The sequence below is a fragment of the Pleurodeles waltl genome, chromosome 1_1, assembly GCF_031143425.1.
Source record: "Pleurodeles waltl isolate 20211129_DDA chromosome 1_1, aPleWal1.hap1.20221129, whole genome shotgun sequence".
NCBI classification, from domain to species: Eukaryota; Metazoa; Chordata; class Amphibia; order Caudata; family Salamandridae; genus Pleurodeles; species Pleurodeles waltl.
In genome coordinates this window covers 698,832,132-698,904,220 of record NC_090436.1, presented here as the reverse complement: position 1 = coordinate 698,904,220, position 72,089 = coordinate 698,832,132, and positions in this window count along the sequence as shown.

The window sequence follows — 72,089 nt, the reverse complement described above, 5'->3', positions numbered from 1 at the left end:
TATGTCTTTCTACCTGATAAACAAAGTAGTACTTACTATCAACTACTAAACCAAATTAGAAATGAAAACACTTGCTCCTCACATGAAATAAGATTCAACCTTGAGCAAGCCGTGATACAAACAATACTTACACTATACTCATACACAGCTATACAAGGCTGTTACTGACACTTTAACCAGAGCAATTAAAGACCCCGCCAACAATCTGCACTCTGTGTAGAATATGTAACAAACAGCAATTTGCTTTTGAATTAACAAAATTAGGCACTAGCCTAACTCCCTGTAAAACCAACACAAACTACGTCCCCTAATAGACTACTTTAAAGACACTTGGGCCAATATGTATACTTTTTGACGCAAATCAGTGATAGCAGAGATTTGCATCAAAAAGTTTACCGCCGGCTAACGCCATTCCAACACGCCAGCCGGGCGCCTTATTTATGGAATGACGTTAGGCGGCACTGCGGTCTGGTTAGCGTTAAAATAAATGACGGTAACCGGGCAAAGGAGGCGAAGGAAAGACTGGGGGTTGTGCGCTAAAGAATGGTGCAAGTCAGGTTAGAGTAAAAAATATTGGCTCTAACCTGACTAAACCAACAACCCAGTAGAAGGATGGCACAATGACTTCCAACCTACACTAGGGAGAAGCAAACCTAGACTATACAAATACATAAAAGCCCTACAAAAATAAAAAGCTGCCAACAACTAAGAATGGAACAATCAGTAGCCTAATTTGATGTAAAATTTGAAACAAGCGAATAGAGTATATGACATGCTACAATCTAAAGAAAAAATCTTTGTTAACAACAAAAAGTGCACTACTTTGAAACAACAGCAAAAACCCTATTGTAAAAAAACTAACCAACAATCCTTAACAAATTTGCACACCAGCATAATTGAACTACTTTTAACTTATACATTAGTCAAAACAAAATACAAGTAAACTGGCAAAAAATACTGATGTCTAAAATTAATATGTGTATTAATTACTTTAAATTATTTAACTTTTTAAATTTTAAAAGCAAACACATCATCAACCAGAAAGCTCAAAATTACAAATAAAACCAACTATATACAACACCTAAAACATTAAACACCACCTAACAATGACATCAAATGCACATACATAGTGAAATACAGTAGCTCTAGATCTTCTCTTTTATTATATATAGGTCATCCCTAAGGTAGGCTCTAAGTAGCCCATAGGGCAGGGTGCTGTAAAATTAAAAGGTTGGAAATGTACTTTTAAGTTCTACATGTCCTGGTAGTGAAATACTCCTAAATTTATTTTCACTACGGTGAGGTCTACCGCTCCCATGAGATAACATTGGAGATTGCATATTACATTAATAAGCTATAAGTTCCAATTGAGAGCAGGTGGTCATGCCATATTTGGTGTCTATTAAATTGTTATGATAAACCCTCTTTAAGGGTAAAGTCGGATTTTTCATTACAATTTTTAAAATGACATTTTTACGAAGTTGGCATTTTTCTGCCCTTTAAGTCTGTAGCCTGGCCTGGGTCACATGAGTTGTAACTCACAGTAAGACTTTGTTAATTCCTCCCAGTCAGTCACACAATAGAGGAATTAGGGCCAATATTTATACTTTTTTAGCGCCGCATTTGCGTCATTTTGTTACGCAAAAGTGGCAAAAACTCACCAAATATAATTGGGTTTTTTAAGTTTGCGCTGCTTTTGGGTAAAAAAATGGCACAAATGCCACACTAAAATAGTATAAATATGGATCTAGGTTTGTCAGAATGGGCCATCTGTTGTCAGGATGGGGGCAGGTTAAGCACAGTCCCCCTTTGCAACTGAATAGCCTCTGCTGTACCTTCACAGAAAGACCCTAACAACCTCACATTGTCACTGCAGACATCTTGGAGTCAGGGCAAGAGAGTCACAAAATTCCATGCACTTCAAAACCACTGTCTAGAATCTTCTCCCACCCTCAGAAGGTTATATAAAGGGGACCTCAGACTCCAACTTTTCAGTACACTTTGGACCTGTGGATACTCAGCTAGGAAGAAGGACTGCTGTGCTGCTTTAAGGACTGCCACTCTGCTGGACTGCTGCTCTAAAGGACTGTTAACCTGCTGGATTGCTGCCCTGTTGTCCTGCTGCTCTGCTATTTTCTGTCTGGGTATAAGGAATGGATCTTCAACTATCTCAGGACCTCCAGAGTAACTCACAAGGGCTAGTTTGCTGGCCTCTTGTTCAGAGCCATAGGACACAAAAGGCTTTCTCTATCTTGAATCTCTATCTTGAACCCACACCTGGACCCAGCATAAGTGAGTCCTGACCCTCCATGTGGTGTTCCTCTAGTCTTGAACCCTTGGAAGTGGTGCCCATGGTGTCCAGATAGCCTAAACTCAACAGTGGGGCTAAAAACAGCTCATAGAACCAGGAGGAGACCAGGACCTACCTGCTTGCCTATCAACCTGAGGTTTTCCACCTGTTGGATTGACTTCCACATTCTTCTCTGCAGGGGCAGATCCTTCGCCAAAGGGGTATCCAGCATCTTGGAATAGACTTCAGCTACAGCCCTCTGCCTCGTTCTGCTTGAGATTTTTTACTCCTATCTTAGGGCCAATGGGTCTGATTAGGACTTTGGCAGTCTCACCATGGGACCATCAAAGCCATGGGAAAGAAGCCACTATTATGACTGTGACATTCCCCTGAGCTTATTACAATGTTCCCATCAGGCTGACTGGTAGGACATTGTATTATGTGTGCCTGGCGGGAACAATGCTACTATATTGGTCTTGCACAGAAAGTGCACATTGCAATGGTGCTGGGCAGGGGGCCCCTGCACTGCCCATGCTATTGGCATGGGCAGGCCAGTGGCCCCCCTGCGGCTCCTGTACTGGCTTTCTTCCAGCCTTTCCCTGGCGGGGTACACACCATGGAAAGGCTGGCAGAAAGAGGGGTTGTAATCTGCCAGGTGGCACTGAGTTCAGCGCTGTCGTGGAAGTTTTCAAGTCTGGCTGATGTCACCACGTCAGGAAGCATGTTCCTGGTGGGGACTGCAGTCCCCCAGTGGGACTGCCCGTGGTCTGACCATCACCGTGAGCCTCGTAATGAGGCCCTAAGTCCAACAGTAGAAATCTTTACCACAACTTTGCCCCAAGACTACCTGATGATTACACTCCCTTCACGGACATCTCCTGCAGCCTTGTCCCACTGAACTTTACCTTCTCACAACATTTTTCTCAATACTTTTTTTAAGTCAGAAGGCAAGTCCAGACCGGATCCAATCCACTTCTTGAATACAAACTGTGCTCCATCATGGTAAGCTATAGCATATTTACTTTGAACAGGTCTTACAAGACTAAGGCCCTCATTATGAGTTCAGCAATAATTACCGCCCACCTCTGTGCTGGCGGTTGGCAAAAGACCACTGTGGACACAGGAAACTTACTACAGTATTCTGACTCCAAAATCAAAAACTGCCAGAAAATAGCCAGGCATCCAACCCTGCCAGGCTGAACAACTGCAGGAAACAGGCGGCTACAAAATCGCCACCTCCTCAGCAAGAATAAAACACCCATCCAATTATGACTCACAAATAAGCACTGCGGTCATTCAACGGCGGTATGCCATTGGTGGTACGGACCACTGCGGCCCTAAAAAGGACTTACCAACAACAACACCCAACACTGGACATTTTGATAACCCCACATCTGATACACACACACACACTTCACACTCCGACACACAACTATAAAACACCCCCCCACAAAACCCACAATTCTTAGCTACAACTACCTGTTGCCACACATCTCCCGGCCAACTGGAAAGAGACACCAAGAACTCAAGACACACTTTTGGACACCCCACATGCCTCATACAACTCACAAACACATAAACATGCATCACACAACAGCACCTTCAAATATCTCCACACCTGATACCAACTCACTCACACACTCCACTACCCCAAACAACACCACCACATCACAGCACACATCTTCCTACATAACCCACTAAGGCACCCCTTAAGAACCTCACTTTCACTGACATGGAGTTGCAGACAATGGTAGATGAAGTAATCAGGGTCGAGCCACAGCTGTTCGGTGCACAGGTCCAGCAGACATCCATAGCTAGGAAAATGGAGCTATAGGAGAGGATCATCAACAAGGTGAATGCAGAGGGATGCCATCCATGCACAAGTGACAACATCAGGAAGAGGTGGAACGACCCGCTCGGGAAGGTACGCTCCATGGCACCACAACACCAGCTTGCCATCCAGAGGACTGGCGGTGGTCCCCCACCAGCTCTCCCAGAGTTGACCGAGTAGGAGGAGAAGGTCTGGCTATCCTGCATTCGGAGGGCTTCACTGGAGTCACTGAATAACTGGACTCTGGCAAGTCACTGACATACCCCTCCCACCACCTGCACCTGAAACATGTTTCCCCCTCCAAGTTTGTAACTATCCCAAACCACCCTATCCCATTCCCTGCATGCCCATGCACCCAACACCTACCCAAAGAATGTGCACACAACCACCAGTACCTGATTGTAACACTTGAAACACTACAAGTCCCACAATGCATCACCCATCCCACTAATAACTATGCAGTGCACCCATTCCAAAGGAAGTTCTGCATGCAGATGTATGGGGATGTAAGCACAAGAAACAGATGGCAGATGCTGACAGGGTCATGGGAATGACAGGGCAGAGGACTTAAACAGAAGGAAACACATGCCACTGCTAATGTGTGAAAGCATAACACAGATGCAATGTCCTTCGACAACTAACTGACTGTCAATGCCATATCCTCTGATGCATTTGAACACTATTGTCACCCAGCTGACACACAGTCAAATACCCTGCAGGACACACAGTAAAATGTATTTCTACTTCACAGGTACTACTGCTCATGACAGCTGCCAGGAGGTGCTAGGAAGAGCCAGTCCCCCAGCAGAAGAAAGCCCTATTGATGACAGTGCAGCAGTATGTCTGGATCTGGATGATCGCCTTGGCCCATCAGGAACCCCTAGTCAGTCACCCTCCTGAAACCTCACCCAGCCCACCAGACAGACCCTCACCACTCAGCCAACACATACAGCAAGTGGGAGTGGGCACACTGTGTTGGGGTCACAGGCACAGGGGGCCCGGCCTAGTGAAAGGGCATCTGTGGACCAAAGGGGGGGCAAACCAGAGAAACGACTGGCCAGGAGGCAATTTCCCAAGTCCTGGCAGCATACTACCACTCCCAGGACAAGATGGGCCTGAACCTGCCCATTTTGTAGGAGATTCAGAAGCTGGAGAGTGAACACCACCAGGAGGGCATGGAGCAATGGCAGGCCCACAATGCAACGATAGCCTCTATCAAAGGTGTGCTTCAGAATATGACAGGAGTCCTGCGTAAGATCTCCACCCACATGCAGGCCCCTTCCACAAGCCACGAGACACCCCAGCCCTCAATATCTGCTGCTGTTAGTGGACTGGTGGCCGGGGGACTCACAGGACACCAGTACCCCTTCCTCTGCAGCCCACGAACCCCCTTGCAAATGTGGCCGGCGAGCCAGACATCCCCCAGAGACGGTAGCCAAGACCAAACCCACTGCCAGGAAGTGATCTTCTACTAAGCTGTCTCCCTTTGTGCCACTGACACACCTTGTTAACTTCTATTGTCATTGCTCCATATTCCAATGGCCCCATGGACTCTGAACCTGTGCTACAAACAGCTGTGAACACCAAACTGACTACTTTGTCTTCCATCTGTCCACTCCCTCGCATTTCCCCATACCTTGTTTTGATTCACTTATTAAACACTGTACAATCACACCCAATGTATTTGTGCTTTATTCACCATGCATGCATGTCATGAACATCTTTATCAATGTAAAATGTTGAAACAGATCCTGAAATTGGCTAGCCTGATAGTATGCAGATATGTTTAATTCCAAATCTGCGAAATGGGGTTCTAACACTTCCACCAGGAATGTCCAAATCCTCCATGTACAAGGCATGGCAAAGGGAAACCCACCATAGACAGACCTGTGAGGAACAGATCTGTAGCACACATTTAGGTACAGTTTGTTACGTGACACATGTACCTGCTTTGTGTCCAAAGTTTTACATCATTGCCAGAGTACTGTCACTTCTTGACTGACCAGTATTACCATATGTCAGCTGCACTACACATCAGTAACTCCATAATGCAGCTTTGCACATTGGTACAACTGTAGGGACATCTACATCAGCTGAGTCTATCTCCACCCACATTGAGAAGGACTCTAGGTTGGTGTGCAAGTACTGAGGAGATGTTGAGTGACAAATAGTGACAGAAAAACTGGTCCACGCCCTCTTTCGACACAGCATGTCCAAACAGTCCATACATGTGAAGACAAGAAACATATTCAGGAAAACATAACTTCTGTGTGTGAACTACCTTTGGGAGTCCTCAAACACATGAAGCAGTAAGGGGTATGTGACAGTACACACATTGCACCACACACAAACTGCTGTATTTCCAGCACTGGTTGTGCAATCAGTCAATTGTACACAAATCTACATAGACAGTGTTGTGGAATACAGTAGGCAAAATGTACCTTCAACTCATTGGAAGCACAGCTGAATGAGCTGAGTTCTGGAGTTCACAACATCCTCTTCCCCTTCTTCATTGTTGTCCTCTGTCCCCTCAGCTTCCACAGGTTGATTAGGTCATTCCTCCTCTTCTAGTAGAGGTACATGCCTTCTTAGTGCCAAATTGTACAGCATACAGCAGGCCACGATGATCTGGCAAATCCTGTTTTGGGAGAAGCACAGGGTTCCGCCTGACATATGCAGGCACTGGAATCTTGCCTTCAGTAGGCCGAAGGTCCTCTCAATGACTCTTCTTGTCCTGCCATGTGCCTCATTGTAGCGATTGTCACCCCTTATCCTGGGATAACTCACTGGTGTCAACAGCCAGGACAGGTTAGGATAGCCAGAATCACCTGGGAAGAGGGGTTACACATAGCACATATCTCCATTGTGTAGAGGGTAAATAGTAGGAAAGGCAGGTTGCTAGCTACTGTACTGTTACATCTCACTCACAGACAAGCCAGGCTTTCTCTCTTTGCGGGACACTGTTGTTCCTCGCAATGTAAGAGTCATGCACAGATCCAGGGAATTTTTGCAATCACTTGGGAGATGTACTAGTCTGCAAGACACACCACCTGTACATTAATGGAGTGATAATTCTTCTATTCCTGTATGCTTGCTCATTTAGCCTGGGAGGAATGAAGGGAATATGGGTGCCAAAGACATGAGGAATGTGTGCAATGGCATAGAAATTAGATTTCACAATGGGCATTTAGCAGTTTGGGGAAATTTGATGTAGCTGGGAAGGTGTTTCAGCAAGGCAGTCAGGACATCCCTTAAGATGTTAGTGAACATTGGCTGTGACACAACTACTGCCAAGCCCACTGTCCCCTGAAATGACCCAGTGGCCAAAAAATGTTGAACAGATAGTAAGGGGAATAGTGCAGGGATTCTGTAGGGCTGGCTGTAGATCTGGATCCAATTGGCACATAGTTCACGTATAGTCATCTGGTTCAGACGGTAGGTCAGGGAAATGTGTTGTTCCTCCATGGTTGCCAGGTAAACTAGGAGCCGGTACACCGGTGTATTCCTCATTCTCAACATGAATCGGTATCTAGGGAGGGCCAACACACATATGACACCATAACAACACATTACAAATGATGTCTACGCACACACAACTGCACTAACATAACTTTCCAATCATGGAAGGGATGTATACAGCGTACATTGTGACAATCAATGAGTGATCACAGTGGTATACAACCTACTTATGAATCCAACTAATGCCACACATAATATATGGAATGTATAGCTGTGCATGACTAATGTACCTAACATTTACAATCTAATATGACAGCATGGACCGTACGTAGAGATTGAACTCCAACACATTTTGCACTTCAAATGGTAGTCGCCGGTCCTACATGCAGAGGACAGATGGAAGTGACATGACTCCGCTGGCGTTAGTCATCATGCTGTTAGGCAGTCTGTACCACCGTGCAATTCCTCACTGGTTAACATTGGTGTCTATGGGGAACAGTGGCCAATCATGATCAACGCTGGCAATGATGGTGTGAACCGCCATTTTGATTTACCTTTGCCACTTGACTCCTGCACTCAACACGACCACAACTTCACTGCGTGTGCTGCTGTGTCCTGCATCTGGTTGCGTGAAAGTCATGCAACAGGGGAGAGGGCCCCAGCCTTCACCCAGGAGGAGCTGACCAAGCTTGTGGATGTGGTCCTACCCTGTATGCAAAGTTGTGTGGGCAACCAAAGGAACAGGTGAGTGGATTAACAGTGAGTGCTGTGGGTGCATGTGTGTGTGTGTGTATATGTAGGATTACCAAGCGTATAGGAGGAATGGAATAGGCCATCAATGTAAATCTGTAGGAAGATGATGGAATGTATGATGGATTACTGTAGTATGATTGTACCCCATGTCAGCATGTGTGTGGTGAGTCTACATACATGTGTCTTCCTATGGGTCTCCCATTCAGGTCAGCGCCCATCAAAAAAAGAGGTAATGGCGAGCCTTTACCAAGGACGTGCGGACCCTGAGGTTCTATAGCCGGCAGGGCACCCACTGCAGGAAACGGTGGCAGGACCTGAGATGCTGGGCCCCGAAGACCGTGGAGGCCTAGCTTGGGACGTCCTCCCACTGAGAGAGAGGTGCATGTCGAACCCTAACCCCCTAATGGCCTGCATTCCGGCAGTGGCCAACCCAGCATTGGATGGGTCCTTGAAAGCACCACAGCAGCCACAAGGGGGTGAGTTTACACACTGTCCTTCAAGCCAACTGTATTGGGGGATGGTAGGTAATGTGAAGAAAGGATTCTGTTACAGTGACTCATAAATGTCAGGGTATGCAGGTGTTCAGCTTTTTGACTGGGTTTCGTTACTTTGCTGTGTGGGTGGCTTGTGCACCCAGGTAAGGTGGGGATTGGCTAGAACATTCAGTCAGGTAGTGTTCCTGTTGTCTTGCAAAGTGATGTAGTGGTACTCAAAACATCTTAATGGATTTCTCAGTTGGATTTGCAGGACATGTACAGTGAATCTGTAGTGCACAACTGTCAGTGTAGTATACTCCAAAGTGGCAGGTGTAATCCCTATAAATGGCACATTCCTGTAGTGCAAAGGATATGGTAAGGTGAGGCCTTAGACTGAAGTGTACTGCATGTGTGCCTTCCTGCACTCACAGCCTGCATAACTTTCTTTGTCTCCCCCCTCCCTCTCTGTTGTCTTGTGTCTTTGTGTGCATCTGCATCATCAGGCGAAGGAGCAGAGGCACTGGCGAGTGGGGATGCTGCAGCCCATGGGACCCTGGAGGCACAGAGCACTGACTCTGAGGGAACCAGTGGTTTGGAGGGCGAGAGGAGCACCATGGGGGAGCCTACTACCACTGCAACATCAGACTCTGATTCCTCTTCCGATGGCAGCTCCCTGGCGGTGGCAGATCCCTCTGGGACCACCCCTACGACATCTTTGTCCACCACTCCTCCACCACCACTGTCCTCCCAGTAGCTTCCCACCGAGTTGCCCGTGCCCACTCACCCAGGAGGGTGGGAGTCTCCTTCACTGCAGGCACCTCAGCCCCTCCCCTATACAGCCCTGCTGCCCTCAATGAGGAGGCTATTGGCCTCTAGAGAACCATCTCTATGGAACAGACACCCATTGTGAATGCCATCAAGGGTCTGGCATCCTTTATGCAGCAAACCAATGCCTATGGAAGGCATTCACGATGCCTTTTCTGGCCTCCAGAGATCGTTTGAGGCTCTGGCCCCCTCTTTGATGGCAGCCAGTGTCTCTACTACCTCCGTCAACCCCTCCAACCACCTGTTCCCCCCTTCAGGACGCCCTCCCCTCAATCATCCCAAGCACACAAGCCAAACAGCATGCATACAGAACAACACACACGGCACACAAGTAGACAGACAGGCACCACAAGTCACACCACAGCCATGCACACACTCAACAAACAGATGCAAACATGACAAAAGCTACATCTTCCACTGTCTCCCCACCCAGTCCTCCCTTACAGTGACCTCACTACACACACCCGCTAACACTGCATCCTCACTCCTAGATCCTGCCCCATTAACAAAATCACCACAAGAGCAGTCACCCAGATATGCAACCCAGACACCACACCCACACTCACCACAACAACCATAACAGACACCTGCAGCACACACACACCAGACCTGCAACAATCACCACAACATCATTCCCATGACCTATTTGTCCTCTCCCAAACTTTCTCCCCTCCTCCTCCCAAACCACATAAACACCCCCACTCAGGCACCCATTTATCCACCACACACAAACACTCACCTGCATCCACATCCAGCACACCTACACGTCCTATGACCACTCCTTCTACCTCCACTCCCATACCTGTTTCCACAGCCCCTCCACATACTCCTAAAAAACATTTCCTTTCCCGCATTGACCTGTTTGAACTTCCTGGCCCACCCTGTCTTGTCCCTGTGTGTTCCCATGGCCTCCCCAAACCCAGTCCCTCTGCTTCACAATCTTCCCTAGACCTTCCTTCCAGTTCCTATGTCCCTTCCCTTCCAAGTAGAAATTTGTGAAGAGGTCTGATCCTGCTCCTACCCACCGGTCTAAACCCACTCCCCCTCCATCCAAAGCTAAGGCCAAGCCCCTCCCTCCCAAGCCAAAGCCCAAGCCTCCACTTCCTAACCTGAGTCCCCACCACCAACCCCTCCCCCTGAGCCCTCAGGTGCCTGCCACTTTGATGCCCTTGCCCTGTGGAGACCATGGTCATGTAAAGATTTAAGTTTGGGCCTTTTTGACACGGATGGTGTGTGTGGGTGATTGATTGTGATGTGTGTTCAGTTGTTGTGCATGGTGTGGGTAGAGTGAGTGGTATGGACGATGGCGTCATGGTATGATACCAGTGTATGTGTGGATGGCACTTGTGGTTGTGTGCTCTATGTGTGCCTGGTATGCCTCTCTTGTACCTGATGTCTGTGTTGGTCGTGGTTTTGTGATCAGTTTTGTGTGTGGCTGGGTATTAGTGTTGTGGCGTGTTTATGTGTGGTATTGGTTGGTGTGTGAGTGACATGTGTGTTGGGCATGGTGTGTGCTTGTTCATAAGTGTAGTGTGAGTGCACATGTGTGTGTGTATATTGGTGGGGGCTTGCTGTGCGTGTGTTTGTGTGTGGGCGTGGCAGTCAGTGTGGGGTGTTTGTGTGCCATATGGGTGTGTAATTGTCCCCTTCCCTCCCTTGCGTTGTAGGCAGGGTACTCCCCGCTGTCATCTTCATCGACGCTGCAAGTCCTGAAGGTGGATTGCAAGTACTAGCATTGGGAAGATGTCCAGTTCATGTTCCATGTCATCGGAAGCCCCCTCTGGGTCCCTCGGGTTAGTGTGTCCTTTTATACTGTTCCTTTTCACCAGGCATTGGGTGGCGGTTGGACCGCCCTCAAAATCGTGGCAGTATGCTGAGCCGTAATATGGTGGGTGTTAAGGTCCTTTCCACTGCCCTGTAGATGGCATCTGTGGTGGGCGGCAGTCAGCCTGCACTGGCAGTACGAGCGTGAACTGAGTGTGTTTCGGTCTCTTCACCAGTCTGCACCGCCAGCCTGTTGGCATTCCGATCGCCACCACCATCACCATGGTGGTCCTGTCACCGCCAAACTCGTAATGAAGGCCTAGACGTCTGCAATTGGCGCGTTGATCATTTAGGTGCTACGTTTTACTAAAAAATTAAAAAATACATAACTCCCGTTCTACTAATTGAATTATTTTCATTTTGGTGTCACATATTTTATTAAAATTCACGCTATTTCTTTAAATTGGTTACGGGTTTTTAGTGCGTTGTGTTTTCAGCTCATTAATGTTTTTGTGTTGCATAAATGCTTTATACTTTGCCTCTAAGTTAACCCTGAAAGTTTTTTGTGCCAATCTACCCAAGGTAAGTGCAGGTTAATTGAAAAACAGTGAACTTAATGTGGAGGAAAGTAAAGGAAGCCGAGAATTAAAAATAGATTGGGGAATAGAGAAAGAACAATAGAGGGAAAATGAAAAGAGAGAAGCAATGAATGAGAAACAGAGACAATGAGAAAAAGTAAATTATGAAAATAGAAAGGATGCTTACAAGTGAAAGAAGGTGAAAGAAACCCAAAGTAAACAAGAGAGAAGAAATGACCAGAAAGAGATTAAAGAAGTCAGAATAAAACATGAGACATTAAAGAGAAGAAAAAGAAAATAGCAAAAGAGTAGTAGTATAAAACATTAAAAAGCTCAGTGGAACAGAATAAGAAACAAACACAGAGAAAAAAAGCTAATAGTTTGAAAGAAAATAGAATTTCACAGATTGGGTAAGACAAAGAGGGAGCAGAATAAGGAAGGACATGGAAAAAGAGAAAGGAAAAACAGAAAAATAGAAGAAGCATTTGAAATGGGAGGATGAGTGAGGCAAGAGAGAATCTAGGAAAGAGCAGGGTGACAATGTATGTAAGACTGAAACTAGGAACATTGAAGTGAGAGTAACTTTTAAGGTTGGGCTTGAGAAAAACAGGTAAAAATGAAACCTCAAATAGGCAATAAGTGCAAATAGGATGGAACCAAAGGAAGACTTAAGTGTCATTGAATCTCCCAGTCTAACAAGGGAAGCTAGGAAAATAAGAGAAAGATAAGATAGTGGGTGTGAGTGGTTAGGCTGAAAGAACTAGACATATGAGGTCAGAAGTGAGAATGAAGAGAAATTGGCAGTGGAAATGCAGGTAAGAAAAAGTTTAAGAGTGGAGCAATAAAGATAGGTCAGGCGATGGAAGTCAAAGGGAGACTGGAAAAGATGGAGATGAGAAGGAAATTGGGCAACCATTAAAATGGCTGTGAGAAGATGTAAGGTAGAGCAAATTGGAAACTGGAAGAAATCCTCACACGTTGAAGGGTGGAAAAGTCTTAAAGCTGCATTCATGAAAACTTAAAATTGGTCACAGTAGACTAGAAGTAGATTCCAGGAGATGATTAGTCAGAGTGACTGGCTAGCTAGGTCAACACGAAAAGAGAAAGATCTTCTTGTAAGTTGTCACATACAAAGACATCATTGATCAGAAGGCATAGGATGAAACCTGGGCTGTGTTGGAAGAGGTGGAAGATGGGCCTGTAAAGTCTGGAACTGAGAATTTTCAGTCAACAGGATAGACTGGGTACTACTAGTGACCTTAAGCAGTGGAAAACAATCTGTGCCTCAGACCTGTTCTGTTGTAGGTTTCCTGATCCACTCACTGTATTTACTTTTAGCATTTCTGCACTGTTGTTGTTTTTCCCTTCCCTCTTCGTGTTTCCCATCTGAATGTTTGTGACTTGACAATGCCATTAAGTTATGTGATTTCACCTTGCCATATATAAAGCTGCATTTAGTGTACTCAAACTCAGAGAGGTTATCCAGGTATTTTCTGGGTTGTGGCAGGTGCTTATTATCGGGAGGACGGAGTAAGCCTCTCTGCTGTTTGAGACCAGCTGCTGTTTTTTCTGTGAGGTGTTCTATTGCTAACCTGTTATCAACTGCCCTATTTTCTGAGTAAAGTTGAAGTGGTATTACTGTTGTGTTGTGCCTTTTTTCTCTCAAGCCCTTTACCCCTTTTTCACCCTAATGTGGTCCTGGTGTGTTGGAAAATGGACTATTGGTAAGGGCAGATAAGTACTTTTACTTAGCAGTAGGCCACTAACCCCCACTACGTTCAGTTAGGTCTCAATAAATTAACCTTAGCTCAACTCTTAGTGGCTTAGCAACAAGCGACAAGGCTTAACTTATGAGACAAAGCGTAAAACCTTCAATTGTCATAAAACAGTAATTAAATAAAATACAAGAAACAGTTTAAAAATCCAAAACAAATTTATAAAAATCTGACGTATTTTTTGCTTAAAATGACACCCAAATGAATAAATCAGATAAAGAAAACCGGAGATATGAATTTTTAAAGAATTAATGTTTTTAGCGTTTAGAAATGAATAGCGCAATCTGGTCATACCTCGACTGAGGCGAAGTCAAAGTTTAAGGCCGACCGAGATAGGAAATATTTTTAGCTTTAAAACGACACCAAAACAAATAAAGGGAACCGGATATATGAATTTTGATAGAATTCATCTTTTTTAGCACTTAGAAACAAATAGCACCAATCTGGTCATTTGGTTGCACCTCGGCTGGGGCAAAGTCAAAGTTTAAGGGTGACCGCGATGGAGCCCTGCTCAGCTACAGCAAGAGGGAGACCTCTGTCAAAAGTTTACCTTCAGACTTAGGCCCATATTTATACTTTTTCAGTGCCGTTTTTGCACCGATTTTTGACACAAAAGTGGCGCAAACTTACAAAATACAATTGTATTGCTAATACAATTGTATTTTGTAAGTTTGCGCTGCTTTTGCGTCAAAATGCGGCGCAAAAAAAGTATAAATATGGGCCTTTGTCGTTTTCTTGAAGATTTTCTTCAGAGTGACCAAGTCGCCAGTCCAATCTGACCTCCTGGAGCCCTTCCTCGAATATGCGCCGTGGGGGCCCTCTGCGAAGATTTCTACGTTCGGACTTACATGATTTTGTTAGATGAAAATCCTTTGATCGGGGCAAACCTGAATCTTGATCTGACATCCATTGAACCCTCTTCGGATGCACTGCCTGGGAGGTCCCTGTCAACTTTCTATGTTCGGACTTAGTCACTCTTTCAGAGATTTGGCGGGTGAGTCCCTTTATGGAGCTTTTTTCAAAAAGTTCTCCAAACTTCTGGATCTTCTTCCAGAAGATCTTTTAAGGTTCTACTGGTGTTCACAGCTCGCCCGAATGTTCCAGAAGCTCTGAGTTGCTCCTTGAGGGTACGGATTACATCTCTCAGAATGCACCTCGAGCAAACTCCAAAATTGGCCACTGGACAGTGGTCAGCTGGTCAGTTTCTTCAGGGGTTGGTGCAGGGGACTCTGGTTAGCAAGTTTTCACCTGTGGCAAACAGGGTTGCCTTCTTGAACCAGTTGAAGCCAGGCAAAGTCCTTCTTATGGTGAAGCCCAAGTATGCAGCTGGTGCAGTCCTTCTGAGTGCAATATCCAGGTGCAGGTCAGGGCTCCAGCAGGGCAGTCCTTCTTCTACTGATGTTCTTCCTTGTAGGGATCTGAGGTGTGGGTGAAGCTCTGCCAGTTTTATCCTTGCTACAGGGTGAAAAACAGGGGGGTCCTGGTTCTCCAATCAGATGCAGGGTCCTTCCCCCTGTGATGACCACTTCCTTAGAAGTGTTGTAAAAATCAATCCCAGGGAGCAACATTCCTCAAAAATCCATCATGGCTGAAACTGATTTTTGGAGGTTACATCTGGCTGAGCCCACCCATTGGTGTGGCTAAAAATCCTAAACACATCCCTCTCCTCCCGTCTCCTAATCTAATCAAGGGGGCACCTAATTGTCTGGGGTTGTAGGATGTGAGGGAGGTGATGGGTTGCTCCAAACGTCCTTCCCTGCCTTTGAAGACCAGTTTGGCAGCCCTCCCCATTCCTGCTTCTCCATCTGCTGAGGGAAGTTCTCCTCCCCCAGGCACATCTCTTTGTGTTCAGCCCAGGCCACTTCACACCTCATCAAGGCAGCGTGGCCAGGCTGCCAGAGGCTGGCCAATCAGAGAAGGGCACTACAGGGCTAAATTTGGCAAATTTTAAAGTAGTTTAAAACTCTTTATCGGAACAAGTTATATTAAATCCTACAATTGTAAGCTGTGCGATTTATTATTATAACAATTATGTTAGACCAAACTGGAGGTATCTGACACTTAAGGGGATGTTGTTGATTAAAATAAAGTCTCCCCATTCTAGCCTATGGAGGCCATTCACTAAAATTGGCTATTGTACCTCACCAGCACTTATAAAATAGTTTTTATAAGGTCCCTTCTTATGGTTACATGGCACTCAACCTTAGGGGTACATAGGGCACACCTTTAGGGGTGACTTATATGTAGACATAAGGTAGTTTAAGACTTTGGAAGTACTTTTAATTCCAAAGTTAAATTTGCATATAACTTTAGTTAAAAAGCAGCCAGCAAGGCAGGTCTGACTTTAAAATTACATTGGGGACCTCAGCAGTGCACCTATCGTTGCACTATCTATGCTGGGTCCCTAAACCTACATGCCAAACCATATATTAGAGAATTATAGGTAGGTTAATATCACCAATTATAATTAGCCTAATTTGCATATCCACTTTACACAGAGCTCTGGCCCTGGGACTGGTAAGCAGTACACAGGGCACAGCCAAGAGACAGTAACCACCAGTATCTGTCAAAAAAGTTTGAGGGTGACCAGGGCAAAAAGGAGGACTTTCCTACACTACCCCCCACCCCCAGATGAGGGTAGTCCTCATCAGCTAAGTGGAAAAACCCGGAAAGGCCTTCTGCGTTGGCATGGGCACTTCCAGGTCTATGTTCCACTGTGAAGTCCATCCCCTGTAGGGAAATGGACCACCTTAACGGTTTTGGGTTCTCCCCCCTCATCTGCATCAACCATCTGAGAGGTCTGTGGTCAGTTTGTACACGGAAGTGAGTGCCAAACAGGTATGGCCTCAACTTCTTCGGGGACCACAGCAAAGACCTCCCGCTCAATGGTATTTCATATTTTCTCTCTGGAGAGTAGCTGCCTGCTGATGAAGGCAACTGGCTGAACTTGGCCCTCTTCATTAACTTGTGCTAACACTGCCCCAGTCCATTCTTCTAAAGCATCTGTTTGCACTATTAATTCTTTGCTAAAGTCAGGGGCCAGTAACAATTGGGCTGAACACATGGCCTGCTTCAGAGTGTCAAAGGCTTTTTGACATTCTGGTGTCCAAATGACTTTCTCTGGCTGTTTCTTTGAGGTAAGCTCTGTCAGAGGAGCCACTGTTGTCCCATAATTCTGAACAAACCTCCTGTTGTACCAAGTCCGGCCAAGAAAGGCCCGACCTGACTCTGAGACCCATATTTATACTCTGTTTGTGCCGGATTTGCGTCATTTATTTTGGCGCAAATTCAGCGCAAACCTAACTCCATATTTATACTAGTCAGGTTAGAGCCAATATTTTTTACTCTAACCTCACTTGCACCATTCTTTGGTGCACAACCCCAAGTCTTCCCTTTGCCTCCGCTGCCCGGTTACTGTCATTTATTTTGACGCTAACCAGGCCGCAGCGCCGGCTAACATCATTCCATAAATAAGGCGCCCGGCTGGCGCGTTGGAATGGCATTAGCCGGCGGTAAACTTTTTGATGCAAATCTGCCCTGGCGCTGATTTGCTTTCAAAAAGTATAAATATGGGCCTGAGTTTTAGGAGCCTCCCAATCCAGGATAGTATGGATCTTGGGCTGGAGAGGTTGTACATGGCCTCCACCAACAAGGTGGCCCAGGTAAGCAACTGAACTTTGCCCTATCTGGCACTTGCTTGCCTTAATAGCCAGGCCTGCTTGAAACAGGGCCTGAAGCACTTCCTTCAGGTGTACCCGGTCGTCCTCCCAGGTGGAACAAATTACAGCTATATCATCCAGATAAGCTGCACTGAAAGATTCCTACCCAGAAAGGACTCTATTCACCAACCATTGGACAGTGGCAGGAGCATTTTTCAGGCCAAATGGCATCACTTCGAACTGAAAGTGGCCCTCTAGTGTGGAAAATGCTGACCTCTCCTTCGCTCCTGGACTTGAGGCAATCTGAAAGTATCCTGAGGTCAGATCAAAGATGCCCAGGAACTTGGCAGCCCCCAATCTATCAATGAGGTCATCAGCTCTAAGTATGGGGTGAGCATCAGTCTTAGTGACTGCATTAAGACCTCTGTAGTCTACATATAATCTTAATTCCTGCTTGCCACCTTGGTGATTGAGTTTGGGTACCAGTATCACTGTACTGGCCCAAGGAGTATCAGAGGGATCAATTACCTTGAGCTCCAACATCTTAGCCACTTCAGCTTTCATGCTGGCCTTGACCTGGTCAGACAGCCTGTAAAGCTTGTTTTTGACAGGAAAGCTGTCACAAGTGTCAGTATTATGGACACACCAATTGGTGAGTCCAAGGGTCAAGGAAAACAGTCCAGCAAACAGTTCCAAAACTTGTTTGCAGTCTTTCTGCTGCTGTGCTGTAAACTTGGGAGAGAGTACCACTCCCTCCAGTGACCCATCTTGTGCATTTGTGGAAAGGAGGTCTGGCAGAGGTTCACTCTCCTCCTCTTCCCTTCATCTGTGACCATCAGCATGGTCATGTCTGCCCTATCCTGGTGGGGTTTCAATCTGTTGACATGCAGGATCCTATGAGGATTCCTGGGGGTGCCAAGGACCACCAGGTAGGTGACCTCATCCTTTCTTCCAAAATTGAATAGGGCCTAGTCCATTTGTCCTGAAGTGCCCTTGGAGCCAAAAGCTCCAAAACCCACACCAGCTGACATGGGTGATACTCAGGCATGGGAACCTTCTGGTCATGCCAGAGCTTCACAAGCTCTTGGCTGGCCTCCAGGTTGCTGCTTGCCTTCTTCATGTACTTAGCCATGCATGACCGCAAGCCCAACACATACTTCAGCACATTCTCCTTGGCTCCTTTGAGAGGCTTCTTCTAAGACTTTCTCACCAAGCATTATAGGCCTCTTACATGGTTCCCAAACAGTACCTCAAAGGGGCTGAATTCAACCCCTTCCTGTGGCACTTCTCTGTATGCAAACAGCAGGCATTGGAGGATAACATCTCATCTCCTCCTGAGTTTGTCACACAAACCTATCATCATGCCCTTCAGGATCTTATTAAATCATTCCACTAGACCATTGATCTAGAGGGAGGATAGGGGATGGTGAACTTATAAGTAACAGAACACTCATCCCAGATTGCTTTCAGATAGGCTGACATAAAATTGGTGCCCCTATCTGAGACCACCTCCTTTTGGAATCCCACTCTGGTGAACACACCAAGTAGGGCCTCTGTGGGAGCAGTGACTGTCCTGAGGGGTATTGCCTCAGGGGACCTAGTGGCATGGTCTAAAACCAGCAAAATATATCTGTTTCCTGAGGCAGTTGATGGGTTTATGGGACCAACAATGTCAATCACCACTCTTTCAAAGGGAGTCCTAACCACCGGCAGTGGTATCAAGGGAGCCTTTAGTTTGCACCCTGCCATGCCACTGGCCTGGCAGGTGACACAAGAGCTGCAAAACTCCCAGACTTTCTCTGACATTAGGGGCCAATAGAAATGGTTGACCAGCCTGTTCCAGGTTTTGGTCTGTCCCAAATGTCCAGCTACGGAAATATCATGGCTTAAAGTCAGGAGGAATTATCTATACTTCTGGGGGGCCACCACTCTCCTCGTTGCCCCTGATTTGGGGTCCCTTGCCTCAGTGTAGAGAATTCCATCTTCCTAGTAAAACTTGTGGGTTCCACTGGAATCCCTTTGTTCTTGCCTGGCAGCAGTACGCCTTAGGCCCTCAAGAGTGGGAGAGTATCTTTGTCCCTGGCGCAAATCTTCTCTAGTGGGCAGACCAGCCCCTTGCAGTTTTGCCAAGGCTGGCAGAGCTTGCAGGGGAAGGCGCCCTCCCTCAGAGGTCAGATCCTCCCCCTTAGGTTTGGATTCCTCCTAAATCTCTGTACTTGTTGGGGCTGGCAAGCCAGACCAAATGCCATTTCCCTTTTTCTTGAAGGCTTGGCTCATTGCCCAGGGTCCAAGTGTTCAGCACTTCTCTGTTGTGCTGCCTGTGACCTGGTCACAGCACACACCAATTCAGGGAGGTCCAGCATCTGTGCATGGACCCTCCTTTCCACCTCTGACCATTCAGATGCTTTCAGATCAGTTCCCAGCGGACACTCTACTAGGAGGACAGGAGCTACAGCTCACTTATTGGGGCCAGTCACACCTCCCCATTCCCGGCTCACCATAGCCATGGGGTGGAGCTTGGTTTTGCTATCTGCATATGTTACTTGCTGGAAGACACCAGGTAAGACCTGCTCTGGAGATACCAGCTTCTCTGTGACCATTTTCACACTGGCTCCTGTATCTCTCAGAGCTATCACCTCAGTTCCATTGACTTTAGGCCTCTGCCTACACCTCTCCATGCTGGGAGGTAAGGTGGCCATAGTTGCAATGTCCACCCCACCCACGGACACTAAGTTGACCTCTGTGTACCCTGTTCCCAGGTCTGGGCCAACTCCACTCCAAACACCACACTAGCAATCCCATGGGACTGCCCAACAGTTGGGGGCTTCTTGGAGTAGATAGCATCTCCTCTTTTGTGCCCAGGTTGATGACACTCAAAGCACTTGCCAGCCTTAGCAAGCTCCTGAAACTTTCCTGCCTTAACAGAATCATAATGCTTCCCTTAATACCCCTTCCCCTTAGAAGTGGCATGGCTCGGGGCTCCCTACCTTGAGAAGTTTTTGGGGACTCTTGTGAGGACACTTTGGACTTTTCATCATCCTTCCCTTGGTTCTTCCCCTGAGAAGAACCATCCCCTCCCGTTTTCTGGTCACCCCATAGGAGTTTCTGGTTAACCCTAGTTCTTAACCAATCATCTGCTGCCTCCCCAAGCTCTCTGGGGTTGGTCAACTAAAAGTCAACTAGATACTGGCAGAGCTTCTCTTAGGCACAATTAGTTAGAAGGTGTTCCCTCATAATCAAATAGTAAAGCCCCTTAAAGGTACTTACCCTGTTGCCCTGTATCCAGCCCTCTAGTGCCTTGACTGAGATGTCCACAAAATCAACCCAGGACTGGGTGCTTGTCTTGAGGGAGTCCCTAAACGTAAGCCTATACTGCTCTGGGCTCAGAGTAAACTTTTTCGTCAAGCACCTCTTCATACTAGAGTATGAATATGCCTCCTCCCCACTTAAGGTCAGAAGCCTATCCCTCCCAGAGTTGGGGACCAACTCCTGAAGCAGTGAACCCAAGTACTGAGGCTTAACTCCACATCTGGAGGGCCCTCTCAAAGGCCCCCCAGGCGCTCGTCTATGTCATCCCCCACTACATAGGTAGGAATCACCCCCTTGGGTAATCTGGGGCAAAAACCCCCACCCATGGACATCTCAGCTTCTTTGTCACTGCCACCATCTCTTTTCTCTTCCTCTGCCCATTTGTTCTTTTCTAGGGCCAGCTTCTCTGCCTCCAAAGCTATACATGCTAGCTGGGCCTCCACCTCTCTTTCCCTAAGGTACAGGTTCTATCCTTCTAAAGGGATCCCCTTCCCCAACTAGCTTTGGGTATGGCCCTAGTAACTGTGTGCAGTGAGGACTGGTCTTCCTCATCCTCACCCAGGCTAAGATGCCCTCCCTCCCCTGAGTGGTTGGAGCTGGCATCCTCCCCTGCCTCTTCCTCCTCTGGAGCTTCCTCTAGGCCTAATTCTTGGGCCTCATCTCAGGCTGTCATGGATTTAATCATAACATGCTTCCTGATTTTAGTGGCTGCAGGCAACCCCCTCTCATTATACAACCCCCTAAGCTGAACTACTGCCATTGTGGGTAGGCTAGCCAGATCAAGCTCAGTGGTTCCCTAGTTTTGTGTCAACAAAAACGTTTTGCAAAAATCAGAAACAATAATTTATAAAAATCAAAAAAATTCAATAATTGAAATTAATCCAAATTAAAAAGGTAAAGCAATTTTTGCTCTAGGCAATTTAAAGGATTTTTTATTTGCTTTACTTAAAACTGTAAAGTGTATGTGATACTGTAACAAGTACAGGATCCCACCACTGCACACAAAATAAGTTGGAAAATGGTTTATTGGTAAGGGCAGGTAAGTACCTACACTTCGCAATAGGCCACTAACCCACACTATGTTCATTTAGATCCCAACAAATTAACCCTAGCTCAACCTTTGGTAACTTGGCAACGAACAGCAAGGTTTAACTTGGGAGGCAAAGTGTAAAGCACTCAAGTATCACAAAGCAGTAACTAAATAAAACACAGGAAACAGTTTTAAAATCCAAAACCAATTTATACAAATAGGACATATTTTTATCTTTAAAATGACACCAAAATGAATAAATCAGATAAAGAAAACAGGAGATATGAATTTTTAAAGAATTAGGTGGTCATTACAACCCTGGCGGTCGGTGTTAAAGCGGCGGTAAGACCGCCAACAGGCTGGCGGTAAAAAAATAGCAATGATGACCGTGGCGGAAACCGCCAACAAAAGACAGACACTTTAACACTCCGACTGCCACGGTGGTACAAACAGTGCGGAGGTCACCGCCAACAGACAGGTGGAAGACAATGTACCACCAACACTATTATGACAGGCCAATCCGCCACCTTTTCCGGGGCGGATTCACCGCGGATAAAAACATGGCGGAAACAGGAATCCCGAAGGCAAAACGCTCACCTCTACACACTCTACGAGGAACGAGGACACCATGGAACCAGAGATCCACATTTTCCCAGCCTTTATCTTCTTGCTCCTCTACCAGGAGCACGAACGCCGGCGGCGAAGACCACGGTGAGTACTGCACCTACGACACAGGGAGGGGGGAGGCAAAAAACAAGGACACACACACGCAACACCCCCACCCTCACCCACAACAACACACAAACAATGCATATCAATACATCACAGTTACACCCCCCAAATCCCCGGAAGAATGCAAAGACAATAGAAAATTAGTGTAACCATTGTAATATATTAAAAGTAAGTATGCAGAAATAGATATATACACCATGTAAATAATATATACCAAGCATAGTAGTCCAGGTAGTGTTCTAAGAAAGTCCTTGGAAAACACTGGGACCACACGGTATGGCGAGGCCCACACAAGATCCCCGACCATGACGGAGAGAACACTGCCGGGGCATCAGACAGCAACTAAACAGGCACCTCAGGGGGAGGGAAAGGGGGGCACCTCAGCCGGATGAGTGCACAACACCAAATCCATGAGGGGGGCACATGCCCACTGTTCAATCCTGGGGAGTGCAAAGCCACAGTCTCTCAAGTCTCTACAGTGGGTGGTTTGCCCACTGTTCCATCCTGGGGAGTGCAAAGTCACAGTCTCTCAAGTCTCTACAGTGGGTGGGTTGCCCACTGTTACATCCTGGGGAGTGCAAAGCAACAGTCTCTCAAGTCTCTACAGTGGGTGGCTTGCCCACTGTTACATCCTGGGAGTGCAAAGCCACAGTCTCTCTAGTCTCTACAGTGGGTGGTTTGCCCACTGTTCCATCCTGGGGAGTGCAAAGCCACAGTCTCTCAAGTGGATGCCTTCTCCACTGGTTCTGGAGGGGGCTTTGTGCCCAGAGGGCTTCATCCTGCTAAGGACAGAGGGAGTGGATGTATCTCTCCACTGGTTCTGGAGGGGGCGTTGTGCCCAGAGTGGTTCATCTTGCTAAGGACAGAGGGAGTGGATGCCTTTCTCAACTGGTTCTGGAGGGGTCTTTGTGCCCAGAGAGCTTCATCCTGCTAAGGACAGAGGGAGCGGATGTATCTCTCCACTGGTTCTGGAGGGGGCTTTGTGCCCAGAGTGCTTCATCCTGCTAAGGACAGAGGGAGTGGATGTATCTCTCCACTGGTTCTGGAGGGGGCTTTGTGCCCAGAGTGCTTCATTCACCCCGTGACGGACTCTGTTGCGTCAGTGCCCTTGCCGCTCATGGGCCAGTGGTACTTGAGATGGCGGTGCCCTGTGCAGCAGTGCTTGAGATGGCGGTGCCCTGTGCAGCGGTGCTTGAGATGGCGGTGCCCTGTGCAGCGGTGCTTGAGATGACAGTCTCCATTGCAGGGTCTCACCTGCTGGCGGTCCTTCATGGCCCAACGGGACTTGTGCTGGCGGTCCTTCATGGCCCAACAGGGCTTTTGCTGGTGGTCCTTCATGGCCCAACGGGGCTTTTGCTGGCGGTCCTTCATGGCCCAACAGGGCTTGTGCTGGAGTTCTTGTCCTGGGCAGCTGGGCTTGTGCTGGTGGTCTTGTCCTGGGCAGCTGGGCTTGTGCTGGCGGTCTTGTCCTGGGCAGCTGGGCTGGTGCTGGCCTCCTGGGCAGCTGGGCTGGTGCTGGAGGTGGCCTCATGGGCAGCGGGGATGATGGCGGTCTTCTCCGCCGTGCTGCTCTTCCCAGACTTGCCGGGTTTCTTGTGGCCCTTCCCCACCTTGGAAGGTGTCACAGCTGACTCCACACTCCCACCGGGACCCCTGGGAGCGGCTTTGGTGGCTGGAGTCTTCCCCCTCTCCCGCTGGGCACTGGCCAACTTCTGATGCTTCACAGGTGAGGGACTGTCTGTGCTGTGGCTCTGTGCCACACTGGCTGCCCTGGTGGCTAGTGCATCCCAGATTCCGGTGACTACAGGCACCACTGATCCCGGAGAGGCTGTGGCTAAGGTGCTAGTTCGGTACCTATGAGACGGGGAGGTGAGGGAAAGAGGTCAAAGCTGGCCAGGAAAAGTTTCTTAGGAACACTGGGACGGGTAGCTGGAGGGGGTTTGGGTGTGGAGGAAGAGGTGGTGGTTGTAGGAGGTGTACATTTGGTGACTTTGGGTGAAGGTGCATGCGCTGGAGCCTGTTGTGAGGTGGATGGCTGTTGGGTGGGTGTGTGCCTTCGTTTGTGTATCTTGGGAGGGGGCGTCACAGACACACTGGGAGAGGACACAGGGGACGTGTGAATGGTAGTGGGGGTGGTGACTGCACGTGAGCGGGGTGTGGTGGTGGGTGTGCTGGAGAGGGACGTAGTGGCTGTAGATGTAGTCCATGCAGGTGTGAGTGTAGACGTCACTGGGAGGGAGGAGGGAGGAGGGAGATGAGGAGGAGGGGGACACAGTGGAGGCAGTGGATGTTGATGTGTCTGCATGTGTGTGATGCTTGCGTGAATGCCTGTGGGATGTGTGGTGCTTATGTTTGCCTGAGCTACCCTTGGGTGTTGAGGTGTGTGCATGTTGGTCTGTAGGTGTGCTTGGGATAGGCTGAGGTAGAGGGGATTGGGTCGGGGTGGAGGAAGTTGGACGGGGGAGGCTAGAGATGGGGACAATGGCTGCCATCAGTGCTGAGGCCAGAGTCTGAAAAGCTCGGTGAAGGGCCGCCTGACCAGAATGAATGCCTTCCAGGAATGCATTTGTTTGTTGCAACTGCCTCTCTACACCCTGGATGGCATTCAAAATGGTAGACTGTCCAACAGTGAGGGACCTGAGGAGGTCAATGGCCTCCTCGCTGAAGGCAGCAGGGGTGACTGTGGCAGGGCCTGAGGTGCCTGGGGCGAGGTGATGCCCTCCCTCCTGGGTGAGCAGGCACGGGGCAAAGACTGAGAGGCTGCTGGGAGGGCGGTGCTGGTAGGGGGGGTGGCGGCTGTACCTGTAGATGCGGGGGGCACAGATGTTGCTGTCACAACTAGGGAGCTCCCATCAAAGGACGAGTCTGTGTTGCTGGTCTCAGCTCCTGTCCCCGCCGTGGAGCTCCCCTCGCCCTCCGTCCCACTGGTGAATTCAGACTCCGTAGTATCGCCCTCCAGCTCCATGTGGGATGCAGCTCCCTTGTGCTCCGGTGCCACTGCTCCTCCGCCTGATGATGCTAATGCACACAAGAACAGGGAGACCACAAAAAGGGGGAAGACAGGAGAGAGACATGTTGAATGCATGCATTACCGCTACCGTTGGTGGACACGACAGACACAGAAGCCCCCTGCACTACGCCTCGCTCTTGGGCTCCACTGTTCAATTCCTGGGAAATGCCCTACAAGGCTATGGACGACATCTGCACACATAGATGACACAGGGGCATGACTAGGTGTACTTGTCGCTCTACAGAGGTGGGCTGGGGTGCCACATGGCTTTGCTTACGGAAGGGCCTTGCCTACAGAACACGCCCTGGCCTAGGGAAACCCAGAGCCCACCTCCCCCACCCAGACACCTCCTCTGCGCACAAAGTCAGCAGAATGAGAGTGTACTCACCCCCTTGTGGCTGCTGTGATGCCCTCAAGCACCCATTCAACTCTGGGTAGGCCACCGCCAGGATCCGGAACATCAGGGGGGTCATGATGCGACGGGCACCCCTCCCACGTTGGGAGGCCATCCCCAGCTGAGCCTCCGCCGTCTTCTTGCTCCAGCGGTGAATGTCCTCCCATCTTTTCCGGCAGTGGGTGCTCAGTCTGTGGTAGACCCCCAGGGTCTGGACTTTCTTGGCGATGGCACGCCAAATATCTTTTTTCTGGTGGGCGCTGACCTACATGAAATATACAGGGGAAAAAGAGAAGTTATTACCAACTGCACCGTCAAAGTGATTGGCCCCCATCGCTACCCTTGCCATGTGGCACATTCATTCACCGTCTTTCATGCACGCAGCACTCTCCCCCCTTCCTTCTTACATCCAGCCCTCTCCACACAGGCATAGGCCATACAACATGCTCCCTGTGTACATACCTGTTTGTCTGGAGGACCGTAGAGTAGCGTGTACTGGGGAAGGACCGCATCCACGATCTTCTCCAACTCCTCTGATGTGAAGGCAGGGGCCCTTTCCCCAGACACTCGAGCCATTGTCTCTTCCAGACTGAGGTCACAGCAGCACTTGCAGTGTAGGTCCTCTCCTGTCGAAGATCAGGTATCGAGTGATTGAACAGATAGAAAATGGCAGTCACGTCCACGGCGGTGCGTACCGTCACCGCCGGCGCACATCGTGATTAGCTCCTGGGACCCATAGAGTCCAATGTTAACCAATGCAGCATTGCGCTGCGGTCTTTGACCGCCTACCGCGACGGTGTACAACACCAGCGCAGTTACCTCACATCCCATTGTCCCACTTTACAGGTCAGGCAGGCGCCATTTCAGGTGCCCACAAGGCTTCATTTCCAACTGCGTCACACATACCTAGGCCTAGACTCAACACACATACAGGCCACCTTTTGTGTATGATTGGTGTTCTGTGTAAACTGTGGGTACGTACCTCTGAGATGTTTGACTTTGTGCTCGTTGTTCATAGGCACCGTCCGCTGGGACATGTGAGGAGATGGCAGCATCCTCTGGTGTACCGTCCGTTGGTGGACCTGTCGACAATGGAGGAGCGATATGTCATAATCACATGCAGGCTTGACCGTGCCACAATCCAGGAACTGTGTACCCAGTTGGAGCCAGACCTGATGTCAGCAATCCGCCATCCCACAGGAATCCCCCTTCAAGTGCAGGTGCTGTCAGTGCTCCATTTCCTTGAAAGTGGGTCATTTCAAACAACAGTGGCCATAGCATCAGGGATGTCCCAGCCTATGTTTTCCAACACATTGTCCAGAGTGTTGTCTGCCCTTCTGAAACACATGCGGAGCTACATCGTTTTCCCTCAGGTGGAGGATTTGCCTATAGTGAAAGGTGATTTCTATGCCCAGGGACATATCCCCAGCATCATAGGTGCCATTGATGGGACCCATGTGGCTTTGGTCCCCGCCCCGCAGGAGTGAACAGGTGTACAGAAACCAGAAGAGTTATCATTCGATGAATGTACAGATGGTATTTTTGGCAGACCAGTACATCTCCCATGTGAATGCTAAGGGGCATATTTATACTCTGTTTGCGCCGGATTTGCATCGGGTTTTTTTATGCAAATCCGACGCAAAGCTAACTCCATATTTATACTTTGGCATTAGACCCGTCTAGCGCCAAAGATCTTGGAGTTTGCGTCATTTTTTAGCGTGGACACCTACCTTGCGTTAATGATATGCAAGGTAGGCGTTCCCTTCTAAAAAATGACTCCGAGGCATGTGCGCCTTATTTAAACTCCCGTGCAAAAATGACGCACAGGAGTGGGCGGGCCTTAAAAAATGACGTCCAGCCGCTTTAGCGTCATTTTTTAACGCCTGGTCAGGGCAGGCGTTAAGGGACCTGTGGGCTCGGAAGGAGCCCAGAGGTGCCCTCCCATGCCCCCAGGGACACCCCCTGCCACCCTTGCCCACCCCAGGAGGACGCCCAAGGATGGAGGGACCCATCCCAGGGAACTTAAGGTAAGTTCAGGTAAGTATTTTTTTTTTTTTTTTGTGGCATAGGGGGGCCTGATTTTTGCCCCCCTACATGCCACTATGCCCAATGACCATGCCCAGGGGACATAAGTCCCCTGGGCATGGCCATTGGGCAAGGGGGCATGACCCCTGTCTGTGCTAAGACAGGAGTCATTTCAATGGGGGTTCGGAGTAAAAAAAAATGGCGCAAATCGGGTTGAGGCCAATATTTTGCCTCAGACCTGACTTGCCCCATTTTTTGATGCCCAAGCTCCATTTTTCCCTACGCCGGCGCTGCCTGGTGTGGGTCATTTTTTTTTACGCACACCAGTCAGCTGCGCCGGCTAACGTCATTCAATAAATAAGGCGCCCGCATGGCGCTTTGGAATGGCGTTAGCCGGCGCTAAAATTTTTGACGCACAACTGCGTTGGCGCAGTTGTGCGTCAAAAAGTATAAAAAAAGTATAAATATGGCCCTAAGTTCCCTGGCTCAGTGCATGACGCCTACATCCTGCGGAATAGCAGCATCCCTTATGTGATGGGTCAACTCCAGACGCACCGTGTGTGGCTAATAGGTGAGCCCCGGGAAGCAAGACCGTGGGAATGGTTGTCTGGGGTTACCCTACAGGTTAGTGTGTGTCTAATACTTGTCCCTCGCCATTTGCAGGTGACTCTGGTTACCCCAACCTGTCATGGCTACTGACCCCAGTGAGGAATCCCAGGACAAGGGCAGAGGACCGCTACAATGAGGCACATGGGCGAACTAGGAGGGTGATCGAGTGGACCTTCGGGCTCCTGAAGGCCAGGTTCCGGTGTCTCCATATGACAGTTGGATCCCTATTCTACTCACCAAAGAAGGTGTGCCAGATCATCATGGCCTGTTGTATGCTTCATAACTTGGCATTGCGACGACAGGTGCCTTTTCTGCAGGAGGATGGTCCAGATGGCGGTGTTGTTGCAGCTGTGGAGCCTGTGGATAGTGAAGACGAGGAAGAAGAGGAAGAAGACATGAACAACAGGGACTCAGTGATCCAGCAATATTTCCAGTGAGACACAGGTAAGAGTACAGACCTGCTTACAACATGTACTTAAACACTGCTACCTCTCTACTGTCTGTCCTTTTCACCCAGTGTATGGTCACTGAGTTGTCACTTTCCCTTACGATTTCACAAATGTGCGTCCCACTGTGTGACATCTGCTTTGATTCCTCATGGACTTGAGCTGTGTGACATAGGTATGTTGACCTTACTATTGAAAGAGCATTTTGTCACTGTAATTGCTAATACACTATTTCAAAATCACAGACAGACTGCAGGTTGTTTTGTGTTTTAAGTGTATTTATTTAAGTGCTCAATACTGGAGGGGGTGGTGAAATGGTGAGGAGAGATGGCAGGGGAATGTCCATGGCAGAGTCCAGTCTATTAGTCTCACAGGTGCATTGCCCAAATGGGCATAGGAAGTGGGGCTGGGGCAGTTTCAGTATGGACAGGGTGACAAAGTGGTACAGTAGGATGACAATCAGGGTGGTCTCATTTCTTGGCGGGGTCTTGGCATCGTGCTCTGTCTTTGTCCTGGATCTCAGGGACCGTTTGCAGGGTGGTTCTCCCTCTGCAGGGGGTGGGGTGCTGGTGTGGTGGTCCTGTGGTGGGGTGTCCTGTCCACTAGCACCGGCGGAGGTGGTGGGCAGTTCATCGTCCATGCTAGTGTCAGCGGCCCCTTGTAGTGCCACAGTGTCCCTCCTGGTGTTGAGTACTTCCTTCAGCACTCCTACAATGGTGCCCAGGGTGGAGCTGATGGTTCTGAGGGCCAGATGTATGAAATTGTTTTGCACTCGCAAACGGTGCGAATCGCAAAATTCGGCCGTTTGCGAGTGCAAAACAGTGGTCTGCAATGCATGAAAGGCATTCGCAGACCACAAAGCAGAAATCGCAAAAATTTCGATTTTTTGCGTTGCGACCTGGATTTTGCATTTTTCGCAGAATGGCATTTTGCACATGCAAAATACCATGATCTGAAACCAGGTGGTAACCTGGTGCAAAATTTAAAAATGCAGTTAAACTGCATTTTTAAATTGAACATGTAAAGCACACATGCCCTTTTGGCATGTGTGCACCTTACATGTCCCCCAAAACATTTTTGGGGTGCAGCAGAGGGGGCCTTAGGCACCCAGCACCCTGGGCATTTCCAAAATTGTGATTTCTGGTACAGAAATCGCAATTTTGGAAAAGCAAAAATATCGCACCTATGGGCCAACAGGCCCTTAGCTGCGAATGGGGCCGGTATCGCAATTTGCGATTCGGTAATAGCATTTGCGATTTTTGAGGAAATCGCTATTACCGAATCGCAAATGTGATACATGGCACTTTGCGAGTCGGAAATTGCGATTTCTTAAAAATCGCAATTTCCGAATCGCAAAGGGCCGTGATGATACATCTGGCCCTGAGTTCCTCCCTGAAGCCCATATACAGTTCCTCTTGCAGGCACTGGGTCTCCTGAAACTTGGCCAGTACAGTTGCCATCGTCTCCTGGGAGTGGTGGTAGGCTCCCATGATGGAGGAGAGGGCCTCGTGGAGAGTGGGTTCCCTTGGCCTGTCCGCCCCCTGTCGCACAGCAGCCCTCCCAGTTCCCCTGTGTTCCTGGGCCTCCGTCCCCTGGACCGTGTGCCCACTGCCACTGCCCCAGGTCCCTGTTGTTGTTGGGGTGGTGGGTTATCCTGGGTTCCCTGTAGTGGTGGACACACAGCTGATTGACGTATCCTGGGGACGGAGGTATGGGCCCGCTGGGTGGGTGCTGTGCTGGTGTTTCCAGAGGGGGGGAGGTCTGTGATGGCCTGTGCCAGTGTGAGGAACCGACTGTCCCGAGGTCCCCGATGGGCCGGGCTGGTCATCTAGATCCAGTTGGACAAAGGTGCTGTCATCACTGTAGGCCTCTTCTGTTGGTGTTGTGGACATGTGTGGACCCTCCTGTCCAGTGACGTTGGGTAGGGGTCCTGCAGGGGTATAAAAGGATGGTTATTACATATGTGTGTGTCATGGTGTGCAATGGGTGGGTGGCCATGTACCCCAGTGCTTGCATTCCTGTGTGGGAGCTTGTGTGATGGTGGTTTAGGGGGTTGTATGGGTATGTGCAGTGGCCATGCTTTAGTGATGGGTGTCCATGCTCTGTTGTTGCATGCAGGGCTTGATGTTGGGATGGGTGTTTTGTGATGTTGGGACATATGTGAGGAGTTGGGGTGCTGGGGGTGAGGGTGAGGGTGTGTGATAGCATGCAGGTAGGGTGGGGGATGTAATAGTTAAGATTTGACTTACCAGAGTCCATTCCTCCGCCTACTCCTGCAAGACCCTCAGGATGCAGAATCGTCAAGACCTGCTCCTCCCATGTTGTTAGTTGTCGGTGAGGAGGTGGGGGTCCGCCGCCAGTACGCTGAACTGCCAGGTGGAGTCTTGAGACCGCGGAACGCACGTTCCCCCGTAGGTCGTTGCACCTCTTCCTGATGTCCTCCCGATTTCTTGGGTGCTGTCCCACTGCGTTGACCCTGTCCACTATTCTTCGCCATAGCTCCATCTTCCTTGCAATCGAGGTGTGCTGCACCTGTGCTCCGAATAGCTGTGGCTAAACCCGGACGATTTCCTCCACCATGACCCTGAGCTCCTCCTCCGAGAACCTGGGCTGTCTTTGCCATGCCCTGGGGTGGTGTAGGTGATGTGTGGGGTGGATTGTGTGGTGATCAGTGTGCTGATATGTAGTGGTGTGTTGTGTGAGGTGCGTGGAAGTTATGTGGGTGATGGTATTGTGTGCCTGTGGATGCTTGGTAGTAGTTTGTACTGTCTCTCTCTGGCCTTCTTTCTGTATTTTGGTCGCAGGGGTTTGTGGGTGATGTGGGTGTGTGTTTTATATTGTAATGGGTGTGTGGGAGTGGTGTGTGTATCAGGTGTGTGTGTTTAGAATTGTCCAATGTGGTAGTGTTTTGTAAATGTGTGTGTATTTTGGCCGCGGCGGTGTGTACCGCCAATGGAATACTGCGGTTTTGTGTGTCGTGATAGTGTGGGTGTGTTTCTGTTGGCGTGACGGTGTTGGTTTTGTTTTCGCCAGTTTATCACTGACCTTTGGTGTGGCGGACTTGTGTGGGTGTCTTTTACCGCCAATGTTGCAATGACCGCCTTAATGTATTTAGCCCTTAGAAATTAATAGCGCAATCTGGTCATCTGGTCATACCTCGACGGGGCGAAGTCAAAGTTTAAGGCCGACCGCGATGGAGCCCTGCTCGGCTACAGCAAGCGGGAGGCCTCTGTGAAAAGTTTACCTTCGGACTTAGTCGTTTTCTTGACGATTTGCTTCAGCGGGACCAAGTCGCCAGTCCAATCGGACCTCCTGGAGCCCTTCCTTGGATAAGTGTCGCTTGAGCCCTCAGTGAAGACTTCTACATTCAAAGTAAGATGATTTTTTTAGATGAAAATCCTTCGACCAGGGCAAACCTGAATCTTGATCTGATGTCCCTGGAGCCCTGCAAGCAGCTCCACCCTGGAGGATTACAAACACTGACACCACCAGGCTTCTGGCTGGCGGCAGCCTGTGGTGACATTTCGAACATGGCGGCTCCGCCATGTTCATAATATGGCGGGCAGACCGCCACGACCACAACAGTCTGCCTGCCACTGTGGGTCTGGCGGTCCCAGGACTGTCAGACTCATAATGAGAGCCTAATTGTTAGGTGCTGACATTGCCCCGAACAACAACACACAAGCAGTAAAATGAAACGGAGAGAACTATTTTAACAAATACCTCATTAAAGGTGTGTCTAGAATACTTTTTGACCTGCACCAAGGATAGCGAAGAGCACAAGGCACAAGGCAATAATAAGAACGAATATAAAGGAGTAAAAATAGGAAACCCAACAAAAGTTTGTATGACAGCGAGTGTAGAGCAACTAAGAAAACGCTGAAATAGGCATACAAGTGGCATTACTCCAAAGGATAAGAGCAATCCTTAAGGGCCATGAGGAGCATTTATAAATCCCTACTCAGTGGCAAGAAACGGAACTACCAGCACAGAGTGTGGCAAGTCCTGATCAATGTAGCAGAAGTAAAGGATAGTAAATCCTTTTGAAGGAAAATCACTGTAATATTCAGAGAAGGTTGAGGATCTCAGGACAGCCATATTCTAGCATAGATCTGGGTAGACCAATATAAGACCCTTTAATCCAGCGGTGACCTACAGCAGCTTCTGTCGATTGCAGTGTCCCCCTGTCACTGGAGCAGCTAAATATTCTGCGCCCAGAAATAAAAAGAGCAATCCTGGACCGGAACGTCAATAAAGGACCAGGCCCAGACTGCATACCAATTGACATGTTTCACCTAGAGTACAAGGCTTGGTCTGTGATCCTGACCAAGATATTTAATGCAGTCCTGAGATCAAAATATGTCCCATGCTCTTGGTGATTTGCCATCCTACTCCCTTTTTTTCACAAAAAAGGAAACAAGTTGCTACCATGTAACTACAGGTAATTATTGATTCTGAACAGTACCGGAAAATCTTTGGAACATATCCTGTTGCACAGACTGCAGGCCTGGGTGAATAAGAATGCAATCCTCCTAGACACTCAAGCGGGGTTTCAGAAGTGCATTAGAACCATGATGAAGCTATAAAACAATTCATGGTATGTGTTAATTACACAAAGATGTTCAAGCACCTGCTCTACTTGTCCTTTATCGATCTCAAATTGGCCTTCGACCTGGTAAATAGAACCAAATGATAGAAAACACTTAGAAAACAAAGGAGTCAAAAAGTTGGCGTGGATGTGGCTAGAGGGCCAGAGCTGCTGACTCTGGAGCTGAGGAACCAGGTTCAAGTCTTGGCATCTGATCAACATCCTGTGATTCTGGGCAAATCACTTAGGGCCTAAGTACGACCCTGGCAGGCGGGAGGAGAAGTGGTGGTAATACTACCAACAGGCCGGCGGAAAAAAAATGAAATTATGACCATGGCGGTTACTTTGGCCTCCAGCCCGGCAGCCGTCACCAGACTGCCGGCGGTATCAGGACCCTGCATACCGCCATGGATTTCAGGAGGTTTGGAACCGCCACGAAATCCATGGCAGTAGGCACTATCAGTGCCACGGAATTCCTTCCCTGGCACTGAAAGGGGTCTCCGCCACCCCCCTCCCTCACCCTGAGTCCTCCCCCCACCCCCTACCCCCGCTACCCCCAAAGGTGGCAGGACCCCCTCCCCACCCTCACCCCCAACATGTACCTACACACACCCCCTCCCCACCCCGCTCCCAACATGCACATACACACACCCCTACACGCACACATACACTACAACAACCCATACCTGCACACATACAAACATGCACACATACCGACCCGCACACATTTCCCATACACACAACACACCCCTGCATGCATACACGCACTCATACACCTCCTCTACATACTCACACCCATGCACGCAGACAACACCCCCTCACCCCCCTCCCCTAATGGCCGATCAACTTACCTTGTCCATTGATCCTCCGGGAGGGGACAGGATCCATGGGGGCTGCTCCGCCGCCAGCACCCCGTCACCAGAGCACCGCCACGCCGAATCATGGAACGTGATTCGGTGGGTGGTGTTCTGATGACGGGGTGGTGGAGGTGGAGCAGCCTCTATTTCCCCGCCGACCCCCAGTATGGCTGCTGGCGGCTCTCCATCCGAAAAAGGACGGAGGGCTGCCAGCAGTCATAATACGCTGCGCGGAAAACCGTCTGCACTGGTGGTCTTCAGCGCGGCGGTACCTCGGCGGTCTTTAAAAAAGACCACCCAGGTCGAAACGAGGGCCTTAATCTCTCTGTGCCTACCAAAAATGAATGTGTCTTTGTGTAATGTAATTGGTCCAGTATTGTACAAAGACATGCATCCTTGTGTTTGCTTGGGGGTGTGCCAGGGATGTGTCCTCACCCCACAGCTTTTCTCGCTCTTCTTGAATGACTCCAAAGAATTTCTACCCAAGGAGAACACATACATGCCGAAGATGGGCAGCAGAAACACAGCTCCTGTTTCTGGTCCAGGCACTAATATTATCTTCACAAAAAATGAGCTGCACAGGAAGATGGGCAGTTTCGAAAGGTACTGTAACCAAAAACACCTTGTTATTACACTCAAAACCCAAACGTAATGCTGCTGTGACTATCTACCCCACCGATAAAAATCACAAAGAATTGCTGGCAACGTCTACGAAATTGGTAAGGTTTTCGATTATCTGGGAATCTCATTTAATATTAAACTGTCCTGGCATGCCCATCTCGGTAAGGCAGCTGCCTCTGTACACCGGTCCTCCAGTGCAATTCTGAGGCTCAGGAATAAGATCAACTGGCGCTCATTGAGCATTGTTCTCCAAGAATAAAATCAATAAGCATTTGCAATGCAATAGGTCTCATATTAGCGGGAGTTAGAGCTGTTGGTGTTGTAAATGATAATGACAACCTTGCATTTGGGACCTTATAAATATTTAGCATGCAGCACATTAAGCCATTATCAGAAATAACTGTGTTTGTGCATTCCTTCATACAATTGGCATTAGACTGCAAGGGTCTGAACAGCCCCTACAGAGCACCACAGTAAAATAGCATTTTGAGGAAAAATGGTCGTATAAACATATTTTCAGCCCCTAAAGGGCATAATCACCTAAATAATTAATCATAAAGATTATTGCAGTGTAATCATATAATCACCCCCATGAGAGCATAGGCCCATATTTATGCTTTTTTAGTACCACATTTACGTTGTTTTTATTTAAATAAAAAAATTACACAAATGCAGCACAAAAAAAGTATAAATATGGGCCCTAGTGTTTTAAATATTTTCTTGCCTACCAGGCCTTTTAAATATCATTTAACTGTGGAGTCAGTGGCACAAGTGGGCAGTGCCACAGATCATTACTAAATATCCCTGTAGAGTCAATGGCAGAAGGTGCCGTACTACTGGTTATGGCTAGATATCACTGTAGAGTCAAAAACAGAAAGTGCGGTACAACTAATAATGGCTTGATGTCCCTGTAAAGCCAACAGAATTAATAGTGTCTTGAAATCAATTATCCTTTTGAGTGAAGCATAGTGCATCACCCATTTGGAGGCCACACATGACTGACAAAATAGTAATACCCACAACATCCTTATAAAAACAAACTTCTTTCAAATATAAAAACAAAAGCTTTAGCTAGGAGAGAATTTAAATATGCACCGAGTGGTAGAAGTAGTTATGATATTTGGGCCCCCTCTCACCTAGTGTGATCCACAAGATTGCCTGAGCAGAAAGAGCACAGCATTCTAAATGTTTTGGGGGTTGATCCATTGCCCTAGGACCACCACAGGCTGGGTTATGGGCACAAATGTTTTGTAAACCGAATGCCTGCAAAGCATTATGGGCTGAGTTTCCGTGATACATTAAACCTTCATTAGAAACAAAGGCCCAAATTTATACTTTTTTTAGCGCCACATTTGCATCATTTTTTTATGCAAAAGTGGCGCAAACTTGCAAAATACAATTGTATTTTGTCAGTTTGTGCCGTTTTTGCGTCAAAAAGCGGCTCAAATGTGGTGCTAAAAAAGTATAAATATGGGCCAAAGTGTGTGAGTTCATTAGCAGAAGGTGCAGTACCACTAGTGGCAGCAGCTGGATGTTCCTGGTGAGCCAAAGAAATCAGTAGTACCTTGAAGCAATTATTTTTTGATATCAGAGTGCTGCATATAGTGCATTATATACCAGCAGACCAGGCATAATTGTCAAAATATTAACAAAGCACTTATAACACAAACTACTCTCAAATGAAAAAAAAAACAAATGTTTCAGCTATGAGAGAGTTGAAATATGCAATGAGTGGGGGAAGAGGTTATGATATTTGGACCCCCTCTCACCTGGTGTGACCCACAAGATTGCCAGAACAGAATGAGCACATCACTCTAAGGCCCATATTTATACTCTGTTTGCACCGAATGTGCGTCAAACATTTTGACGCACCTTCGGCGCAAACCGTGCACCATATTTATACTTTGACGCCGAGCCCACGAATGCCAAAATTCCACTGTGTGCGTCATTTTCTGGATGGGGGAAACCGCCTTGCGTTAATGACATGCAAGGTAGGCGTTCCCGTCCAAAAAATAACTTAAACACCCGTGCACCATATTTATGCTATCGTGCCAAAATCCTGCACGTCTGGGAGGCGGAGGCAGAAAATGACGCACAGCCCAATTTGCGTAAAAGATTAACGCCTGGGTCAGGACAGGCGTTAAAGTGGGGCAAACACACCAGTACTTAAGGAAAACACACACAAGCAACAGCAGAGCTCCAAAAGGAAGACATGGAGGTGCTTTTCATCCAGCATGCACACCAACGCAGAGCACAGGACCAACAACAGCTGCTTCTACAACACCAGCAGGGACTCCAAAGGCAATACAGAAGGCAGGAGAGGATATTCCGCACCAGGACAGCCCTTCTGGAACTCCGGCAACAAGACATCATGCAGAGGTACAGGCTCAACTGGCAAGCCATTCAGCAGCTGCTGTGCAACATTGAGCCACAGTTGGCACCCAGCTTGCAAACACCCCACACCATTCCACTAGAAACCGAGCTACTAGCTGTCCTCCACATGTTGGCAAGTGCCTCCTTTCAAACCAATGGTGCCCTGGTTGCCCGGATCTCACAGACCTCATTCTCTGCCTTCCTACCTAAGGTACTGGATGCCATCATCTCCCTCACACCCCGCCACATCAGCTTCCCCAACACACAGCAGAAGCCGCAGGAGACCAAACAGGGATCCCACCAAATCAACGGATTCCCACACCTGCTTGGTGCCATTGACTGCACACATGTACGCCTTGTGCCACCTGCTTCAACCCAACATCTATAACGCAACAGGAAGCACATACATTCCATCAATGTGCAGGCCATTGTATATCATCGGGGATTTATCACCAACATCGTGGCAAAGTATCCTGGGAGTGTACATGATTCATTCATCTTCCGCCACTGCACCATCAATCAACACCTCCAGGATGGACGAAATTAAAATGGCCTACTTGTTGGTAAGTACAGAAACCTACTTATATACACACTGCACAACAACCCTCTAGGAAAATTAACACATACACCACTACATTGACACGTGGCCAGGAACACACTGAGGTTGTGACACCGTTAGGCATGTTTGATATCCTTACCTATTTGGGTACACATCTATGGACAAATGACAGATCCAAATAACAACAGATGCCACTCCACAGACACAAGGGAACAATTTAAAATATCACAATGACAATGACATGGCCTTAACTGGCAGTACAACTTGGAAGATTCATCTTTCAATATCACATCAATAACACTCAATCAAACACCCTTCCAAGCAATAAGTACTGTGTAAGGGGTGTGTAATGTGTTTTGCTGCAGGTCAAACACCATGACACACATAGCATGATGATGACTACAATGAAGGTGACATGGAATCATTGAGGCTGTACCAATATCTCACATCTGCTCTGCTCTGACATTGCCCACTACCAATAAGCAAGTGGATTGTGCTAAGAACACATATTGATGTGACAATATTGAAAGTGCACATTCCTACACATACAGATTGAGACAATTTTACACACACACAACAGATGTACATGCACATGGACCTTCTGACACTCAAAATGACAACCTCTCAACCAAGTTAGCCAGCTGAACTAGAACATGTTCAGTAGTATAGGTACACGATTGAACCTGAGTCGACTTGGCAAGGGCAGAGAAATAGGTCTACAGAGAATGTGTCACACATGGGATATTTGTGCATAGTCAATTGTCAACACGTCAGTGCTGACAACATATGGAGATGTGTTGTACATTGTCACCATGCCAAATCTAAGGGCCCCACTGATGTTTAACTAATTCTATTGCATATGTTAAATTGGATGGGATGTCCAGGCCATATAGATGCAACCGTGTTACCACCTCTGTGGAATTGCTTCTGTGTATGGAAGTATCATGTCACTCCCAATTAAGACACATGGACACCTCTTTCACATGACATAATGGAAGGGAGTACACAATGTACTGCAACTCTACAAACATACCACTGATATCCGGTCAATCAGCAAAACACCAGTTCAGATAAGGAAACAACCAAATGATAATGGTACATCCTAGAAGCCTAGGATTCAACACAATAACACAAACACTGATGAGTCACAGACAACACAAGAGAACAACTGCCAAGCAAAGTGAAAATCATGGTGGAAGCAACATCACCATTTTCTCACTCATGTTCTCTTTCAGCTGATCAGGGGTATGGGATCCAGCCATGGATCATGACCCCATTTGCAAACCCAAGCACAGCATCAGAGTGTGCCTATAATGAGGCACATCAGAGGACACGCACCATAGTCAATAGGACCTATGGCATCCTGAAGTCAAGGTGTGTCATGGTGTGCAATGGGTGGGTGGCCATGTACCCCAGTGCTTGCATTCCTGTGTGGGAACTTGTGTGATGGTGGTTTAGGGGGTTGTATGGGTATGTGCAGTGGCCATGCTTTAGTGATGGGTGTCCATGCTCTGTTGTTGCATGCAGGGCTTGATGTTGGGATGGGTGTTTTGTGATGTTGGGACATATGTGAGGAGTTGGGGTGCTAGGGGTGAGGGTGAGGGTGTGTGATAGCATGCAGGTAGGGTGGGGGATGTAATAGTTAAGATTTGACTTACCAGAGTCCATTCCTCCGCCTACTCCTGCAAGACCCTCAGGATGCAGAATCGTCAAGACCTGCTCCTCCCATGTTGTTAGTTGTGGGTGAGGAGGTGGGGGTCCGCCGCCAGTACGCTGAACTGCCAGGTGGTGTCTTGAGACCACGGAACGCACCGTCCCCCGTAGGTCGTTGAACCTCTTCCTGATGTCCTCCCGATTTCTTGGGTACTGTCCCACTGCGTTGACCCTGTCCACTATTCTTCACCATAGCTCCATCTTCCTTGCAATGGAGGTGTGCTGCACCTGTGCTCCGAATAGCTGTGGCTAAACCCGGACGATTTCCCCCACCATGACCCTGAGCTCCTCCTCCGAGAACCTGGGCTGTCTTTGCCATGCCCTGGGGTGGTGTAGGTGATGTGTGGGGTGGATTGTGTGGTGATCAGTGTGCTGATATGTAGTGGTGTGTTGTGTGAGGTGCGTGGAAGTTATGTGGGTGATGGTATTGTGTGCCTGTGGATGCTTGGTAGTAGTTTGTACTGTCTCTCTCTGGCCTTCTTTCTGTATTTTGGTCGCAGGGGTTTGTGGGTGATGTGGGTGTGTGTTTTATATTGTAATGGGTGTGTGGGAGTGGTGTGTGTATCAGGTGTGTGTGTTTAGAATTGTCCAATGTGGTAGTGTTTTGTGAATGTGTGTGTATTTTGGCCGCGGCGGTGTGTTCCGCCAATGGAATACTGCGGTTTTGTGTGTCGTGATAGTGTGGGTGTGTTTCTGTTGGCGTGACGGTATTGGTTTTGTTTTCGCCAGTTTATCACTGACCTTTGGTGTGGCGGACTTGTGTGGGTGTCTGAATTTTGGTAGATTCCGAAATGTGGGTCATAATAGCTGTGACGGTGTTCCGCGGCCGCGGCGGTGTGTTGGCGGTCTTCTGCATGGCGGTAAGCGGCTTTTACCGCCAATGTTGCAATGACCGCCTTAATGTATTTAGCCCTTAGAAATTAATAGCGCAATCTGGTCATCTGGTCATACCTCGACGGGGCGAAATCAAAGTTTAAGGCCGACCGCGATGGAGCCCTGCTCGGCTACAGCAAGCGGGAGGCCTCTGTGAAAAGTTTACCTTCGGACTTAGTCGTTTTCTTGACGATTTGCTTCAGCGGGACCAAGTCGCCAGTCCAATCGGACCTCCTGGAGCCCTTCCTTGGATAAGTGTCGCTTGAGCCCTCAGTGAAGACTTCTACATTCAAAGTAAGATGATTTTTTTAGATGAAAATCCTTCGACCAGGGCAAACCTGAATCTTGATCTGATGTCCCTGGAGCCCTGCAAGCAGCTCCACCCTGGAGGATTACAAACACTGACACCGCCAGGCTGCTGGCTGGCGGCAGCCTGTGGTGACATTTTGAACATGGCGGCTCCGCCATGTTCATAATATGGCGGGCAGACCGCCACGACCACAACAGTCTGCCTGCCACTGTGGGTCTGGCGGTCCCAGGACTGTCAGACTCTTAATGAGAGCTTAATTGTTAGGTGCTGACATTGCCCCGAACAACAACACACAAGCAGTAAAATGAAACGGAGAGAACTATTTTAACAAATACCTCATTAAAGGTGTGTCTAGAATACTTTTTGACCTGCACCAAGGATAGCGAAGAGCACAAGGCACAAGGCAATAATAAGAACGAATATAAAGGAGTAAAAATAGGAAACCCAACAAAAGTTTGTATGACAGCGAGTGTAGAGCAACTAAGAAAACGCTGAAATAGGCATACAAGTGGCATTACTCCAAAGGATAAGAGCAATCCTTGAGGGCCATGAGGAGCATTTATAAATCCCTACTCAGCGGCAAGAAACGGAACTACCAGCACAGAGTGTGGCAAGTCCTGATCAATGTAGCAGAAGTAAAGGATAGTAAATCCTTTTGAAGGAAAATCACTGTAATATTCAGAGAAGGTTGAGGATCTCAGGACAGCCATATTCTAGCATAGATCTGGGTAGACCAATATAAGACCCTTTAATCCAGCGGTGACCTACAGCAGCTTCTGTCGATTGCAGTGTCCCCCTGTCATTGGAGCAGCTAAATATTCTGCGCCCAGAAATAAAAAGAGCAATCCTGGACCGGAACGTCAATAAAGGACCAGGCCCAGACTGCATACCAATTGACATGTTTCACCTAGAGTACAAGGCTTGGTCTGTGATCCTGACCAAGATATTTAATGCAGTCCTGAGATCAAAATATGTCCCATGCTCTTGGTGATTTGCCATCCTAGTCCCTTTTTTTCACAAAAAAGGAAACAAGTTGCTACCATGTAACTACAAGTAAATATTGATTCTGAACAGTACCGGAAAATCTTTGGAACATATCCTGTTGCACAGACTGCAGGCCTGGGTGAATAAGAATGCAATCCTCCTAGACACTCAAGCGGGGTTTCAGAAGTGCATTAGAACCATGATGAAGCTATAAAACAATTCATGGTATGTGTTAATTACACAAAGATGTTCAAGCACCTGCTCTACTTGTCCTTTATCGATCTCAAATTGGCCTTCGACCTGGTAAATAGAACCAAATGATAGAAAACACTTAGAAAACAAAGGAGTCAAAAAGTTGGCGTGGATGTGGCTAGAGGGCCAGAGCTGCTGACTCTGGAGCTGAGGAACCAGGTTCAAGTCTTGGCATCAGATCAACATCCTGTGATTCTGGGCAAATCACTTAGGGCCTAAGTACGACCCTGGCGGGCGGGAGGAGAAGTGGCGGTAATACTACCAACAGGCCGGCGGTAAAAAAATGAAATTATGACCATGGCGGTTACTTTGGCCTCCAGCCCGGCAGCCGTCACCAGACTGCCGGCGGTATCAGGACCCTGCATACCGCCATGGATTTCAGGAGGTTTGGAACCGCCACGAAATCCATGGCAGTAGGCACTATCAGTGCCACGGAATTCCTTCCCTGGCACTGATAGGGGTCTCCGCCACCCCCCTCCCTCACCCTGAGTCCTCCCCCCACCCCCTACCCCCGCTACCCCCAAAGGTGGCAGGACCCCCTCCCCACCCTCACCCCCAACATGTACCTACACACCCCCCCTCCCCACCCCGCCCCCAACATGCACATACACACACCCCTACACGCACACATACACTACAACAACCCATACCTGCACACATACAAACATGCACACATACCGACCCGCACACATTTCCCATACACACAACACCCCCCGCATGCATACACGCACTCACACACCTCCTCTACATACTCACACCCATGCACGCAGACAACACCCCCTCACCCCCCTCCCCTAATGGCCGATCAACTTACCTTGTCCGTTGATCCTCCGGGAGGGGACAGGATCCATGGGGGCTGCTCCGCCGCCAGCACCCTGTCACCAGAGCACCGCCACGCCGAATTATGGAACGTGATTCGTGGGTGGTGTTCTGATGACGGGGTGGTGGAGGTGGAGCAGCCTCTATTTCCCCGCTGACCCCCAGTATGGCTGCTGGCGGCTCTCCATCCGAAAAAGGACGAAGGGCTGCCAGCAGTCATAATACGCTGCGCGGAAAACCGCCTGCACTGGTGGTCTTCAGCGTGGCGGTACCTCGGCGGTCTTTAAAAAAGACCACCCAGGTCGAAACGAGGGCCTTAATCTCTCTGTGCCTACCAAACATGAATGTGTCTTTGTGTAATGTAATTGGTCCAGTATTGTACAAACACATGCATCCTTGTGTTTGCTTGGGGGTGTGCCAGGGATGTGTCCTCACCCCACAGCTTTTCTCGCTCTTGTTTAATGACTCCAAAGAATTTCTACCCAAGGAGAACACATACATGCCGAAGATGGGCAGCAGAAACACAGCTCCTGTTTCTGGTCCAGGCACTAATATTATCTTCACAAAAAATGAGCTGCACAGGAAGATGGGCAGTTTCGAAAGGTACTGTAACCAAAAACACCTTGTTATTACACTCAAAACCCAAACGTAATGCTGCTGTGACTATCTACCCCACCGATCACAAAGAATTGCTGGCAACGTCTACGAAATTGGTAAGGTTTTCGATTATCTGGGAATCTCATTTAATATTAAACTGTCCTGGCATGCCCATCTCGGTAAGGCAGCTGCCTCTGTACACCGGTCCTCCAGTGCAATTCTGAGGCTCAGGAATAAGATCAACTGGCGCTCATTGAGCATTGTTCTCCAAGAATAAAATCAATAAGCATTTGCAATGCAATAGGTCTCATATTAGCGGGAGTTAGAGCTGTTGGTGTTGTAAATGATAATGACAACATTGCATTTGGGACCTTATAAATATTTAGCCATGCAGCACATTAAGCCATTATCAGAAATAACTGTGTTTGTGCATTCCTTCATACAATTGGCATTAGACTGCAATGGTCTGAACAGCCCCTACAGAGCACCACAGTAAAATAGCATTTTGAGGAAAAATGGTCGTATAAACATATTTTCAGCCCCTAAAGGGCATAATCACCTAAAAAATTAATCATGAAGATTATTGCAGTGTAATCATATAATCAACCCCTTGAGAGCATAGGCCCATATTTATGCTTTTTTAGTACCACATTTACGTTATTTTTATTTAAATAAAAAAATTACACAAATGCAGCACAAAAAAAGTATAAATATGGGCCCTAGTGTTTTAAATATTTTCTTGCCTACCAGGCCTTTTAAATATCATTTAACTGTGGAGTCAGTGGCACAAGTGGGCAGTGCCACAGATCATTACTAGATATCCCTGTAGAGTCAATGGCAGAAGGTGCCGTACTACTGGTTATGGCTAGATATCACTGTAAAGTCAAAAACAGAAAGTGCGGTACAACTAATAATGGCTTGATGTCCCTGTAAAGCCAACAGAATTAATAGTGTCTTGAAATCAATTATCCTTTTGAGTGAAGCATATTGCATCACCCATTTGGAGACCACACATGACTGACAAAATAGTAATACCCACAACATCCTTATAAAAACAAACTTCTTTCAAATATAAAAACAAAAGCTTTAGCTATGAGAGAATTTAAATATGCACCGAGTGGTAGAAGTAGTTATGATATTTAGGCCCCCTCTCACCTAGTGTGATCCACAAGATTGCCTGAGCAGAAAGAGCACAGCATTCTAAATGTTTTGGGGGTTGATCCATTGCCCTAGGACCACCACAGGCTGAGTTATGGGCACAAATGTTTTGTAAACTGAATGCCTGCAAAGCATTATGGGCTGAGTTTCCGTGATACATTAAACCTTCATTAGAAACAAAGGCCCATATTTATACTTTTTTTTACCGCCACATTTGCATCATTTTTTTATGCAAAAGTGGCGCAAACTTGCAAAATACAATTGTATTTTGTCAGTTTGTGCCGTTTTTGCGTCAAAAAGCAGCTCAAATGTGGTGCTAAAAAAGTATAAATATTGGCCAAAGTGTGTGAGTTCATTAGCAGAAGGTGCAGTACCACTAGTGGCAGCAGCTGGATGTTCCTGGTGAGCCAAAGAAATCAGTAGTACCTTGAAGCAATTATTTTTTTATATCAGAGTGCTGCATATAGTGCATTATATACCAGCAGACCAGGCATAATTGTCAAAATATTAACAAAGCACTTATAACACAAACTCCTCTCAAATGAAAAAAAAACAAATGTTTCAGCTATGAGAGAGTTGAAATATGCAATGAGTGGGGGAAGAGGTTATGATATTTGGACCACCTCTCACCTGGTGTGACCCACAAGATTGCCAGAACAGAATGAGCACATCACTCTAAGGCCCATATTTATACTCTGTTTGCACCGAATGTGTGTCAAACATTTTGACGCACCTTCGGCGCAAACCGTGCACCATATTTATACTTTGACGCCGAGCCCACGAATGCCAAAATTCCACTGTGTGCGTCATTTTCTGGATGGGCGAAACCGCCTTGCGTTAATGACATGCAAGGTAGGCGTTCCCGTCCAAAAAATAACTTAAACACCCGTGCGCCATATTTATGCTATCGTGCCAAAATCCTGCACGTCTGGGAGGCGGAGGCAGAAAATGACGCACAGCCCAATTTGCGTAAAAGATTAACGCATGGGTCAGGACAGGCGTTAAAATGGGGCAAACACACCAGTACTTAAGGAAAACACACACAAGCAACAGCAGAGCTCCAAAAGGAAGACATGGAGGTGCTTTTCATCCAGCATGCACACCAACGCAGAGCACAGGACCAACAACAGCTGCTTCTACAACACCAGCAGGGACTCCAAAGGCAATACAGAAGGCAGGAGAGGATATTCCGCACCAGGACAGCCCTTCTGGAACTCCGGCAACAAGACATCATCCAGAGGTACAGGCTCAACTGGTAAGCCATTCAGCAGCTGCTGTGCAACATTGAGCCACAGTTTGCACCCAGCTTGCAAACACCCCACACCATTCCACTAGAAACCGAGCTACTAGCTGTCCTCCACATGTTGGCAAGTGCCTCCTTTCAAACCAATGGTGCCCTGGTTGCCCGGATCTCACAGACCTCATTCTCTGCCTTCCTACCTAAGGTACTGGATGCCATCATCTCCCTCACACCCCGCCACATCAGCTTCCCCAACACACAGCAGAAGCCGCAGGAGACCAAACAGGGATCCCACCAAATCAACGGATTCCCACACCTGCTTGGTGCCATTGACTGCACACATGTACGCCTTGTGCCACCTGCTTCAACCCAACATCTATAACGCAACAGGAAGCACATACACTCCATCAATGTGCAGGCCATTGTATATCATCGGGGATTTATCACCAACATTGTGGCAAAGTATCCTGGGAGTGTACATGATTGATTCATCTTCCGCCACTGCACCATCAATCAACACCTCCAGGATGGACAAAATTAAAATGGCCTACTTGTTGGTAAGTACAGAAACCTACTTATATACACACACTGCACAACAACCCTCTAAGAAAAACAACACATACACCACTACATTGACACGTGGCCAGGAACACACTGAGGTTGTGACACCGTTAGGCATGTTTGATATCCTTACCCATTTGGGTACACATCTATGGACAAATGACAGATCCAAATAACAACAGATGCCACTCCACAGACACAAGGGAACAATTTAAAATATCACAATGACAATGACATGGCCTTAACTGGCAGTACAACTTGGAAGATTCATCTTTCAATATCACATCAATAACACTCAATCAAACACCCTTCCAAGCAATAAGTACTGTGTAAGGAGTGTGTAATGTGTTTTGCTGCAGGTCAAACACCATGGCACACATAGCATGATGATGACTACAATGAAGGTGACATGAAATCATTGAGGCTGTACCAATATCTCACATCTGCTCTGCTCTGACATTGCCCACTACCAATAAGCAAGTGGACTGTGCTAAGAACACATATTGATGTGACAATATTGAAAGTGCACATTCCTACACATACAGATTGAGACAATTTTACACACACACAACAGATGTACATGCACATGGACCTTCTGACACTTAAAATGACAACCTCACAACCAAGTTAGCCAGCTGAACTAGAACATGTTCAGTAGTATAGGTACACGATTGAACCTGAGTCGACTTGGCAAGGGCAGAGAAATAGGTCTACAGAGAATGTGTCACACATGGGATATTTGTGCATAGTCAATTGTCAACACAGTGCTGACAACATATGGAGATGTGTTGTACATTGTCACCATGCCAAATCTAAGGGCCCCACTGATGTTTAACTAATTCTATTGCATATGTTAAATTGGATGGGATGTCCAGGCCATATTGATGCAACCGTGTTACCACCTCTGTGGAATTGCTTCTGTGTATGGAAGTATCATGTCACTCCCAATTAAGACACATGGACACCTCTTTCACATGACATAATGCAAGGGAGTACACAATGTACTGCAACTCTACAAACATACCACTGATATCCGGTCAATCAGCAAAACACCAGTTCAGATAAGGAAACAACCAAATGATAATGGTACATCCTAGAAGCCTAGGATTCAACACAATAACACAAACACTGATGAGTCACAGACAACACAAGAGAACAACTGCCAAGCAAAGTGAGAATCATGGTGGAAGCAACATCACCATTTTCTCACTCATGTTCTCTTTCAGCTGATCAGGGGTATGGGATCCAGCCATGGATCATGACCCCATTTGCAAACCCAAGCACAGCATCAGAGTGTGCCTACAATGAGGCACATCAGAGGACACGCACCATAGTCAATAGGACCTATGGCATCCTGAAGTCAAGGTGTGTCATGGTGTGCAATGGGTGGGTGGCCATGTTCCCCAGTGCTTGCATTCCTGTGTGGGAGCTTGTGTGATGGTGGTTTAGGAGGTTGTATGGGTATGTGCAGTGGCCATGCTTTAGTGATGGGTGTCCATGCTCTGTTGTTGCATGCAGGGCTTGATGTGGGGATGGGTGTTTTGTGATGTTGGGACATATGTGAGGAGTTGGGGTGCTAGGGGTGAGGGTGAGGGTGTGTGATAGCATGCAGGTAGGGTGGGGGATGTAATAGTTAAGATTTGACTTACCAGAGTCCATTCCTCCGCCTACTCCTGCAAGACCCTCAGGATGGAGAATCGTCAAGACCTGCTCCTCCCATGTTGTTAGTTGTGGGTGAGGAGGTGGGGGTCCGCCGCCAGTACGCTGAACTGCGAGGTGGTGTCTTGAGACCACGGAACGCACCTTCCCCCGTAGGTCGTTGAACCTCTTCCTGATGTCCTCCCGATTTCTTGGGTGCTGTCCCACTGCGTTGACCCTGTCCACTATTCTTCGCCATAGCTCCATCTTCCTTGCAATGGAGGTGTGCTGCACCTGTGCTCCGAATAGCTGTGGCTAAACCCGGACGATTTCCTCCACCATGACCCTGAGCTCCTCCTCCGAGAACCTGGGCTGTCTTTGCCATGCCATGGGGTGGTGTAGGTGATGTGTGGGGTGGATTGTGTGGTGATCAGTGTGCTGATATGTAGTGGTGTGTTGCGTGAAGTGTGTGGAAGTTATGTGGGTGATGGTATTGTGTGCCTGTGGATGCTTGGTAGTAGTTTGTACTGTCTCTCTCTGGCCTTCTTTCTGTATTTTGGTCGCAGGGGTTTGTGGGTGATGTGGGTGTGTGTTTTATATTGTAATGGGTGTGTGGGAGTGGTATGTGTATGTGTATCAGGTGTGTGTGTTTAGTATTGTCCAATGTGGTAGTGTTTTGTAAATGTGTGTGTATTTTGGCCGCGGCGGTGTGTACCGCCAATGGAATACCGCGGTTTTGTGTGTCGTGATAGTGTGGGCGTGTTTCTGTTGGCGTGACGGTGTTGGTTTTGTTTTCGCCAGTTTATCACTGACCTTTGGTGTGGCGGACTTGTGTGGGTGTCTGAATTTTGGCAGATTTCGAAATGTGGGTCATAATAGCTGTGGCGGTTTTCCGCGGCCGCGGCGGTGTGTTGGCGGTCTTCTGCACGGCAGTAAGCGGCTTTTACCGCCAATGTTGCAATGACCGCCTTAATGTATTTAGCCCTTAGAAATTAATAGCGCAATCTGGTCATCTGGTCATACCTCGACCGGGGCGAAGTCAAAGTTTAAGGCCAACCGCGATGGAGCCCTGCTCGGCTACAGCAAGCGGGAGGCCTCTGTGAAAAGTTTACCTTTGGACTTGGTCGTTTTCTTGGCGATTTTCTTCAGCGGGACCAAGTCGCCAGTCCAATCGGACCTACTGGAGCCCTTCCTTGGATAAGTGTCGCTTGAGCCCTCAGTGAAGACTTCTACATTCAAACTTAGATGATTTTTTTAGTTGAAAATCCTTCGACCAGGGCAAACCTGAATCTTGATCTGATGTCCCTGGAGCCCTGCAAGCAGCTCCACCCTGGAGGATTACAAACACTGACACCGCCAAGCTGCTGGCTGGCGGCAGCCTGTGGTGACATTTCGAACATGGCGGCTCTGCCATGTTCATAATATGGCGGGCAGACCGCCACGACCACAACAGTCTGCCTGCCACTGTGGGTCTGGCGGTCCCAGGACTGTCAGACTCATAATGAGAGCCTAATTGTTAGGTGCTGACATTGCCCCGAACAACAACACACAAGCAGTAAAATGAAACAGAGAGAACTATTTTAACAAATACCTCATTAAAGGTGTGTCTAGAATACTTTTTGACCTGCACCAAGGATAGCGAAGAGCACAAGGCACAAGGCAATAATAAGAACGAATATAAAGGAGTAAAAATTCGAAACCCAACAAAAGTTTGTATGATAGCGAGTGTAGAGCAACTAAGAAAACGCTGAAATAGGCATACAAGTGGCATTACTCCAAAGGATAAGAGCAATCCTTGAGGGCCATGAGGAGCATTTATAAATCCCTACTCAGTGGCAAGAAACGGAACTACCAGCACAGAGTGTGGCAAGTCCTGATCAATGTAGCAGAAGTAAAGGATAGTAAATCCTTTTGAAGGAAAATCACTGTAATATTCAGAGAAGGTTGAGGATCTCAGGACAGCCATATTCTTGCATAGATCTGGGTAGACCAATATAAGACCCTTTAATCCAGCGGTGACCTACAGCAGCTTCTGTCGATTGCAGTGTCCCCCTGTCATTGGAGCAGCTAAATATTCTGCACCCAGAAATAAAAAGAGCAATCCTGGACCGGAACGTCAATAATGGACCAGGCCCAGACTGCATACCAATTGACATGTTTCACCTAGAGTACAAGGCTTGGTCTGTGATCCTGACCAAGATATTTAATGCAGTCCTGAGATCAAATTATGTCCCATGCTCCTGGTGATTTGCCATCCTATTCCCTTTTTTTCACAAAAAAGGAAACAAGTTGCTACCATGTAACTACAAGTAAATATTGATTCTGAACAGTACCGGAAAATCTTTGGAACATATCCTGTTGCACAAACTGCAGGCCTGGGTGAATAAGAATACAATCCTCCTAGACACTCAAGCGGGGTTTCAGAAGTGTATTAGAACCATGATGAAGCTATAAAACAATTCATGGTATGTGTTAATTACACAAAGATGTTCAAGCACCTGCTCTACTTGTCCTTTATCGATCTCAAATTGGCCTTTGACCTGGTAAATAGAACCAAATGATAGAAAACACTTAGAAAACAAAGGAGTCAAAAAGTTGGCGTGGATGTCGCTTAAGGGCCAGAGCTGCTGACTCTGGAGCTGAGGAACCAGGTTCAAGTCTTGGCATCTGATCAACATCCTGTGATTCTGGGCAAATCACTTAGGGCCTAAGTACGACCCTGGCGGGCGGAGGGAGAAGTGGCGGTAATACTACCAACAGGCCGGCGGAAAAAAGTGAAATTATGACCATGGCGGTTACTTTGGCCTCCAGCCCGGCAGCCATCACCAGTCTGCCGGCGGTATCAGGACCCTGCATACCGCCATGGATTTCAGGTGGTTTGGAACCGCCACGAAATCCATGGCAGTAGGCACTATCAGTGCCAGGGAATTCCTTCCCTGGCACCGATAGGGGTCTCCGCCACCCCCCTCCCTCACCCTGAGTCCTCCCCCTACCCCTCTACCCCCGCTACCCCCAAAGGTGGCAGGACCCCCTCCCCACCCTCACCCCCAACATGCACCTACACACACCCCCTCCCTACCCCCGCCCCCAACATGCACATACACACACCCCTACACGCACACATACACTACAACAACTCATACCCGCACACATACAAACATGAACACATACCGACCCGCACACATTTCCCATACACACAACACACCCCGCATGCTTACACGCACTCACACACCTCCTCTACATACTCACACCCATGCACGCAGACAACACCCCCTCACCCCCCTCCCCTAATGGCCGATCAACTTACCTTGTCCGTTGATCCTCCGGGAGGGGACAGGATCCATGGGGGCTGCTCCGCCGCCAGCACCCCGTCACCAGAGCACCGCCACGCCGAATCATGGAACGTGATTCGGTGGGTGGTGTTCTGATGACGGGGCGGTGGAGGTGGAGCAGCCTCCACTTCCCCGCCGACCCCCAGTATGGCTGCTGGCGGCTCTCCATCCGAAAAAGGACGGAGGTCTGCCAGCAGTCATAATACGCTGCGCGGAAAACCGCCTGCACTGGTGGTCTTCAGCGCGGCAGTACCTTGGCGGTCTTTAAAAAAGACCACCCAGGTCGAAACGAGGGCCTTAATCTCTCTGTGCCTACCAAAAATGAATGTGTCTTTGTGTAATGTAATTGGTCCAGTATTGTACAAAGACATGCATCCTTGTGCTTGCTTGGGGGTGTGCCAGGGATGTGTCCTCACCCCACAGCTTTTCTCGCTCTTCTTGAATGACTCCAAAGAATTTCTACCCAAGGGGAACACATACATGCCGAAGATGGGCAGCAGAAACACAGCTCCTGTTTCTGGTCCAGGCACTAATATTATCTTCACAAAAAATGAGCTGCACAGGAAGATGGGCAGTTTAGAAAGGTACTGTAGCCAAAAACACCTTGTTATTACACTCAAAACACAAACGTAATGCTGCTGTGACTATCTACCCCACCGATAAAAATCACAAAGAATTGCTGGCAACGTCTACGAAAATGGTAAGGTTTTCGATTATCTGGGAATCTCATTTAATATTAAACTGTCCTGACATGCCCATCTTGGTAAGGCAGCTGCCTCTGTACACCGGTCCTCCAGTGCAATTCTGAGGCTCAGGAATAAGATCAACTGGCGCTCATTGAGCATTGTTCTCCAAGTATAAAATCAACAAGCATTTGCAATGCAATAGGTCTCATATTAGCGAGAGTTAGAGCTGTTGTTGTTGTAAATGATAATGACAACATTGCATTTGGGACCTTATAAATATTTAGCCATGCAGCACATTAAGCCATTTTCAGAAATAACTGCGTTTGTGCATTCCTTCATACAATTGGCATTAGACTGCAATGGTCTGAACAGCCCCTACAGAGCACCACAGTAAAATAGCATTTTGAGGAAAAATGGTTGTATAAACATATTTTCAGCCCCTAAAGGGCATAATCACCTAAAAAATTAATCATAAAGATTATTGCAGTGTAATCATATAATCAGCCCCTTGAGGGCATAGGCCCATATTTATGCTTTTTTAGTACCACATTTACGTTGTTTTTATTTAAATAAAAAAATTACACAAATGCGGCACAAAAAAGTATAAATATGGGCCCTAGTGTTTTAAATATTTTCTTGCCTACCAGGCCTTTTAAATATCATTTATCTGTGGAGTCAGTGGCACAAGTGGGCAGTGCCACAGATCATTACTAGATATCCCTGTAGAGTCAATGGCAGAAGGTGCCGTACTACTGGTTATGGCTAGATATCACTGTAGAGTCAAAAACAGAAAGTGCGGTACAACTAATAATGGCTTGATGTCCCTGTAAAGCCAACAGAATTAATAGTGTCTTGAAATCAATTATCCTTTTGAGTGAAGCATAGTGCATCACCCATTTGGAGGCCACACATGACTGACAAAATAGTAATACCCACAACATCCTTATAAAACAAACTTCTTTCAAATATAAAAACAAAAGCTTTAGCTATGAGAGAATTTAGATATGCACTGAGTGGTAGAAGTAGTTATGATATTTGGGCCCCCTCTCACCTAGTGTGATCCACAAGATTGCCTGAGCAGAAAGAGCACAGCATTCTAAATGTTTTGGGGGTTGATCCATTGCCCTAGGACCACCACAGGCTGAGTTATGGGCACAAATGTTTTGTAAACCGAATGCCTGCAAAGCATTATGGGCTGAGTTTCCGTGAATACATTAAACCTTCATTAGAAACAAAGGCCCATATTTATACTTTTTTTAGTGCCACATTTGCATCATTTTTTAATGCAAAAGTGGCGCAAACTTGCAAAATACAATTGTATTTTGTCAGTTTGTGCCGTTTTTGCGTCAAAAAGCGGCTCAAATGCGGTGCTAAAAAAGTATAAATATGGGCCAAAGTGTGTGAGTTCATTAGCAGAAGGTACAGTACCACTAGTGGCAGCTGCTGGATATTCCTGGTGAGCCAAGGAAATCAGTAGTACCTTGAAGCAATTATTTTTTCATATCAGAGTGCTGCATATAGTGCATTATATACCAACAGACCAGGCATAATTGTCAAAATATTAACAAAGCACTTATAACACAAACTCCTCTCAAATGAAAAAAAAAAAAATGTTTCAGCTATGAGAGAATTGAAATATGCAATGAGTGGGGGAAGAGGTTATGATATTTGGACCCCCTCTCACCTGGTGTGACCCACAAGATTGCCAGAACAGAATGAGCACATCACTCTAAGGCCCATATTTATACTCTGTTTGCACCGAATGTGCGTCAAACATTTTGACGCACCTTCGGCGCAAACCGTGCACCATATTTATACTTTGACGCCGAGCCCACGAATGCCAAAATTCCACTGTGTGCGTCATTTTCTGGATGGGGGAAACCGCCTTGCGTTAATGACATGCAAGGTAGGCGTTCCCGTCCAAAAAATAACTTAAACACCCGTGCGCCATATTTATGCTATCGTGCAAAAATCCTGCACGTCTGGGAGGCGGAGGCAGAAAATGACGCACAGCCCAATTTGCCTAAAAAATTAACGCCTGGGTCAGGACAGGCGTTAAATGGGGCAAACACACCAGTACTTAAGGAAAACACACACAAGAAACAGCAGAGCTCCAAAAGGAAGACATGGAGGTGCTTTTCATCAAGCATGCACACCAACGCAGAGCACAGGACCAACAACAGCTGCTTCTACAACACCAGCAGGGACTCCAAAGGCAACACAGAAGGCAGAAGAGGATATTCCGCACCAGGACAGCCCTTCTGGAACTCCGGCAACAAGACATCATCCAGAGGTACAGGCTCAACTGGCAAGCCATTCAGCAGCTGCTGTGCAACATTGAGCCACAGTTGGCACCCAGCTTGCAAACACCCCACACCATTCCACTAGAAACCGAGCTACTAGCTGTCCTCCACATGTTGGCAAGTGCCTCCTTTCAAACCAATGGTGCCCTGGTTGCCCGGATCTCAAAGACCTCATTCTCTGCCTTCCTACCTAATGTACTGGATGCCATCATCTTCCTCACACCCCTCCACATCAGCTTCCCCAAAACACAGCAGAAGCCGCAGGAGACCAAACAGGGATCCCACCAAATCAACGGATTCCCACACCTGCTTGGTGCCATTGACTGCACACATGTACGCCTTGTGCCACCTGCTTCAACCCAACATCTATAACGCAACAGGAAGCACATACACTCCATCAATGTGCAGGCCATTGTATATCATCGGGGATTTATCACCAACATCGTGGCAAAGTATCCTGGGAGTGTACATGATTCATTCATCTTCCGCCACTGCACCATCAATCAACACCTCCAGGATGGACGAAATTAAAATGGCCTACTTGTTGGTAAGTACAGAAACCTACTTATATACACACTGCACAACAACCCTCTAGGAAAAACAACACATACACCACTACATTGACACGTGGCCAGGAACACACTGAGGTTGTGACACTGTTAGGCATGTTTGATATCCTTACCCATTTGGGTACACATCTATGGACAAATGACAGATCCAAATAACAACAGATGCCACTCCACAGACACAAGGGAACAATTTAAAATATCACAATGACAATGACATGGCCTTAACTGGCAGTACAACTTGGAAGATTCATCTTTCAATATCACATCAATAACACTCAATCAAACACCCTTCCAAGCAATAAGTACTGTGTAAGGGGTGTGTAATGTGTTTTGCTGCAGGTCAAACACCATGACACACATAGCATGATGATGACTACAATGTAGGTGACATGGAATCATTGAGGCTGTACCAATATCTCACATCTGCTCTGCTCTGACATTGCCCACTACCAATAAGCAAGTGGACTGTGCTAAGAACACATATTGATCTGACAATATTGAAAGTGCACATTCCTACACATACAGATTGAGACAATTTTACACACACACAACAGATGTACATGCACATGGACCTTCTGACACTCAAAATGACAACCTCACAACCAAGTTAGCCAGCTGAACTAGAACATGTTCAGTAGTATAGGTACACGATTGAACCTGAGTCGACTTGGCAAGGGCAGAGAAATAGGTCTACAGAGAATGTGTCACACATGGGATATTTGTGCATAGTCAATTGTCAACACGTCAGTGCTGACAACATATGGAGATGTGTTGTACATTGTCACCATGCCAAATCTAAGGGCCCCACTGATGTTTAACTAATTCTATTGCATATGATAAATTGGACGGGATGTCCAGGCCATATAGATGCAACCGTGTTACCACCTCTGTGGAATTGCTTCTGTGTATGGAAGTATCATGTCACTCCCAATTAAGACACATGGACACCTCTTTCACATGACATAATGCAAGGGAGTACACAATGTACTGCAAATCTACAAACATACCACTGATATCCGGTCAATCAGCAAAACACCAGTTCAGATAAGGAAACAACCAAATGATAATGGTACATCCTAGAAGCCTGGGATTCAACACAATAACACAAACACTGATGAGTCACAGACAACACCAAAGAACAACTGCCAAGCAAAGTGAGAATCATGGTGGAAGCAACATCAACATTTTCTCACTCATGTTCTCTTTCAGCTGATCAGGGGTATGGGATCCAGCCATGGATCATGACCCCATTTGCAAACCCAAGCACAGCATCAGAGTGTGCCTATAATGAGGCACATCAGAGGACATGCACCATAGTCAATAGGACCTATGGCATCCTGAAGTCAAGGTGTGTCATGGTGTGCAATGGGTGGGTGGCCATGTACCCCAGTGCTTACATTCCTGTGTGGGAGCTTGTGTGATGGTGGTTTAGGGGGTTGTATGGGTATGTGCAGTGGCCATGCTTTAGTGATGGGTGTCCATGCTCTGTTGTTGCATGCAGGGCTTGATGTTGGGATGGGTGTTTTGTGATGTTGGGACATATGTGAGGAGTTGGGGTGCTGGGGGTGAGGGTGAGGGTGTGTGATAGCATGCAGGTAGGGTGGGGGATGTAATAGTTAAGATTTGACTTACCAGAGTCCATTCCTCCGCCTACTCCTGCAAGACCCTAAGGATGCAGAATCGTCAAGACCTGCTCCTCCCATGTTGTTAGTTGTGGGTGAGGAGGTGGGGGTCCGCCGCCAGTACGCTGAACTGCCAGGTGGAGTCTTGAGACCACGGAATGCACCTTCCCCCGTAGGTCGTTGAACCTCTTCCTGATGTCCTCCCGATTTCTTGGGTGCTGTCCCACTGCGTTGACCCTGTCCACTATTCTTCGCCATAGCTCCATCTTCCTTGCAATGGAGGTGTGCTGCACCTGTGCTCCGAATAGCTGTGGCTAAACCCGGACGATTTCCTCCACCATGACCCTGAGCTCCTCCTCCGAGAACCTGGGCTGTCTTTGCCATGCCATGGGGTGGTGTAGGTGATGTGTGGGGTGGATTGTGTGGTGATCAGTGTGCTGATATGTAGTGGTGTGTTGTGTGAAGTGCGTGGAAGTTATGTGGGTGATGGTATTGTGTGCCTGTGGATGCTTGGTAGTAGTTTGTACTGTCTCTCTCTGGCCTTCTTTCTGTATTTTGGTCGCAGGGGTTTGTGGGTGATGTGGGTGTGTGTTTTATATTGTAATGGGTGTGTGGGAGTGGTATGTGTATGTGTATCAGGTGTGTGTGTTTAGAATTGTCCAATGTGGTAGTGTTTTGTAAATGTGTGTGTATTTTGGCCGCGGCGGTGTGTACCGCCAATGGAATACTGCGGTTTTGTGTGTCGTGATAGTGTGGGCGTGTTTCTGTTGGCGTGACGGTGTTGGTTTTGTTTTCGCCAGTTTATCACTGACCTTTGGTGTGGCGGACTTGTGTGGGTGTCTGAATTTTGGCAGATTCCGAAATGTGGGTCATAATAGCTGTGGCGGTTTTCCGCGGCCGCGGCGGTGTGTTGGCGGTCTTCTGCACGGCAGTAAGCGGCTTTTACCGCCAATGTTGCAATGATCGCCTTAATGTATTTAGCCCTTAAAAATTAATAGCGCAATCTGGTCATCTGGTCATACCTCGACCGGGGCGAAGTCAAAGTTTAAGGCCGACCGCGATGGAGCCCTGCTCGGCTACAGCAAGCGGGAGGCCTCTGTGAAAAGTTTACCTTTGGACTTGGTTGTTTTCTTGACGATTTTCTTCAGCGGGACCAAGTCGCCAGTCCAATCGGACCTCCTGGAGCCCTTCCTTGGATAAGTGTCGCTTGAGCCCTCAGTGAAGACTTCTACATTCAAACTTAGATGATTTTTTTAGATGAAAATCCTTCGACCAGGGCAAACCTGAATCTTGATCTGATGTCCCTGGAGCCCTGCAAGCAGCTCCATCCTTGAGGATTACAAACTCTGACACCGCCAAGCTGCTGGCTGGTGACAGCCTGTGGTGACATTTCGAACATGGCGGCTCCGCCATGTTCATAATATGGCGGGCAGACCGCCACGACCACAACAGTCTGCCTGCCACTGTGGGTCTGGCGGTCCCAGGACTGTCAGACTCATAATGAGAGCCTAATTGTTAGGTGCTGACATTGCCCCGAACAACAACACACAAGCAGTAAAATGAAACGGAGAGAACTATTTTAACAAATACCTCAATAAAGGTGTGTCTAGAATACTTTTTGACCTGCACCAAGGATAGCGAAGAGCACAAGGCACAAGGCAATAATAAGAACGAATATAAAGGAGTAAAAATAGGAAACCCAACAAAAGTTTGTATGACAGCGAGTGTAGAGCAACTAAGAAAACGCTGAAATAGGCATACAAGTGGCATTACTCCAAAGGATAAGAGCAATCCTTGAGGGCCATGAGGAGCATTTATAAATCCCTACTCAGGGGCAAGAAACGGAACTACCAGCACAGAGTGTGGCAAGTCCTGATCAATGTAGCAGAAGTAAAGGATAGTAAATCCTTTTGAAGGAAAATCACTGTAATATTCAGAGAAGGTTGAGGATCTCAGGACAGCCATATTCTAGCATAGATCTGGGTAGACCAATATAAGACCCATTAATCCAGCGGTGACCTACAGCAGCTTCTGTCGATTGCAGTGTCCCCCTGTCATTGAAGCAGCTAAATATTCTGCGCCCAGAAATAAAAAGAGCAATCCTTGACCGGAACGTCAATAAAGGACCAGGCCCAGACTGCATACCAATTGACATGTTTCACCTAGAGTACAAGGCTTGGTCTGTGATCCTGACCAAGATATTTAATGCAGTCCTGAGATCAAATTATGTCTCATGCTCCTGGTGATTTGCCATCCTAGTCCCTTTTTTTCACAAAAAAGGAAACAAGTTGCTACCATGTAACTACAAGTAAATATTGATTCTGAACAGTACCGGAAAATCTTTGGAACATATCCTGTTGCACAGACTGCAGGCCTGGGTGAATAAGAATGCAATCCTCCTAGACACTCAAGCGGGGTTTCAGAAGTGCATTAGAACCATGATGAAGCAATGAAACAATTCATGGTATGTGTTAATTACACAAAGACGTTCAAGCACCTGCTCTACTTGTCCTTTATCGATCTCAAATTGGCCTTCGACCTGGTAAATAGAACCAAATGATAGAAAACACTTAGAAAACAAAGGAGTCAAAAAGTTGGCGTGGATGTGGCTTAAGGGCCAGAGCTGCTGACTCTGGAGCTGAGGAACCAGGTTCAAGTCTTGGCATCTGATCAACATCCTGTGATTCTGGGCAAATCACTTAGGGCCTAAGTACGACCCTGGCGGGGGGGGGGGGAGAAGTGGCGGTAATACTACCACCAGGCCGGCGGGGAAAAAAATGAAATTATGACCGTGGCGGTTACTTTGGCCTCCAGCCCGGCAGCCGTCACCAGACTGCCGGCGATATCAGGACCCTGCATACCGCCATGGATTTCAGGAGGTTTGGAACCGCCACGAAATCCATGGCAGTAGGCACTATCAGTGCCAGGGAATTCCTTCCCTGGCACTGATAGGGGTCTCCGCCACCCCCCTCCCTCACCCTGAGTCCTCCCCCCACCCCCTACCCCTGCTACCCCCAAAGGTGGCAGGACCCCCTCCCCACCCTCACCCCCAACATGTACCTACACGCACCCCCTCCCCACCCCGCCCCCAACATGCACATACACACACCCCTACACGCACACATACACTACAACAACCCATACCCGCACACATACAAACATGCACACATACCGACCCGCACACATTTCCCATACACACAACACCCCCCCGCATGCATACACGCACTCACACACCTCCTCTACATACTCACACCCATGCACGCAGACAACACCCCCTCGCCCCCCTCCCCTAATGGCCGATCAACTTACCTTGTCCGTTGATCCCCCGGGAGGGGACAGGATCCATGGGGGCTGCTCTGCCGCCTGCACCCCGTCACCAGAGCACCGCCACGCCGAATCATGGAACGTGATTCGGTGGGTGGTGATCTGATGACGGGGCGGTGGAGGTGGAGCAGCCTCTATTTCCCCGCCGACCCCCAGTATGGCTGCTGGCGGCTCTCCATCCGAAAAAGGACGGAGGGCTGCCAGCAGTCATAATACGCTGCGCGGAAAACCGCCTGCACTGGTGGTCTTCAGCGCGGCGGTACCTCGGCGGTCTTTAAAAAAGACCACCCAGGTCGAAACGAGGGCCTTAATCTCTCTGTGCCTACCAAAAATGAATGTGTCTTTGTGTAATGTAACTGGTCCAGTATTGTACAAAGACATGCATCCTTGTGTTTGCTTGGGGGTGTGCCAGGGATGTGTCCTCACCCCACAGCTTTTCTCGCTCTTCTTGAATGACTCCAAAGAATTTCTACCCAAGGGGAACACATACATGCCGAAGATGGGCAGCAGAAACACAGCTCCTGTTTCTGGTCCAGGCACTAATATAATCTTCACAAAAAATGAGCTGCACAGGAAGATGGGCAGTTTCGAAAGGTACTGTAACCAAAAACACCTTGTTATTACACTCAAAACACAAACGTAATGCTGCTGTGACTATCTACACCACCGATAAAAATCACAAAGAATTGCTGGCAACGTCTACGAAATTGGTAAAGTTTTCGATTATCTGGGAATCTCATTTAATATTAAACTGTCCTGGCATGCCCATCTCGGTAAGGCAGCTGCCTCTGTACACCGGTCCTCCAGTGCAATTCTGAGGCTCAGGAATAAGATCAACTGGCGCTCATTGAGCATTTTTCTCCAAGTATAAAATCAACAAGCATTTGCAATGCAATAGGTCTCATATTAGCGGGCGTTAGAGCTGTTGGTGTTGTAAATGATAATGACAACATTGCATTTGGGACCTTATAAATATTTAGCCATGCAGCACATTAAGCCATTATCAGAAATAACTGTGTTTGTGCATTCCTTCATACAATTGGCATTAGACTGCAATGGTCTGAACAGCCCCTACAGAGCACCACAGTAAAATAGCATTTTGAGAAAAAATGGTCGTATAAACATATTTTCAGCCCCTAAAGGGCATAATCACCTAAAAAATTAATCATAAAGATTATTGCAGTGTAATCATATAATCAGCCCCTTGAGGGCATAGGCCCATATTTATGCTTTTTTAGTACTGTATTAACGTTGTTTTTATTTAAATAAAAAAATTACACAAATGCGGCACAAAAAAGTATAAATATGGGCCCTAGTGTTTTAAATATTTTCTTGCCTACCAGGCCTTTTAAATATCATTTATCTGTGGAGTCAGTGGCACAAGTGGGCAGTGCCACAGATCATTACTAGATATCCCTGTAGAGTCAATGGCAGAAGGTGCCGTACTACTGGTTATGGCTAGATATCACTGTAGAGTCAAAAACAGAAAGTGCGGTACAACTAATAATGGCTTGATGTCCCTGTAAAGCCAACAGAATTAATAGTGTCTTGAAATCAATTATCCTTTTGAGTGAAGCATAGTGCATCACCCATTTGGAGGCCACACGTGACTGACAAAATAGTAATACCCACAACATCCTTATAAAACAAACTTCTTTCAAATATAAAAACAAAAGCTTTAGCTATGAGAGAATCTAAATATGCACTGAGTGGTAGAAGTAGTTATGATATTTGGGCCCCCTCTCACCTAGTGTGATCCACAAGATTGCCTGAGCAGAAAGAGCACAGCATTCTAAATGTTTTGGGGGTTGATCCATTGCCCTAGGACCACCACAGGCTGAGTTATGGGCACAAATGTTTTGTAAACCGAATGCCTGCAAAGCATTATGGGCTGAGTTTCCGTGAATACATTAAACCTTCATTAGAAACAAAGGCCCATATTTATACTTTTTTTAGCGCCACATTTGCATCATTTTTTTATGCAAAAGTGGCGCAAACTTGCAAAATACAATTGTATTTTGTCAGTTTGTGCCGTTTTTGCGTCAAAAAGCGGCTCAAATGCGGTGCTAAAAAAGTATAAATATGGGCCAAAGTGTGTGAGTTCATTAGCAGACGGTACAGTACCACTAGTGGCAGCTGCTGGATGTTCCTAGTGAGCCAAGGAAATCAGTAGTACCTTGAAGCAATTATTTTTTTATATCAGAGTGCTGCATATAGTGCATTATATACCAACAGACCAGGCATAATTGTCAAAATATTAACAAAGCACTTATAACACAAACTCCTCTCAAATGAAAAAAAAAAAAATGTTTCAGCTATGAGAGAATTGAAATATGCAATGAGTGGGGGAAAAGGTTATGATATTTGGACCCCCTCTCACCTGGTGTGACCCACAAGATTGGCAGAACAGAATGAGCACATCACTCTAAGGCCCATATTTATACTCTGTTTGCACCGAATGTGCGTCAAACATTTTGACGCATCTTCGGCGCAAACCGTGCACCATATTTATACTTTGACGCCGAGCCCACGAATGCCAAAATTCCACTGTGTGCGTCATTTTCTGGATGGGGGAAACCGCCTTGCGTTAATGACATACAAGGTAGGCGTTCCCGTCCAAAAAATAACTTAAACACCCGTGCGCCATATTTATGCTATCGTGCAAAAATCCTGCACGTCTGGGAGGCGGAGGCAGAAATGACGCACAGCCCAATTTGCGTAAAAGATTAACGCCTGGGTCAGGACAGGCGTTAAAGTGGGGCAAACACACCAGTACTTAAGGAAAACACACACAAGCAACAGCAGAGCTCCAAAAGGAAGACATGGAGGTGCTTTTCATCCAGCATGCACACCAACGCAGAGCACAGGACCAACAACAGCTGCTTCTACAACACCAGCAGGGACTCCAAAGGCAATACAGAAGGCAGGAGAGGATATTCCGCACCAGGACAGCCCTTCTGGAACTCCGGCAACAAGACATCATGCAGAGGTACAGGCTCAACTGGCAAGCCATTCAGCAGCTGCTGTGCAACATTGAGCCACAGTTGGCACCCAGCTTGCAAACACCCCACACCATTCCACTAGAAACCGAGCTACTAGCTGTCCTCCACATGTTGGCAAGTGCCTCCTTTCAAACCAATGGTGCCCTGGTTGCCCGGATCTCACAGACCTCATTCTCTGCCTTCCTACCTAAGGTACTGGATGCCATCATCTCCCTCACACCCCGCCACATCAGCTTCCCCAACACACAGCAGAAGCCACAGGAGACCAAACAGGGATCCCACCAAATCAACGGATTCCCACACCTGCTTGGTGCCATTGACTGCACACATGTACGCCTTGTGCCACCTGCTTCAACCCAACATCTATAACGCAACAGGAAGCACATACACTCCATCAATGTGCAGGCCATTGTATATCATCGGGGATTTATCACCAACATCGTGGCAAAGTATCCTGGGAGTGTACATGATTCATTCATCTTCCGCCACTGCACCATCAATCAACACCTCCAGGATGGACGAAATTAAAATGGCCTACTTGTTGGTAAGTACAGAAACCTACTTATATACACACTGCACAACAACCCTCTAGGAAAAACAACACATACACCACTACATTGACACGTGGCCAGGAACACACTGAGGTTGTGACACTGTTAGGCATGTTTGATATCCTTACCCATTTGGGTACACATCTATGGACAAATGACAGATCCAAATAACAACAGATGCCACTCCCCAGACACAAGGGAACAATTTAAAATATCACAATGACAATGACATGGCCTTAACTGGCAGTACAACTTGGAAGATTCATCTTTCAATATCACATCAATAACACTCAATCAAACACCCTTCCAAGCAATAAGTACTGTGTAAGGGGTGTGTAATGTGTTTTGCTGCAGGTCAAACACCATGACACACATAGCATGATGATGACTACAATGAAGGTGACATGGAATCATTGAGGCTGTACCAATATCTCACATCTGCTCTGCTCTGACATTGCCCACTACCAATAAGCAAGTGGACTGTGCTAAGAACACATATTGATGTGACAATATTGAAAGTGCACATTCCTACACATACAGATTGAGACAATTTTACACACACACAACAGATGTACATGCACATGGACCTTCTGACACTCAAAATGACAACCTCACAACCAAGTTAGCCAGCTGAACTAGAACATGTTCAGTAGTATAGGTACACGATTGAACCTGAGTCGACTTGGCAAGGGCAGAGAAATAGGTCTACAGAGAATGTGTCACACATGGGATATTTGTGCATAGTCAATTGTCAACACGTCAGTGCTGACAACATATGGAGATGTGTTGTACATTGTCACCATGTCAAATCTAAGGGCCCCACTGATGTTTAACTAATTCTATTGCATATGTTAAATTGGATGGGATGTCCAGGCCATATAGATGCAACCGTGTTACCACCTCTGTGGAATTGCTTCTGTGTATGGAAGTATCATGTCACTCCCAATTAAGACACATGGACACCTCTTTCACATGACATAATGCAAGGGAGTACACAATGTACTGCAACTCTACAAACATACCACTGATATCCGGTCAATCTGCAAAACACCAGTTCAGATAAGGAAACAACCAAATGATAATGGTACACCCTAGAAGCCTAGGATTCAACACAATAACACAAACACTGATGAGTCACAGACAACACAAGAGAACAACTGCCAAGCAAAGTGAGAATCATGGTGGAAGCAACATCACCATTTTCTCACTCATGTTCTCTTTCAGCTGATCAGGGGTATGGGATCCAGCCATGGATCATGACCCCATTTGCAAACCCAAGCACAGCATCAGAGTGTGCCTATAATGAGGCACATCAGAGGACACGCACCATAGTCAATAGGACCTATGGCATCCCGAAGTCAAGATTCAGGTGCCTCAACATCACCGGAGGCAGCCTCCTATACTCACCTGAAATGGTGTGCAAAATCATTTTGACCTGTGCCATCCTGCACAACATATATGTACCCGACCCACAAATGCCTGAAGAGGAGGAAGAGGAGGATGCTGTCCATCAACATGAGGGGGACCATCCAAACACAGCTGCAGGATTGCGTTGGCGACAACATATTGTCCAAAATTTCTTTTAACTCTACTCACCTCTTACCATATGTCAATAAACACCTATTCTATTCACTATATCATGTTCTGGGTAATCATTTTTACATACCATTATCCCTAAGAATCATAATCAGAGTGTAGCCTCATGGAGCATTGCAGAAATACAGATGAGGATATAGAAACATCTACTCATATTTGATGGGTATGAATGTACACCCAACTTCACACACACTGTAAATTACATATATCCTGTACATTTCACATTTGAAGGTCAATATCAGAGGAGCTCAGCTATTTCACACATACATGTTGGCAACATGGTTCATTGTAGCATATGGCACACAACTAAGACACCAACATTCAATATGGACAAAAAATACCTCATACATGAGACAGTGGATGTGCTATTGCATTGGTAACAAGAAGGTATGACCAGACCCTTGACATCAGTAAGAGTTACATCAGCTATCTTTGCAAGGAGTTTGTGTGACACACATTCCATATAAGCAGCAAATGGATACCACGAGTGCCCCAGGTATAACTAGCATTGCTCACAAGACATCCCCTGCATATGCCATCCCAGGTCATAAGTCCTGTCACTGCCATGTTCCCTGTCTCACCCCACCCTTCTTCAGAGTGTCCTGGAAATGGAATATTTGTACCCAGATAATCCCTCATCTACACACACCCAGACTCACATTCTGAATCCAGTGTGCTTCCCTCTTTAGTATGGTATGCTATAGGCATTGTTCTTCTGTCTGCATGGACTTCCGGTTGAATAATGCAATGCCTTGTAGTCTGTAGGACCTGTAATCACCTGTACATTGCTTCCCATGTGAAAGGTACTGTTGGCCCTTTGAACTTGATTCTCACCTACAGGACTTGTGAGAGACTGAAGCTGCACACACCTGTGAGCACCTCCATGCAGACCAGCCATTTGAACATGCACTGCCTTTGCAGCTGCCTGGAATGGCATAGAAACTGCCATTATATTTATAACACTGTTATGCATTGCTGTAAAAATAACTTGTGTAACCCAGGCCTTGGGTTATTGTGTTACGTTCCAACACACAGGACAAATACAGTTTTCATTTTCTACAGTGTTGTTCCAGCTTTGACCAGTCTCAGTCTGCTCACTGTGTATTTGCCTTGTTCATTTTTGTTCCTAATTGTCCCTGCATCTAGTTAGCCTGACTGGACCTGTCTTACCGTCACCATAAACGTTCCCTGTGGCTACATTTGTCCCATAGTTTCTATGCCCTCACTTTCCTCCTGGGGTATTGTGTCATGTAGATCTACAATAAATACTCAAATACATTGTATAGCGTAATCAGTTTACTTATCATATCATGGGGTGGAGCTTGTCTTCAAATAGCCTAATCATGGCCCATCCCTTGTCTGGGTTTCAGTTATGCATGAGTGACAAATAGTGACAGTGTACCATGGCTGTATGCATGGATTGGGTATGGTGCCTCCAGCACAACAAACAACGTCAGATTATGTGCATGAAATGTCAACACATGTGAGTACCCTGACAGTCCACACACTGATTCACATTGCCCCCAACATATTGATGGGGCTTGCGTGGTGAATAGCTGTGAGATTAATCAGCACAGAGGCACTGATGTTCCCGGCTGCAGTGGGAATTTTAGAGGCCAACCTGTGTACAAATGTTGTGAGGAAACCTGCTGGTTTAAAACTCCTCATCCATTAACTTTGGCTTTCCTTAAATTCAGCTGTGAAGGATACTTTTTAAATGCAGGAAATGGCTCCACAGACTCATGACTAGACCTGCACATAACTGTGACAACATGGACCCTACTAATGACTCAGGCTACACATGGCCATACACACTTGAACTGGACACCTTTGTGCAATTAACCACTGGATATATGTGCACATGTGCTGCTTGGTCTGCTGGTCCTCCACTGCCACAGGAGAAACATGGCTCCTTTATATGACTCAAACTGTGGCGTGACATGACATTTGTGAATTGTTTTTGGGACTCGGTGTCACAAACACCGTACCCACATAGCATTTTCCAATGCCTGACTCATGGGTAGTATACAAACAAGTGCCTAGGAAGTGGTATCCAATATTCCAGGACATGTGATGGCTTAGTCTTGGAACATTGCCATGATCAACCGTCTTCTATCTATCCTGTGCATGGTTTGTCATTGGTGATGCTTATGTCCCAAAAAACCTTGGAAGTTCACACAGCATTTGTTGCTACGTGTATGACAAACACATTTTCTTTCTCATTTCCACACTAATTAGCATCTGATGGTTGGACACATTGACAACACATGCATTCAAGCAGATTTGAGACAACTGTAAGCGTTATAATATTTTGACGCATAAGAATAAAAACTTACCTCATTTGAGGCAGGAAGTGATGTAATAGGATATCCTGTTTACAGAACTGGTACAGTGGGTGTACTTTCACTTTCACTTTGCAGTCTGTGATATTTCCTGACTGTGTGGCTGTGTTTTGACTTGTTTCTCTGTGCATTTTGTGATTTTTTCTCCTGTGTGGTCTTTAAATTGTCTTTTGGTGTTTCCTAAATGTCTGTGGTATCCTGTGTCAGTGTATTTTTGTCATTTCTGGTGTCTTAATTTGTCTTTGTACTGTTGGGAGTCTGTTGTGGGTAGTGTTAGTTTTGGGATAGTTGGGCAGTTTTAGTGTTAATTTGTTTTCATTTCCCCTCCTACTTGCTATTCATTTTCCTCTGTACCCCTTAATTCCCTTGTTTTCCCAGCATGTTGGCTAGGCCTCGTCTTGGTAGGATGGGAGAGGAGGAGCTGGGGTAGTTTATTTGGCTGGTGTGCCACTTCCTACCATTAATGATTGAAGCAGGTGGCTGTCTGATACAGGGGTATCACACTGAGGTAAGGAGCCTCCGGTGGGCAAAGGTCCTTTACCATCTCCAAAGAATCTACAACACACCGTGCAACGACCACCAGCTGAAACACCGTTGGGCTGACCTGGTTGCCAGGGACCTGCTGGACCACCTGGGGATTGTGATTGATGGCCCTGTTGGTGAGTACAAATCAGAGTAATGTGCACATTTAAATAGTTTGTAGTGACAGTGGCAGATTTGTTCATATGCTGCAGGCAATGTTTTTGGACATGTGGAATGCAAGTTAAACATACAGTTGCTGTGAATTATACAATACTTCCTACACATTACCGTCATTTGTTGACACAACAGCTGCACTAACTTACAAAACACAACAGGAGCCTGTAAATTAGTGCTGCCTTCAAGTCAATAGATGATGCAAATGTGGCTCAAACATATGTTTTATGTATCATCTGTGAGTGTACTAGGAAAGACATGTTTTTAATCCATATATTTTCAAGAAATAATGTGTCCCTCAATTATTTCTGATACATGTCTGAACTAGATTCTGACACATACGTAACAAGTTATAACTGACCTCAGATAACATCCTATACTGATATTTGGACTTTGTTGTGCCACAATTAAGTTAAGGATGGATGCCAAAAGTAATGCACACGGGTTCATATCAAAATGTTTGGTGTAACTTACCATAGCTGTGGCACATAACATGAAGCAAATTATATAAATTGAGGGGCAACAACTATCCCTGGCCCTCTGTACATTGTACCTGTGTGTTTTACATTGGTCTTAGTCACAATAGCTGGGTGACTGGTATTGCAGTGCTCCAGGAAAGTGGCTTTGCATATCTCTCATGGATACACATGATGAGAGGAATACACTCCATAAATGAGTCTGCAAACAAATGATGGAGCATGTTTGCCACCACATGATAGTTAGGGCCACTGCATGTGTGCAGATATGTGTGTATCACTCACTGGAGTGCCCGGGTCTGTACATGTTTGCAGTGGTATGTCGGATGCAGTTTCATCATGTCAGAGAGGCTTGACTTTCTGATTTAATCTTACACACAGTAATTGTATGTGGAAGTGTTGTACAGTGCAAAGACATTGAGCACATTTCTCCCTTCCATGCTTTACAGGTGGACCTGCCCCCTACACTATAGGAGAGGTGGCTCGATTTGCGGACCCAGGCATCTCCAGTAAGTGTTGATATTTCTGTTCTGTGTTGTGTTTGCTGCTGTTGTGTGATTGACTCCTGTGTATTGGACACATAGCAAGGTATAATGCGCTTGTCAATGATCGGATATGTTCCTTGAGTGAAGTATCATTTTTTTTTACATCTTTGAGTTGGGCAATCATTAGCATATAGTCATATTTTGGGATTGTAGGGCAGCCCTGTAGGGTGACTTTTGTGGATAAAACTTATATTAACCCCTTCGCAGCCAGACCTTTTCCCCCTCCTGTGCCAGGCCTTTTTTTGGCTATTTGGGGCAGTTCGCGCTTAGGCCCTCATAACTTTTTGTCCACATAAGCTAGCCAAGCCAAATTTGTGTCCTTTTTTTCCAACATCCTAGGGATTCTAGACGTACCCAGACGTTGTGGGTTCCCCTGAAGGAGGCCAAGAAATTAGCCAAAATACAGTGAAAATTTCGTTTCATTTTAAAAATGGGAAAAAGTTGCTGCAGAAGAAGGCTTGTGGTTTTTTCCCTGACAATGGCATCAACAAAGGGTTTGCGGTGCTACAATCAACAGCTTCCCAGATTTCAGGAACAGGCAGACTTGAGTCAGAAAACCCAAATTTTCAACAAAAATTCGGCATTTTACTGGGACATACCCCATTTTATGATTTTTTGTGCTTTCAGCCTCCTTCCAGTCAGTGACAGAAATGGGCATGAAACCAATGCTGGATCCCAGAAACCTAAACATTTCTAGAAAGTAGACAAAATTCTGAATTCAGCAAGGGGTCATTTGTGTAGATCCTACAAGTGTTTACTACAGAAAATAACAACTGAAAAAGAAAAATATTGAAATTGAGGTGAAAAAAACAGCAATTTTTCTCTACGTTTTACTCTGTAACTTTTTCCTGCAATGTCAGATTTTTTAAAGCAATATACCGTTACGACTGCTGGACTCTTCTGGTTGCGGGGATATATAGGGCTTGTAGGTTCATCAAGAACCCTAGGTACCGAGAGCCAATAAATGAGCTGCACTCTGCAGTGCGTTTTCATTCTTTACCGGGTATACAGCAATTCATTTGCTGAAATATAAAGAGTGAAAAATAGCTATCAAGAAAACCTTTTTATTTCCAAAATGGGCACAAGATAAGGTGTTGAGGAGCAGTGGTTATTTGCACATCTCTGAATTCCGGGGTGGCCATACTAGCATGTGAATTACAGGGCATTTCTCAAATAGACGTCTTTTTTACACACTCACTTATATTTGGAAGGAAAAAATGTAGAGAAAGACAAGGGGCAATAACACTTGTTTTGCTATTCTATGTTCCTCCAAGCCTCCTGATAAAAATGATACCTCACTTGTGTGGGTAGGCCTAGCGCCCGCAACAGAAAATGCCCCAAAACACAACGTGGACACATCACATTTTTTTAAAGAAAACAGAGGTGCCTATCTGTAGATTTTGGCCTCTAGCTCAGCCGGCACCTAGGGAAACCTACTAAACCTGTGCATTTATGAAAACTAGAGACGTAGGGGAATCCAAGATGGGGTGTCTTGTGGGGCTCTGACCAGGTTCTGTTACCCAGAACCCTTTGCAAACCTCAAAATTTGGCTAAAAAAACAAGTTTTCCTCACATTTTAGTGACAGAAAGTTCTGGAATCTGAGAGGAGCCACAAATTTCCTTCTACCCAGTGTTCCACCAAGTCTCCCGATAAAAATAATACCTCACTTGTGTGGGTAGGCCTAGCGCCCGCGATAGGAAATGCCCCAAAACACAACGTGGACCCATCACAATTGTTGACAGAAAACAGAGGTGTTTTTTGCAAAGTGCCTACCTGTAGATTTTGGCCTCTAGCTCAGCCGGCACCTAGGGAAACCTACCAAACCTGTGCATTTTTTTAAACTAGAGACCTATGGGAATCCAAGATGGGGTGACTTGTGGGGCTCTGACCAGGTTCTGTTACCCAGAATCCTTTGCAAACCTCAAAATATGGCTAAAAAAACACATTTTCCTCACATTTCGGTGACAGAAAGTTCTGGAATCTGAGAGGAGCCACAAATGTCCTTCCACCCAGCGTTCCCCCAAGTCTCCTGATAAAAATGATACCTCACTTGTGTCAGAAGGCCTAGCGCCCGCGACAGGAAATGCCCCAAAACGCAACGTGGACACATCACAATTTTTGACAGAAAACAGAGGTGTTTATTGCAAAGTGCCTACCTGTAGATATTGGCCTCTAGCTCAGCCGGCACCTAGGGAAACCTACCAAACCTGTGCATTTTTGAAAACTAGAGACCTAGGGGAATCCATGATGGGGTGACTTGTGGGGCTCTGACCAGGTTCTGTTACCCAGAATACTTTGCAAACCTCCAAATTTGGCTAAAAAAAACACATTTTCCTCACATTTCGGTGACAGAAAGTTCTGGAATCTGAGAGGAGCCACAAATTTCCTTCCACCCAGCGTTCCCCCAAGTCTCCCGATAAAAATTATACCTCACTTGTGTGGGTAGGCCTAGCGCCTGCGACAGGAAACGCCCCAGAACACAACGTGGACACATCAAAATTATTGACAGAAAACAGAGGTGTTTTTTGTAAAGTGCCTACCTGTAGATTTTGGCCTCTCGCTCGGCCGGCACCTAGGTAAACGTACCAAACCTGTGCATTTTTAAAAACTAGAGACCTAGGGGAATCCAAGATGGGGTGACTTGTGGGGCTCTGACCAGGTTCTGTTACCCAGAATCCTTTGAAACCTCAACATTTGGCTAAAAAAACAAATTTTCCTCACATTTCGGTGACAGAAAGTTCTGGAATCTGAGAGGAGCCACAAATTTCCTTCCACCCTGCGTTCCCCCAAGTCTCCCGATAAAAATGGTACCTCACTTGTGTGGGTAGGCCTAGCGCCCACGAAAGGAAATGGCCCAAAACACAACGTGGACACATCACATTTTTTCACAGAAAACAGAGGTGTTTTTTTCAAAGTGCCTACCTGTGGATTTTGGC